The following is a 72,089-nucleotide window of genomic DNA, read 5'->3' on the forward strand; positions in this document are numbered from 1 at the left end:
CCTTGGCCCAGGCATGCCAGCGCATGCCCCGCTCTGTGGGAGGCCCTGGGGGCTTTTCAAAGTGCCTCCTGGTGCACAGGCGATGCTGGAAGCAGCTCAACGGTGCTACAGCCAGCAAAGGACGCTGGGAAATGGAGTCCTTGCTCCCGGTCCCCCACGGTAGCAGCCAATGTTTCTCCGCTGCAACAGGAGGCACCAGCGCAGTATCGGGGCCACTAGCGAGCTCACCCAGGCAGATGGAAAACCTGGGGAGCTCAAAACCGGCAACTTCCGAGCCGCATGGACATCAGGCTGAGTAGGCGCAATATGCTCCACTGCTGCCGGCGAGTCCAGATAATAAAGCACAGCCGCGGCGGGGGAGGGGGGTATCACCCAGGCAGCGCAATCAAAGGAGCAGATGGATCAGCGGTGCAACCGGTGTAGGCCCCCGGTGCAGGCCCCCAAGCAGCGGCTCTTGTGCGGAAGAGATCCCGGGCTGGACGCTCCTCACACAGCTAGCATTCCCATTCAAGCAACTCATTCGGGAGCTATTTGGTGATGCTTTCTCCCCTGTTTTCATCATTAAGCGGGCACACGGCTCTCTGGGTCCTCAACCTGCTCCAGGCCTGCCTGCTCGCCCTATAATCGTAAACTTTTCAGCTTCAGGGACCGGGATGCTGTTCTAGGTGTTGCCAGGGAGAAAGGGGAAGTCCAACATCAGGGGAACTCCCTTGCCTTTTTTCCTGATTACATGGTGGCGGTGCAGGCTGCTCGCCGTGAGTTCCTCCCGGCTAAGCGCCTGCTCCAGAAGCACGACGTCTCCTACTCCCTGGCATACCGTGCTAATCTGCGAGTCAGGCAAGGCTCCCAGGTGCACAGCTTCACGGAGCCGAAGGCGGCACTGGCCTACACCAAGAACCTAGACAAGTCACAACGCTCTTCACAATCTAGTTCCCAGGCTGTTGTTGACAGCAATTTGAGTGACAATGACTGATTTCTGCCTCCTCTATTGAGTTTTTGCAGTCTGTGCTTTCTGGTATAATGCTACCTGCTTTGGCTAGTTTATAACTCGCTTTAGTAGTTGCATCTGTCCCCTCTCTCATTTGCTGCTCTCCTGCTTGCTGGCCATTGAGCCCTTGGGCTCAAATTGGTCGAGGGGCCGCTTACCGTTCCTGAAGTAATGGCCTTCTCCTCCCCACTCCCTTAATGCTCCCGCTACTGACGTTCACCTTCGGCTACTCGATACTTCATCTGCTCCCATGTAGCGTGCCCCTGCCTCGCAGGCGTCCCACTGCCCTCCTTCGTTTGAAATCGTTGTCCGCAATAATTCATGTCTTGGTCACCCTGTCTTATTTTTTTATTTTTTTTTAAACACAATTTTTATTGTTTTATACATAGAGAAGTCGACAATATGACAAAAGAACATCATTAACACCATCCTCCCCAGAACTACCATCTCACATCAATTACAGGAATAGTGGAGTCTACAGTGGTCCAAAGTGGTACATTGATCGACCGCAAATGTCCAGATGACTGATCCTTAAGTCCTGAGAGGTACCAACCCACGACTCCCCCAGTCTCCCCCCAGCCCCCTCCCGATTCGAACCTATGTCCCATGCCCACCCTCCCACTGCCCCGCCAAACCTCCCCCACCCTTGCAAACCAGAAAACCAAACCCCCGAAATCCATACCCCCCATACCCCCCCACCCTCCCCAGGCATGTCGGAGTACTACTAGTGTGAGCCGGGACCCATCATCAGCAGCTCTAGCGAGAAACAGACCCTTAAAAGTAAGCAGAAAGTGTCAGCAGTCATCACGTGAGAGGGGTAGCAATCTAGGGTGTAGACTCTCAACAAGTGGCAGGCCATGCTATGCTACCTGAGGGGCAGGGCTATGTGCGGGGGAGTCTTCGTTGTCAGCCTCTGTGAGTGTGAGTTCCAGGACCAATCTTTCCCAGGCCTGTGCCTTCTCCAAAGCCGGCTCATTGCCTGATCTAAGTGCCGATTGCAAACGGACCTCCCCTTCACAGTGTGCCCATTTACTGATTTCCGCCTTCCACCACTCTACAGCGGGACCCCTAGGCGCCTTCCACTGGGAAGTTATAGTGCGTTTCGCTAGGAGCAGCCCCAGGTCCAGAAATTTGCTAGTAATTTTATTCTTTGAGGTATGCGGAAACCAATGCAGGATGCATTGCGCCATTGAGGGCTGCAAATCTCGTTCCGTAATCTCTCGTAAGAGTTCCACCACCCCCTGCCAAAAGAAACCCAACGCCGGGCAGGACCAGAACATGTGTTGGAAATCAGCCAACTCCGCCGGACAGCGCGGACAGGCCGCTGAGTGGGTCGGGAAATATCTATGTAATTTATCAGGGGTCAGGTACTCCCTGTGAAGGATATGAAAATGCACCAGCTGAAACCTCACGTTGCGCGTCCCTTTCCAAGCCCTTCCCACAATACCAGCCCACGCTGCATCAGGGATCTCTGTCGCCAAGTCCGCCTCCCACTTCGCCTTCAGACCTAGGAGGGGGTCAAAGCCTCCTCAGTCATACGCCTATAAAGGCACGTGATAGCCTTGACGGTCCCCGCAGCTACTACCACATATTGACAGCCCATGGCCACAGGCGGTTCGGTCATACCCAACCCCCAATGTTTACGGGTCGCTGCTGATAACGCTGCATGGACTAGGAAGTCTCCTCCAGGCAGGTCAAATCGTTCTCTCAGAAGGTCAAAGGGTAGCAACGCGCCGTTCTCATATAAATACCGATGGTCGCCAACCCCCGCTGTTCCCAGGATTCCAAGCATCGCCATGTGCCCCCATGCAGGAGCGCCCCACACATTTTGAGCGGGATCTCGGGTGCATACGGAACCCCTAGACTCCCTCTCCGCAGGTATCTATGCCAGCACTTCCTGGCCATGGAGAATTCCTGAGAGAGGTGTAAATCTCCCATCGGGAGGCACAGGACGATCCGAGACAAAACCTGAACTGGCCCCGCTGGCTCACCGGACTCGCCCTCCTCTCTCGTGGCTCTCGCTACCCACTGTGTGAGCCATTGCAGCTGAGCCGCCAGGTAATACATCTCGTAGTCCCGCACCGCCAACCCTCCCTCCGCACGGGGTCTCGGAAGTGTGCTGTGTGCCACCCTGTGTCTGCCCGATCCCCATAGAAAGCCATTAACCATCATCTGCAGGCGCCGGAAATAACTCGCCGGAATCCAGATCGGGAGGGTCCGAAAAAGGTAGAGCAATCTCGGCAGGGTCACCATCTTGAGGAGTGCCACTCTCCCCACCAAAGACAACGGGAGCATACCCCAGAAATCAAAGTTCGCTCTGGTGTTCCTGATCACCTTCCCTATGTTACCTTCTAGGATGTCTCCCCTGTCATGGTAGATCGCCGTGCCCAGGTAATGGAGACATCTCCCCTCCCAGGTCACCCCCTCAGAAGAGTGCTGGCACACCCCGCGCTCACGAGTCGGGAACAGGTGCGACTTCGCCCAATTAACTTTGAGCCCAGCCACCGCACTCAGTGACTGCAGTAGGGACTTCGCTCCCCTCAAGGAGTCAGCAGTATCTGCCAAGAACATCAAAAGGTCATCGGCATACAGTGCAATATGATGCACTTGTCCGTAGATATCCAATCCCCGGTATGCCTGACCCAGCCGAGCTCGCACCGCCAAAGGTTCCACCGCTATGGCAAACAATAATGGGGAGAGGGGGCAACCCTGGCGAGTGCCCCTGCCCACGGCGCAAGCTTCGGAGATGACTCCTCCCGTTCGAACCCTCGCCGTAGCGTTCCGGTACAGTAGAGAAGTCCAATTCACAAAGTCCGGGCCCAACCCCATCGCACGCATAACATGGAAAAGGTAAGGCCATTCCAGGCTATCAAAAGCCTTTTCAATGTCAACGGCAAACACCGCCACCTCTTCCACGTCATAGGTTTCGGCTTTCAACACATGTAGGAGCCTTCGTACATTAAGCGCGGTATTGCGGGTCGAGATGAAGCCGGACTGATCTACATGAATAAGTGTAGACATGTGGGGAAGTAAACGCGTCGCCAGTATTTTACTCAAAATTTTATAGTCCAGGTTGAGCATGGACAGCGGGCGATACGCCGATCTGTCCCAGGGCTGCTTGCCCGGTTTTAACAGTGGAACAATGATCGCTTCCCCGGTAGTCTCCGGCAATCTACTTAATCTTTTAGCCTCATTATAAAGCCAGGCCAGCCTAGGTGCCAGGAGGTCAATGTAAGTGTGATAAAATTCCGTCGGGAAACCATCCGAGCCCGGTGTTTTGTTCCGCGCCATACTCTTAATGGCTACTCTCACCTCCCACACTTCTATTTTACCGCCCAGTAACTTCGCATCTTCCTAATCCAGCTGCGGCAAGTATAACCCGTCCAGAAAGCTCCGCAAGTCGGCCTCCGACGGTAGAACCCTTCTGCGGTATAGCTCCGTATAATAATCGTAAAACAGCTCATTAATACCCTGTTGATCAAACCGGGCTACATCCAATTGATCCCTGAGTTCCAGAATAACCGAGCCTCGGCGAGCCGGATTGGCCAGCCAGGCCAGGAGGGCTCCCGTTTTGTCCTGTTCCGAGTACGCCCGCGTAAGATAGGACTTGTAGTCAAAACAGCGGAGACGCTCTACCATCGTCGCCGTAGCTTCCCTCGCCTCCAATAGGGCTTCTTGCTTGTCCGGCCGTTCAGGTCGTTCTTGCTCTACGGAGCGCAATCTCTCATCCTCCCAATGGATATCGTGCAGTAGGGTCTTCCGAACTCCCGAGACAGTGGCAATGCACTTCCCTCTCACTACTGTTTTGAAGGCATCCCACTCAATGGTGGCGGACCCCTCATTGATTTGAAAATAGGACTCTATACTCGAGGCTATCGCGGACCGAAAGATCTGATCATCAAGCGCATCTGGGCGCAGTCTCCAGGTGGGGATTCGCGGGTGACGTTGTGACCACTGTAGCTGAACTAGTAGCGGGTTATGGTCAGAGACCGTGCGCGTGAGATACTCACTTTGACATATCTCCCCATGTACGTCAGGGGAGCTCAAGAAGGCATCTATGTAAACAAACATGTAATTCGTGGAGGGCGGAAAAGAACGAATAATCCCAATCTAATGGATGGTGAGACCTCCATGAGTCGACCAAGCCCCACTGTCGTTGCCAAGCAGAACACGCAAGCGCTAGTTTACCCGCCGGTGCATTTGGTAAGGGGGGGTGTGAACGGTCTAAGGCAATGTCGGACACACAATTAAAGTCCCCACCAAGGAGCAACGGACCCACCAAGACTGGAGCCAGCTTACGGGACAACGAGGAGAAGAAGGTAGGCTGCTCTACGTTCGGGGCATACAAACATCCCACCGTTAAATCTCTGCCATTCAGCTTCCCCCGCACCACCACATACCTGCCCTCTGGGTCAACCAGCTGCATCGTGCATTGGAAGGGGACCCCAGCCCTTATCCATATGAGCACCCCCCTAGCATAGGCTGAGTAGACAGTGTGGTAAACCTGCCCCCTCCATCGTCGTTGCAGAGCTTTCCCTTCACTCGCCAGTAGATGCGTTTCCTGTAGAAAGGCGATTTGAATACCCCTTCGTATTAAATGAGAGTAGATCTTGTGCCGTCTGTGCATGGTGTGCATCCCCCTAACATTACACGTGAGACATTTGTAGCCTAAGGCGGTTCCCACAGCAAACAACATTGTGCTTGACATTTTCCCATATGGATCGCTCCGACACGCCCAGGCCCCTTAAAACATGCCCCATAAACGAAACAGTCTAAACCTACCCAACTCCCCAGGACAGACATCCAACATGGTATCCCCATCCAAACCAAGCAAACAAAGCACAGTTCGATTAGATCAGGTCAGGCTAATTGGAACGTCAATTCAAAAGGTTTGGAATGCCTCCCCCCTTCCCCCTCTCCTCAAAGTGCAGATCCAGTCAGCTGGTCCCCCCCCCCAATGTAACATTATCAAGCATCCGCAGCCAACTGCCTCCCACCTTCATTACCTGCGGTCAAGACTCATCACGCTCCCCAGTACCTTACAAGAGGGACATCAATGTCCACCCAGTCCCATCAGCCAAACATTCCATCCGCTGTTTGTGGAGTGACTGACGGTAAGTCTGCTTATGATAAACCATGAGCACTACTGGAGCCGGGACTTAAATCGCCATCTTTTGAGCGGTCCGAAGTATTACTGGAGGGGCTGACATCTCCCTGGCTAATGGCCGCCACCGCTAACACCGCCTTGTTCCGTTCTTGTTGCCACCCGGCAGGGGAGCCAGGTCGACGCATCGGCGTCACTTCAGTAGGGCGTCGTCGAGGCTAGGTCGCAGGTGAGGCGCCCCCTCCAGCCTCTTCCCCTGGTTTCCATCCAGTCCCAAGCCGCTTGCGGCGTGAGGAAAAATGTGTGACCCCCCAGCAGTAACTCTCAATCTGGCCGGGAACAGCATGGTATATGGCAGTTGCAGTGTCCGTAACTTCCGTTTAACCGACAAGAAGGCAGCCCGTTGCCGTTGGACGTCCCTGGTGAAATCCGGGAAGATCATGACTCTACTGTTGCCAATTCGTAGGATCTGTAGGTCCCTGGCCTTCCGGAGAATATGATCGTGATCCCGATGGTGTAGGAGTCGTACTATTATCGGGCGTGGTGGGGCCCCAGGTCTAGGTGGGCGCGTTGGAACTCTGTGGGCTCGTTCCAGGGCATAAAACGGAGAGAGCCCTTCTGGAGCCACCTCGGCCCTCAACCAGGTTTCCATGAAGGACACTGCATCCTGGCCCTCCTCTCGCTCCGGGACACCTACGATACAGAGGTTATTGCATCTGGAACGCCCTTCGCTGTCCTCAGCCCGGAGCTCCAATACCCGGACTTTCTGCGCCACTTCAGCCAGCGAGCTCTTCAGGGCCGCCAACTCATCGGGAAAGTCCTTCATGGTCGTCTCCGAGGTCGCCACCCGTTCCTTCAACTTCCTATGGTCGTCTTTCAAGAGAGATAGGTCCGATCCGCTTCTCCAGTGCTTCCCTTGAGGCCACGATGGCTTGCATAATGTCACTCAGTGAAGGGTCCGTGGCTGGACGGAGCCCCCAGGGCTAGACGCCGTCTCTTCCTCCTCCATGGAATGACCTGGGTCATCAAGTCGCAGCGCTTCAAAGCCCTTCTTTCTGCTCCCCCTGACCATCTTGAGTATGTGCCACCGTTGTCAGTTCCCGCTCTGATCACAAGTATCAGGTAAATCCAGACAGTAAGTAGCACAGAACGGACAGGGTCTTTACTTTGGGCACAGGGCACGTGCAATCGGCGACCCTCAGGGATGGGGCCCGAGTCTTTGTCCCAGTGCTCACCTCAGGTCCTGCGCTCGACGTCCCCCAGGATCCCGCCCATCAGGCCCGTAGATAAAAGGCAGCCACCCCACTCAGATCCGCTCCATGGTCTTCCTCTCTATCTCCTCCGCGCCAGGGAAGGCACCGGCGTTGGTCTTGCGCTCCTCCCTCACCTGGTTAGGAAGATTCCGCAGTTTTCCTGGGGGGTGCGGGACAGGGTCCTCAATAGGGGGAGAACTCCAGGAAGGACCCCCACTCTCAGATCCTGGGCCTGGGCCTGGGCCTGCGCCAGGCGGTCGGCTGCACGAGCCCAGTGGGTAGTGCAGAGTAAGTTTGCACCCTGCAGCCAGCAGGGCCCGCAAATCTCACCAATGGAGCAGCACCGCTCACTTCCGTACCCCTCAAGTGCGACGCCACAGGACCACTGCTCCGAGACGTGGAGCCATGTGCAGGGCTCAATCAGGGCGCGATTCGCGGATTTGCGTCTCCAGGAAGGGCTAATACTGCCGCAGCGCACTCCTCGGCACAGCGCTAGCCCTGTACACCCAAGTCAAGCTCCAGTCTGGTCGCTGCTGATCCCCCGGGCACCAGAGTCCTCAGGCAGTGATCCCTCGAGTATTTCCCCGGTATCACGAGGGCGCCGCCATCTTGAGGTCAGGCAGGGATCTCACTGCCGCCTCACCAGCCCTCGGTGCTGCACTGCCGTCTTCTTTGTTCGTGTTGGGCGCTGCGCTGGGGCTTTCTCACCGTCCGCTCTTCTGTCCGCTTGGCAGGAGCTGTGTCGCAAGCAGAGGGGAGCCCCAGTCAGGTAGCAGCTCACGCGACCCTCGCCGCCATTTTGGGAGTGTTTCCAAAGTCCGGTATTCCGCAGCCAGGTCTCTATTCCATTCGTCCCCCCGCTCAATAGGGGCACGGGTGGCAGCGGTATAGCCTCCGGGGTCAGGGGCCCGAATCGGTATTCAGGATAATGGTGGGAGAAGGGCGGCCGCGGAGGAGCTCCGAGATCCGCTGTCACTTACATCGGCGTCCAAGCCCTCACCCTGTCTTTATAACAGGGGTGTATGATGGGCGAAACCATGCCTTCCTGGGATGATTCCCTTCCTTGTCTCTGATATATCCCTTCCCAGTTGGGGTCCCCTTGGGTGGGCGGGGTTGGTTTTTCAACCTAATTGGGGGGTTGGTGTGGGTGGTGGGGTCACTGGGTTTGTTGTCTCCTTCCCGAGGCCTGTTGGTTGTTTTTTTTAATGTCTTTTTCTGTAACATGTCCTCTGCCACATCAAACTCTGCACTGCACTTCCTATATCAATCATTCACGGCTTACATCGCACATCAGTCCCCATCCGCCACTCACTTTCTTGGCATAGCGATATGACGGACACCACTCTTTGGACTTGGAACGTCCACGGTCCCAATGACCACCACAAGACCCTCCTGGTACATGCCCACCTCATCAGACACAAGGTAGACATTTGTTATCTTCAGGAGACCCATATGCGGCCTGCCACATCCTCCAGGCTTCTCTCTTGACACTGGGGAAAAATTCACTCCTCCTTCTACTCCAGCTACTCTCGTTGAGTGTCCATCCTAATGCGCAGAGGGCTTCCCTGGTATACTTTTCAGGTGATTGCGTACACTGGGGGGGCACTTTATCATCCTGCGCGACACTCTCCTGGCCCAACCACTGATCCTTGCAGCTATTTATGGTCTCAATTCCAATTAGCCCGAATTCCTAGCACAGGTGTGGCAACACATTTCTTCCCTGGGTCCTGCGCGCTGCTTTGGGGGGCGATTTTAACATTACAACTTCAGCCACCCTTGATCGCTCTGGGCCCCATGCTCTACATCCGTGCGCCACTTCTTTTCTGAACTCCATACTAACCTGCAACTCGCTGCCCGATTGCGTGGCGGCACACCCACCCAGAAGCGCACAAGGGCACGTGTGTGACGGGCTCTCTGGGCTGTTGGTCCCGTTTGGACCTCTGGATCACCACTCAGGACGCCTTCGCGTGGGTCACCTCCATGGAGCATATGGCACGCATCTTCTCTAACCATGCTCCCGTACCCCCAGTATGCAACTCCTGCACTCCCTGCGGCGCATGTTTGCCTGGCAGCTGCCCTCAAATGCGCTCTGAGATTTGGTATTCTGTGACGAGATCCAAATCGCAATCGCAAACTACTTTGACCTCAACGTCGGCTCTGTCGACTCCCCTTCCATGCTCTGGGAGGGTTTCAAGGTGGTGATCCGGGGTGAATGTATCTCCAAGCAGTCTGGCATGCTGTGCTCTATTTGTGGCACTCTTGAGAGGTTCGAGAGGGAGATCAAGGCTCTGGACTCCTTGCAATCTCTTGATCCTAGCCCAGACACCCTTGCACAGCTCAGGGGCAAACTCACTGATTTTAATGACAAGGCCAATAGAGAGCTCTTTTTTCTGGGCAGGGAGGCGAGGGCGCACCTCTTCAATGAGGGGGATCGTCCCAGCAAGACTCTTGCCAATCTTCTATGCATTTGGCGATGCAGCGCGCGCCACAACATTTGTTTTATTTATTTATGTTTACTTACTCTAATCAGCCATAATCAGTAGTTTACTACCCCCCACCAGGCCCCTCCCCCGCCCCACGTCAGCACCCAGCAGCACTCCCACCACGGGCCTCTACTGGGTACAAGGCAGGGGTGCCCACTTTCACCCATGCTATTCGCTTTTGCTATGGAGTCCTTTCCCGCCAGACTCAGGTAATATCATACTCCGTGGGGTCTCGGCTTCGCGGTTCGGGCCTTGGTTATCTCCATGTCTGACGACGATTTCACAATCTATGTCCGCAATCCCAAGGAGAATGGTCAGCGAGGTGGTGCGTTTCGGGGGTCTGTCCGGCATCCAGGTCAACTGGAGCAAATCAATTCTTTTTACCCTCACGGACGCCACTGTCCCCTTCACTCCAGATTACCCATTTGTATGGGCATCGGGACCCCCTAGATATCTGGGCATTTGGCTCAGCAGGGACGTGGACAAACTTTGGAAGGTGAATTCCGAATGGGCAGTGGATTGGTTGGAATCCAGGATTCAACTCTGGCGCCGACTGCCCCTGTCCCTGACAGGATGTATAGCCATCGCCAAGATGGTGGTGCTTCCAAAGTTTCTGTACCACTTCTTGAATATTCCCATCCCTCTCACGGCTCACTTTTTTTGCAGACTCTGCTCTCTTATAATTACCCTTGTCTGGACCAGGTTTAAGCCTAGAATCGCATATAACATTCTCACACTCCCCTTGTTGCGTGGCAGACTGGGGTGCCCCAGATTAGAAACTATACACCCTTGGCGCCCAAGCCAGCTTCCTCCACTTCTGGCTGCATCCGACGCTTTTCCAACCTCACATTGCAGTGGAGGCTGATCTCGCTGCCCTCTGGCCACTCCTGACCGCTCTCTTTGCCTCCATAAACCCCCCACGTGGTGAAATCAACACAGTGGAGACCTTGCGCTGGGCCTGGGACGGGCTCTGGAAATACTCCGGCTCCAACATGCTCTCTGCTAATGCCATGCCCATCGCACACCACCCGGCATTCCCCCTCTGCAGACTCACGGAATGGTCAAACGTGCGACTTGCCACAGTGTTGGACCTTTACCCTAACAATACCTTTTTTCCCTCATGACCGAGTCCGGCCCCATGGACACCCTGCTGTATTACCCACTCAGAGCTCTCTGCAGGGAGATTCATCCCACGTTTCCTCAGCACCCCCTTCCCTGGCTGTCCTCGACTTTGCATACTCATCCAGCTCCCCCTGCAGGCCAGGATTTACGCCCTCGAGCTTGCGGAATGATTGATTTCTGCTGACCGCGCCCACACAGCTTGGAATGAGGACCTGGGTGCTGATCTCTCTCTGGAGGTCTGGCTGTACTGTGGCAATCAGACCAAACGTCTGTCTCCTAATTACCACTTGCGCCTCATACATTTTAAATTCCTGCATAGATTATACCGCTCTCCTGCTCAGCTGCCCAAAATGGGCCTCTCCCGCAGCTACAGTTGTTTGCGATGCTCTGCTCCCGCTGTTGACTTCTCCCACCTCGGCAGCCTGTGCCCAAAGGTCTTTACATACTGGTGCGACGTGTGCACCGTCATCACTGCGATCACCTCCATGCCTTGTCACGCCAGACCCACTGCTCTGTCTCTTAGGCTTTGTGAAATACTGCCCAGACGCTTCCTGCTGGCTGACCGCTATGCTGCTCGTTCTCGCACGGTGTAGGGTCATCATGCTTTGGGGTCGGAAGTATGTGCCTAAAGTTAACGCTTGGCTTGAAGACGCTGCGCGTTGTCAGACCCTTCTGTCCGAATTTTGGGACCTGGTGACGGCAACCTGCTGTCATGTCGTCTCGCCTGACCCTGGTGTTGGACAGGTCAGGTGGAGATGGAAAGGGAGGAGCCTCGGGGCGGGAGGAACGGAGGCAGTGAGAGCAGGGATGCGGGGAATAAAGAGCTAGTGAACAGAGGTCCCGCATCTGCTTCTTCTTTGGGGCTTGAGACAAGACACTGGCGACGAGGGTGGGATCCCAGTGATCTACCACTTTTGCCCCCTCACTGCCGCAGTATCACCCTGGCTACGCGATCGAAGACCCGTATGTAGAGCGCTCCAAATTGAAGAAACAAACGCGACTGACAGAGCCCCCTAGCGAAGTGCCAAAACACAAGACCAAGGGCGAGTTCAGCTCAGCGACTGCCCTTGTGTGAAAACAGCATGCAATAAAATGCCAAATTGATATAATTACACATGGAGATTTACGTCCTCCCCGGCGGCCATCTTTAAGTCAGGCACCGTGCATAGGAAAACACTGACTCCTACCACGGTGGCCATTTTGAAGTCAGGCAAGTCACCAGAAACCCCTACAAACCTGCAAATTTTCACAAAATAAAGGCTCGCACAGTCTGTCGAGACCGCATCCTTGCCCAGCATGTCTGTTGAGGCTGATTCCACGTCCACAAGTGCTACTGGGTCTACCCAACAAGCCCCACAACCGAGACAAATGCTCGTGGGAGTGTAATACTTGCGCCCCCCCAGAGCCTCTGGAGCTGATGTCTGGGAACAGCATGGGGCCCAAATGGAAGAGTTGGGCTGAAGATTTCGAGGACTTCATGACGGGGTCTCAGGTGCAAGACCCTAAACAGAAGCTGATAGCCCTGCGAAACTTGATAGGGAAAGACATTGCGCAGATCATCAAAGAACTGCCTGCTGCCAATGCCGCCTCATATGAAGATGTGAAGGGAGCTTTAGACAGGAAGTTCCTCCATAAACGAAACATAGATTACGAACGATATACTTTCAACCGTGCCTCGCAAGAAAAGGACGAGCCGATGTGTGACTTCATCGCTCGTATCCGACGCCTAGTCCGATACTGTGAGTTTGACACTTTTAATACCGAAGACGCACTTCGCCTGCACATTATTGCAGGATGTCAGTCGGAATTACTGCGCCGCCGATTGCTAAAGAAACTCGAGGAAATAGAAGAGCTTACCAGCATTAAAGATCAATCAGAAGAACACGCTAAGAAGATGGAAGCCAGCAAATCTGACAAAAAGGAACAAGCTTTCCGAATACAGTCACACACAGACTCGATGCGTCACCCTGACCATCGCAAACCAGGAAGATCAGCAAGGTCCCACCGCGCGACCTCTACGCGCAACGGAACCCGAAACAGTCAGACAAGCAGACCAGCCCCAAAATGCTACAGATGGGGCCAAGACTACCCGCTTTCAGGTCAATGTCCCGCCATAGGACAGCAGTGTCATCGATGTGGAAGGGAAAACCACTTTGAAGTGGCCTGTCAGACGCGACGGTCGGAAATGAAGCTATCCAAATCAAACGCAGAGACCCGCCACCATGCGAGAGCGGTACGAGGAAGAAGAAGCTGTCTAGAAAACCCCTACCATGTCTGGGACAGTGCCGTACAACTCTGAACTACAAGAACCGACAAATACAAGCCCACATCCATGTGATTGAAGGCCCTGAAGCAGCGGATTGCCTTCTCAGTTTGCCGACAGCAGAACGCCTCAAGCTTGTTGAACTTCTCTACACGGTGGATAACTCCCCAGACATAGTCAACAAATTCCCAAAACTCTTTAAAGGTCTCGGGAAGCTTGCCCAGTTCAAGGTCAAACTACACATCAACAAGCGAATACCACCGATAGCACAACAACACAGGAAGGTGCCATTTCACCTGCAACAGGCAATGTATGACGAGCTGCAAGACCTGCTGAGAACAGACATCATCGAGCGATCTACAGGCCCTACTCCCTGGGTGTCACCAGTGGTAGTTGTGCCTAAGAGAGGGCAAGACAACAAGGTACGTCTGTTTGTGGACATGCGAGCCCCGAACACAGCTATTGAGAGGGAACAGCACCCCGGACCACACATCAGTGACATGATCGCACGTCTCAATGGGGCAACGTTCTTCTCAAAGCTGGATCTCAACAAAGGATATCACCAGCTGTAACTGCACGAGAAGTCACGGTACATTACTACTTCACCATCCACCAAGGCCTTTTCCGATACAAGCGTTTAAATTTCGGAATATCTTCAGCAGCCAAAATTTTTCAAGAAGCCATCCAGCGTGTAATGCAGGGCATCCCCAACGCTTTTAACTACAGCGACGACATCCTAGTCTTTGGGGAGAATCAGGCGGAACATGACAAAGCACTGGACCGAGTGTGCCATGCCCTACTCAGTGCTAACCTAACACTTAACCCAGACAAGTGTGAGTTCCACAATTCCACGCTAAAATTCTACGGACACATCTTCTCCAAAGACGGCATGAAGCCAGACCCTGAGAAAGTGTCTGCTCTGGCGGACACTCCACAGCCAAAAGACGTCAGTGACCTCCGTTCATTCCTGGGAATGGCTAGCTATTGTGCCCGTTACATTAAAGACTATGCCACCATCAGCCACCCGTTCAGGGAACTCACTCGCCAGGGACAGCAATTCCTATGGTCACCTGCGTGTGAACATGTGTTCAACAAAATCAAGAAGGCGGTGAGCACTGCTATCAACCTAGCGTATTTCGACAGCAAAAGAAAGACTGAAATCACCGTGGATGCCAGTCCTGTAAATCTGGGTGCCATCCTGGCACAATATGATGAGGAAGCGGACCAACGACACATCGTCGCATAGGCTAGACCCAGTATCACTGACACAGAAAGGGCTTACTCCCAGCCTGAAAAGGAGAGCCTTGCGGTTGTGTGGGCCTGTGAACACTTCCATTTATTTGTCTACGGGAAGCACTTTACACTCATCACAGACCACCAAGCGCTGATTACCATCTTTGACAACCCACGGGTGAAGATGCCCCCATGGATAGAAAGATGGGGAATACGTTTACAAGACTATGTCTACACAATTGTCCACAAACCCGGGAAGGCAGAAAACCCAGCGGATTACATATCACGACACCCGCAAGCTCAAACACAAGGGCGACGCTCCGTGGCGGAGGAATATATCCATTTCGTCATTGACAACGCATGTCCTCCAGCGGTGCCGCTAGACGCTATTCGTGAAGCGTCTGCACAAGACGTCACCACCCAAGCCATCATGCTCCGAATACGTACTAACTCGTGGAGACATCTGGAAAACACTCACCAAGATACGGCTGTCGATACTCGAGAACTTGCTGCATTCAAACACATCCAAGAAGAGTTATCAATCAGCACGGACGGCCTACTACTGAGAGTTGGGAGGATAGTCATTCCTCAGAGACTGCGACAGGGTGTCATCAACCTAGAAAGGCTGGTAGTGGTCTAAATTAAAGTACAAAGACTGAGCACAAGAACAGAAGCAAAAGCCTTGGTGTCAGAAACCCTTTGAGTGTGTGTGAGAAAGGAAATGAATCCCATCAGCCCACCCATATGGCGGAGCCTCATCATCTGGGATTATGAAAGGTCATAGTCTAGATAAGGAGACACACCTGATGATCTTGTGTGTAATTCTCCAATTCTCCAAGACCTCCAGCGATGGATCCGACCCAGATTGTTGTATGTGGGTATGGTGGTGTGGGAAAATTAAATTGCAGTGAAAAAAAGAGTGAGAAAATGAATGAGAAGTGACCAATTAAAATTGGCTACCATGATAAAGGGAAATTTTAATGGGAATAAATCATGGTGTCAAGATTAAAAGAAAGTGTATGACAATCTGAAAAAATGTCCAACCAGAATGGTATAATGGTCAACATGTTTCTGCCATTCAGGGGCAGCTCCCCTGCCAGGCTTTCATCAGGACCTAGGAAAATACACTACTGCAATGATGTACAAAAATCATAAATACATTTTGTTACCAAATAATGCCGGATACTATACCGTCCGCAAGATACTTTCTGTGTCGGTGTATCCTGGATTTGTAAAGGATTCTTTCCCAAAATTTCTTGGGAGTAAACCTCACCTCTCCTGGCCACTGCTCAGGAAATGGAGGCCCCAGTCTGTCCGTTGGTACCTCTGGCTACGTCCTGAGCCAAGGGGGTGGTCTCCCCCTTGGCTCAGGACGAAGCCAGAGGTTTAGGAGAGGTGAGGTTTACTCCCAAGAAATTTTTCCCACTTTATTTTATGACACTTTTCTCTGTCTAATTGAATGGGCTGCTTATGTACGATTGTCTCAGCAATGCATGTAACAGATGCGGTTCCCCTCTCTAATCGCGGACCATCCGCCTGCATCTATTATTATTATTATTTATAAATTTATAAAGCGCCTGGTGACCCATAGGCATCCCCGCGCTATAGAGTTGTAAGAACCAGGAGGAGGAAGGGCCGGAGAACTATTTGGGGAATAAAAAGGTTTTTAGTTTTTTCCGGAATAGGGCGTGACAGGGTTCCAGACGCAGATTGCGGGGGAGTGCGTTCCAGCCTGCAGAGGCTTTGACCGAGAAGCGACGTCCACCGGTCCGAGCTTTCTTAAATTTTGGGACGATGGCCAGATGTTCACCGTCAGAACGCAGTGTTCTTGGGGCTTTGTATGGGGCGACTAGGTCTTTCAGGGCGGCTGGGCCGGCACCATTGATGAGTTTATGGCTGGTGCACATGGCTTTAAACTCCACTCGCTGGCGAACCGGAAGCCAGTGCAGAGCCTTGAGGGCCGGTTTGGCAGAGGCTCTGGGAGGAAGGTTCATGATGAGCCTTGCCGCAGCATTTTGTGCACGTTGGAGTTTGGCCAGGGTGAAATCCGGGGCGCCGAGGTAGACGGCGTTGCTGTAGTCAATCCGGGCTAAGATAAGCCCTTGAACCAGGAGTTTCCTGGAGGGGGGGGGAAGGAGGGGGAGAATTTTGCGGATTGACCGCAGAAGGCCAAAACATGTTCCAGCGGTCTTAGTAGCCTGGGTTTTCATGGTGAGGGTCGGTTCCAGCCAGACACCTAGCGTTTTGATTTCTGTCTTTGGTGTAGGTATCTCACCAAAGGCGTCCGGCCAAACCGAAGGAGGGATGGAGGACCATTTGTTGCCCAGAAGCATAACCTCGGTTTTTGCACCGTTTAGCTTCAGGGAGGATTCGCACATCCAGGTGTAAATGTCCTGGAGACAGTTCAGCAGGTTGTCTGGGTGTTTATCTAGCTGGGAGAGAGAGACGACAAGTTGGGTGTCGTCAGCGTAGTTAACTATTTTTATCCCGTAGGGGGTCACGACATCTTCCAGGGGGGCCATATAGACATTAAACAGGGTGGGACTAAGCGATGGGACTAGATGTGCAAGTTTTTCGATAAAAGTGTTTTTGAAAATTAAAAAAAAGGTGAAGGAAATGGTTGACGGAGACGGCAGACGAATCGCCACAAATGGGCCCTGAGTACTAGCCAAATCTTGGTTCCCGAAGGGTCGCAATCCAGGAACGTGGGACAGATTTTTTGGGTGCCACGGGCTATTTTTGATCCTAATCCAACGCCGTTCAGTATTTCTTTGCTCAACCAGAATAACCATAAGGCACGCTCGGCATTATACGAGGAAAGTCTGTCTGCTAGTAAGCAACTAACCAGCAGGCATGACTCTTTGAAACTCAGCCCACGTAAAATAAGTGGGCATCTACAGTTTTTCCAAATCCGGAGAGATCAGTACTTATTGCATTATTCCTTAAGAATTATTTCCATTCCGGCATGGCTGCTGCATCACGTCGGACACATCTACGTCAACAGTCAACATCTATAATTCACACAAGTGTCACTGGTCTCTAAGGGCCTATTAGGCTTCATTCGGAGCACAGGCTGCTTTACTCTCTTCATTTTCCTTTGGTGTGGTGACTCATCCTCTGCGCTGCCTCTCAATATGACTCATTTTCAAGGGCTATTTTCTGTCTCGTCGCCTCCTTGGGCTTTGCTTCTGGAAAGCACTTTGCCACAGTTGCTAAATGTCACCGATTGCACAACCTCACCTGCTGGCAGGAGTCATGAAACGGTAGCTGCATACGGAAGTTTGTGTAACTGCTAGGAATACTAAATGCTGTATGCGTGGAGTCTGACAAACAACTGAAAATATAACGAGGTAACATCCTTTAAATGCATTTCAAAATCAGACCGAAAAAAGCAGGAGTAATAATACTTTTCTCCAACATGGTCACTTTTGCATAAAATCGAGATTTTACAGTATTTTTCAATGTTAGAGCAGCGTCGAGTATGGGAAAGCAAATGGTTCATTTTGTGCCCAAAACAGCCTTTGATAATTAATGGCACTATGGAATAGTTCGTGCATTCCTGCAAAGGCCATGCTGTTTAAAGCCTCGGGTTTGAGAAACTTACATAAATATACGTAGATTTATTAAGCACACCCGCCGAAGGTTGACTTCAGTCAATGTACGCTTTAACAAGGTTTGCATAATAATGGGTCACTAACAGCACCGAGTCACCGACCTATGAAATCTCGCACGAACGTTTGCACAGATCAGAAACAATGGTCACATGGTTTTGGGGGGTTTCTTCTTATTCTGGGTATCTGTCCTAATTCTATGAAACAAAGTATTGGATGTTTCAGGTGTCAACTGAGATTATATTGCTCGGATCAAGCGAAGGCTACCATGCCAAAAAGAATCGAGATTGAAGTCACACATGTGGCCATAGATATGAAAATCAATCTCTTTCTCTGCATATATGTATAAATATCACACTTTCTCCATGTGCTGCTTATACCCTTGCATATTATATAACTTATAGCATGAGAAATCATAGCACTCATAATAAGACTAATCAAAGTGTTATTAGCTACACCTCAAAACGTGAAAGGCCCACATTTTCTTCTCTGGCAGTCTTCCATACTATCTCCTACAGGAATAATAAAATAATAAGAAAAAAAGTCTCGACCACCAAATGGTGGCATGCTTCATCATCGCCTTTGATCATTAAGATTGATGATACCTCTCAATCTCTGCTCGTGGTGAGTTGTGGAGTCTGCTGTGCATTTGTGTCCGATATTGGTTCGTCCAACTGCACTTTCAGGTTCCTTCTTCCTCTCCATCACCCCTTTTACTACCTCAAAAAGGGGGGCACATATTTGGGAACCAGTTGAAGTTTGGCGGTGGTGGCATCTGTCCATAGTTACGGAAGGGATTTCACACAAAACAAGATGTTGTGGTTGGTTCCAACTCCCTCGCCCTTTGTGGTGGCATCCCTTTTGTGATTTATTTTCTTCACCTTCCCTCCAGTCTGAATCTGTTGATGTGTTTTTTTTTGTTGTTGTAGGTTTATATAGCACAAACTCAAACAAAAGTTATTGGAGGACTGTAAATGAGCACCAGTTGCATTACACAAGGACGCATTCATTTTTGGTAGGCACAGGGAGATTAAGTCAGTTGCCCATGATCAGCTAATGCCGAGACTCAAACCGGATTCCACAGCTCCAGAGTCGGCAGCTCTAACCATTATGCCACATCCTCTTCCTCTTGTCTCTTTCAGACCCTTCTGATGAGAGATGCTGGAACCACTATATTTCAAATAGTCTTCCATAACCTTTCTTTTAATAATGGTGTGGGTTCCTACTGAATAAAATAATTCGGGTCAACCCTCAACCATTTTTATTCTAACTGGACCTACAGAATTGTCCAGAACAATTGAATATTTAAGAGCTCCCACACATGGTTGAGCCCTCCCTGGTGGTATTGTCCTATCAAGGTGAGAATTCCACAGCTCCAGAGTTGGCAGCTCTAGCCATTATGCCACATCCTCTTCCTCTTGTCTCTTACAGACCCTTCCGATGAGAGATGCTGGAACCACTGTATTTCAAATAGTCTTCCATAACCTTTCTTTTAATAATGGTGTGGGTTCCTACTGAATAAAATAATTCGGGTCAACCCTCAACCATTTTTATTCTAACTGGACCTACAGAATTGTCCAGAACAAGTGAATATTTAAGAGCTCCCACACATGGTTGAGTCCTCCCTGGTGGTATTGTCCTATCAAGGTGAGAAAAATGCCAATGATGAAGCATGCCAACATTTGGTGGGTGAGACGTCTTTCCCTAATATTTTAATATTCCTGTAGAAGATAGTACAGAAGACTGTTGGAGTAGAAAATTAGGACCTTTCACATTCTGAGTTGCAGATTAATGTATGATGTGGGAGAGTATGTGAAAGCCCTAGACAACCTCTCATACTCTCCCTTTGTGTGATGAATTCATATAATAAGACTTATGACATTTGAATTGACATAATTTCTCAGAATTCAGTGCATGGAAGAGTGGGGAGTTTTAGTTAATGTAGGGCGGAGATTGATGCTAGAAAAATGTGTACGGAGGCAGACGAAATATAGTACATTTAATGTGATGTGAAATTATAAATTTAGGTTCTAAGTAGTGGAGTGTAAATTATACATTTGAATTATAACTATAATGTTATAATCTCTCCAGTTTGTATATTTTAAATTGGGTTAGTACATAAAGAATAAATAAAGTTTTCCTAACTATAACTTAGCTTCAACATTTTTTTTCTTCATTAAATTGATTTTAAAAATTATTTTTAATAAAAATGTGTTTCAAATCATAGGGCCTGATTCACAAAGGCAATCTGAGACAAACGTGACGTCTAACTTTATGACTTTTGGGACCAGATGTACAACGCGCAAAATAGCGCCTCGCAAATTGCGTGTCTTCTGCGACTTGCAGTTTGCAAGGAGCTATTTTGCATGTACAATAGTGTTTAGACCACTGTTTGCAATGTCCGATGGGGTTGCAAATTGCGAGGCTCATTAATATTGATGAGCCTCTTGTAATTTGCGAGCCCATTGGAAATGACAGGCCCTCCCGGGTATGGAGGCCTGCTGGGCTCAGCAGACCACCATGTCTGGGACTGCTCTTAAATAAAGCGGTTTTTTTTTCGTTTTTTTTTTTAATGCAGCCCGTTTTCCTTAAAGGAAATGCATTTTTTTTTTTAAATGAAACATTTTCGTTTAATTTTTTGCCTGCCCTTAAAAATATTTTTGGAGACAGTCACAAAGTGGAAGGGGACCCCTTCCAAATTGCGACTGCATTACCACCCTCTTGAAGAGGGTAGTCCTTTGCGAGTGTTTAGCGACCGCAATAGTGGTCACAAAACATTTGTACATTGATTTGCGGACGCAATTTGTAAGGGAACGCCACTTTCCTAATTGCGACTTCCTATTCCTAAATAGCGAGTCGCAAATAAATTGCGACTCGCTATTGAGGAATTCTACATTGCCCTGTAGGTTTTTGCATGCACAAACAGGGCGCAAACCCGTTGGCGCATGCAAAAACGGGTCATATATCTGGCCCTTGGTATTTAGAGAGGGCATTTATGAGTCGTATCTTTACGTCCGCAGTAGGGCCGGAATCTCTGGCTTGGGTCGTACTCTCCGCACCTGGGCCGTACTCTACTGCTCGGGCAGGATGAAGTGTAATCAATGGGCCGGAATGCAATTTTTACAAAAAGGAACATTAGGAACGTGTGATAATTGGTAGAAGAGGTCATACAAATCAGTTTGGGCAGGGAAAATGGTCCCCTTAGTGTTGACTGTAGTGCTGACACTACAGTCAACACTGAGGAGAGTGCAAATCGTAGTCTACATGTACCATGATGTAAAGGAGCAAACTTTTCTGGGATATGATATAGTGTCCGGCCACACCCTAATAATAAGATCTTTATTGCATAATTAATTAAAATCATTACAATTAGAAAATTGAAGTCAAACACAGATTAATCCATGCAAATATTTTACAAGAGAAATGTTATTTCAATAACCATGGGAAATCCATAAAACTCAAACCAGCATTACTACAGATGTTATAATGTTTTGATGGCAACATGCCGTACTGGGAACATTGATACCGTGTATACACATTAACACCAAGCAGAATAGGATTATTCTCTCAAATTATATACTAAAAAACATTCCCCATGATCACATCATTAAAATACATTCCATAGATCCGAGAAAACCAATAAAAATATGTTATAGAAGACATATTAAAAATCTTAAGAATACTTCTGATCGTACGATAATATAAAACACACTGCAACGGTCTGGTGTAGTGGTGAGTCCTAAGCAGTAAAGTGCATACGTGCTATATCTGGTATACTGTAATGGTGAGTCCTAGCCAGTAAAGTGTATATGTGCTTTATATTGTACATGATTATAGCATATTAGATAAGGAGCCTTCATGTGCACCTTACTCTGGGGTTCAGCATGTGAGCAAAAAAATGAATAAACTTAGGGGGAGGAGCCACACGCAAGACCAAAATGGCTGCGTGAGCTCTCGACTCCCCTGACCCCAGCCACCTCCGGCACTATCCTACCTACTATCCAGCGCCCTGAGCCGGTAATCCTGTGGCTGAAGGAAAGCGACGCCCGGCACAGCGATCCCTGGCAAGATCCGACGTCGGGTCCCTGAGATCTGCCGTCCGCAAGATCGGGGCCCGCTGCCCTCCAAGCTGGGGCCTGGAGTGAATCTCGTCCCCGGCCGCGTGTTCAACAACAACAGGGAAGTTACCGGTCCGGCCCTGTTCGCGGTGTGGACTTCGCCTGGCCCTGCTGTGGACCTAATGCTGGCGGTGAGTCTGTCTGGCTGCGCATCTGAGCAGCCAGTGATGCATCGGCGCCGCCCGGAGAGACAGGGAGGCGGAGGCACCGCCAGTCCGGGGAGAAGTCACGGTAAGCAGCCGCGCCGCTGTTGCCGAGCCCCTTTGAGTCAAAGTATACGGCGCGGTTCCCCCGAGGCCGAGAGACAGCACATTGAAGAGAGTGGTCGGGCGTGGAGCCTTATATTGTACTGGGGGGCGCCGGGACCGCACCGTGAGCTCTAAAAGAGGTAAACACTCAGTGAAAGATAGAACGGCACCTGGCAAAAGGTAAAGGCCTAGAGGAGTGCTTGGAGAGGCAGCATTGGTGCACTAAACAGCTGGCAAGGGGAAGCAACAACCGGAACTGTTTGCAGATTGTGGCTGATGGCCGGGAGTGCTGACGGGCTATATGTGATCCGGGGGTACTGCTACGGTACTGGCAGCGGGGAGCACCAACTGGGGCTGTCTCGATGTTTGACCTACGAGTGTGGTGCTGAGGAGGTGGAGGCCTGCGTCTCCCACCGCGTGGAGCACGGTCGTCTGAGACGGAGAGGGACACAGACTTCTGATGAGACATTCAAGTAGTGGCCTAGAACTTTCATGTATCTGAAGGGGCAGGGTTCTCTAACCGAAGAATTCACGGGTGCAAGGGTCTTCAGCACATGTTAAGATACCACGGACAACCGCCGATCCCGATCTGAGGCGCTCAGTCAAAGCCAGCAACATACGACGGGTGGGTGGTACACACAGAGATGGCGACCAAGCTTGATTCCGACAAGATCATGACCAAGAACTCGAAGGGGGCGAGACACATGCAGTCTAATAAGCTAGATCGCTACACGATGCCCAAAGGATCCCCGGTGGAGCCTTGGAAGACCCAGTCATCGGGGGAAGACACGCCTTCGTGCCCTCACTAGGCCAACACTGACAGGTCTCATGGCTGCAATAAATGGGGTCCAGTCTTCCCTGGGAGGAAAGATGGAGTCCATGGACAATAAACTAGACACGGTCACGATCGAGGTTAATCTGATACGTACTGACCTCACTAAGGCTAGCGAGAAGGTAAAGTTGCTTGACATCAAGACTGCTAGTTTAGTGGACGACGTGGCGGAACTGCAACAGGAAGTACGTGCCCTTAAAGCCACTCAGGACGCCGCGGACCGGAAGCTCGATGATTATGAAGGGAGAGCCCGTCGTAATAATGTGCGCATTCTAAGAGTTCCCGAGAGGTCAGAGGGACCTGCGACGGACTTGTTCATAGAAGGTATCATCCTCAACCATCTCAAGAAAAGGGTCTCAGTAATTTTTTTTTACTATTGAGAGGGCTCTCAGGGTGCAGGGGGGAGACCAAGGCCCGGGGCTGCCCCTCGCCCGATGATCGTTAGAGTGCTTAATTTTCGGGATCGAGATGCTATCCTGCAAGCGGCGCGGACGGGGACCCCACTACTGTACGAAAACACGACTCTCTCATTCTTCCCAGACTTCACTCAGACATTGCAGAAACTAAGACAAAGTTTCCTCCCATGGAAGAAGAAGCTTCGGGATAAGGGACTGCGATATGGGATGATGTATCCGGCTCGACTGCGAGTGGAAGTTGAGGGAAAGGCCTGGTTCTTCGATAATCCAGAAGTTGCATCGGACTGGATCGATAGTAGACCCACGGTTGGGGCCGAGGGACATGAACTCGGAGAAGAGGAGGAGAGATCGGAGCAGTAAAGTTGGGGGCCGGAGGGTTGTGTGCACTGCAGGAGAGACTCGAATTGTTGGGGCGAATTAGCAACAGTTTCTTCCTTACCATGGTAGATTTATTCAGGGCTGTGAATAAATTCAGGGTGCAAGATGTTACATTAGAGGTGGTGGATAGGGGCGGGGCAATGGTTACCTCCTTGTTACTACCTTTAGTTAATTAATCGGGGGAATATTGGGCGACAGGCACACTGCTAGTTGGGGATGGGCAATTGCTGTATGCAGGGGTGCAGGGAGGGGGGGTGGAAGTTGGGATGGGCGTAGTGGATTGGTTTTGAGATTTTATTGACCGTAGTAATATTTGCATTGTTTGGTTTATCTTTGATTTTTTTCCTTTACGCACCAGGTGGCAATGCCACAGTTAGACGAAATCCATACTGTTCAAAGGTCATATGTTACTTTGTAAAAGTTTTTTTCCTTCACACATCCGGTTGGTGGGGTTGCAGTTGGACGATGCTTGAATAGGTCAAATGTTGTATGCTAGCCAGGGGTCAGGGATAAAGGTGCTGAGCTGGAATGTGAATGGCCTGGGTGACAGGATTAAGAGAGGGATGGTAAATCAGCTTGTTAGAAGTACCTCCCCGGATGTAGTGCTGCTGCAAAAGACACATCTCATTGGTAATCGCTGCATGGCTCTTCATAAAGGAGGGTATAAACTGGTGGCGCATGCTGAGTTTACCACGGGGTCTAGGGGTGTCGGTATGTTGATGAAAAACGCCTTTCCCTTGGCAGTCCAGGTGACGTGGTCCAATCAGAGGGGCCGCTATGTCGGAGTCTCCGGGCAGTGGGGAGAGAGGACCGTGACCTTTTTGTCGATATATGTCCCAACTGGCCTCCAAACTGACACGTTCCGGGATCTGGGTGCAGTCTTCCTTACCCTGCCCCTGGGCCTGTTGGTTTTGGGGGGTGACTTTAATGCAGTACTTGACGGGGAGATTGATTGACAACCGGTGCGGGTACTCAGGCCGTCACAGAGGTGGCTCCCGGACCTTCTTGAAACAGTGGGGCTCGTAGATAGCTGGCGGGTACGAAATCTGACACAGGCGCATTTTACGCACGTATCTGCCGCGCACCACATTATGTCCAGATTATATTACATGTTGATACCGGCGGTCATGGCAGCCACAGTTAGGGAAGCGCGCTATCTTGGTAGAGGTATTTCAGATCATTCCCCAATGTGGTTGTATGTAGAACTTGGGAAGCCAGCGGTAGGCAGAGTAGCCCCTATCAGTGCGTGGCACTTAAAGGACCCTGCCACCAAGGGATAGTTATGATGCCGGATCGTTACTTCCGGGAAAACGTGGGTACTGTTGACTCAGCGCAGTCATTGTGGTAAGCATACAAGACAGTGATAAGGGGGGAGGTCCTGTCTTTGTTGGCCGGTAAGAAAAGGAAGCATCAGGCTGAGATGGTTATGACGGAGGCAGATGTGATTAGGTTGGAGGAGAAGGCGGCGAGATCTGCCACTCCGGAAGACCTGCATCTTTTGAAGTTACGTCAGGATGAATATAAAGGCCTAGCTTGAGATAGGGCGATTGTCCAGAACAATGCCATCCAAAGTCGGATATATGAACATGGAAACAAGGCTGGTAAACTGATTGCGTGGCTTGAACGAGAGGAATGGGCTTCAGGGTTGGTACCTGAGTTGCAGGGAATAGATGCCGGCAGGGTCACAGATCCGCAGGCAGTGGCCGATTAGTTCTATGATTATTATATAGGGGTATACACCACGGTTGGTGGATATACGGAGGCAGAGAGCAGTGAGGTGGTTAGGGATATTTGTATGCAAGAGTTGTCTGAGGATGATAGGGAATATTTGGATTCCCCTTTTACGGATGAAGAAGTCGCACAGGTGATTAGGGGGATAAAATCTGGGAAGGCGACCGGCCCCAATGGAATATCGATAGAACTGTACAAATTAAATGCCCATAAGTTCGCCCCATACATCTGAGCCATGTTTGTAGAAAGTAGGGAGGTAGGATGACTCCCATATGACCAGCGAGTGGCCAATATCGTGGTTATCCATAAGCCAGGCAAACCTAAGACACTTTGTTCCTCATACAGACCCTTTTCTCTGCTTAATGCTGAGCCTAATATCTTGGTGAAACTGCTCGCTACCAGATTGGTTAAAGTGATCACATCTTTGATACACCCCGATAAATCTGGCTTCATGCCGTGCCGCAACACGGCTCCCAATTTGCAGAGGCTGCATGGAATCCTGTGTAGTTCTCCGAAAATACATGAACCGGCGGTCCTAGTGTCCTTGGATGCCACCATGTTATGTTATGTTAAGTGTCATTTGTAGAGCGCGCTAACACCGAGGCTTCATGGCGCTTTAAGACTGAGTGAGTGAGGGGGAAACATGAGTGAGCGCTGTTATTAACCAAGGGGTGGGAAGAGGTGAGTTTTGAGAGATTTTCTGAATTGCAGGAGGGAGGCAGGATTTGATAGAAAGAGGGAGGAGATTCCAGAGGACGGGAGCTAGGTGGGAGAAACGACGACCACCGAATTTCTTGGTTTTGGCTTTGGGGGTGACTAGCAGCTGAAGGTAGACTGATCGGAGGTTGCGCGTAGGTCGATAAGGGGTGATGAGGGATTTGAGGAATGCAGGGCCGGTGCCGTGGAGGGCCTTGAAAGTGAGACAGGCCACCTTAAAAGCTGCCCTTTGACCGATTGGTAGCCAGTGCAGGCTGTGAAGTAGAGGTTTTGCCGATTGCCATCTAGGTGTATTATGAATGAAACGGGCCGCTTGGTTCTGAACAACCTGGAGACTGTGCAGTAGAGATTGTGGGAGACCATGATAAAGGGAGTTGGAGAAGTCCAAGCGGGAGAGTACTAGAGAAATGACAACCTGTGTGAGTGCGGCGCGCGGAAGTAGATGACGAACTTTGCGGATCTTCCGGAGCTGGTACATGCAGGATGAGATAACCGCGCCCACTTGAGCTTTGAGGGATAGTTCGGTGTTGATAATCACACCCAAGCTCTTCACTGAATTAACCGGGATTGGGGGGGGGGGCTAGCTCAGAGGGCCAGAACTGTGGACTCCAGTGGGCATGGCTGAGTCCGGGGAGAAGGAGCTCGGTTTTCCCGGGATTTAGCCTTAGTTGATTCAAGTTCATCCATTGTTGGATGTGGATCATAACAGAGTGAAAAGTGTTGATAGCGTGGGGTGAATTAAGAGGAAGGACAATCTGCAGATCGTCGGCGTAGTTATAGACATTGATGTCCCATTTCTGAAGTGAGTGGATCAAGGGCCGGAGGTATAGGTTGAATAGGAGTGGGACGAGCCCTGAGGAACTCCGCAGGTCGTGGGGGTTTTGGTTCCAGTATAGGGGCCCAGGCGGACGGCCTGTGTTCTTCCGGTCAAGAAGGACTCTACCCAATTAAGGGCAGTGCCCTGGATGCCCACCTGTCCGACACGGTGGAGAAGGATGTTGTGGTCCACCGTGTCGAATGTGGCCGACAGGTCCAGGAGCACGAGGGCTTGGGGGGTCCCTGCGTCCGCATTACTCCTAAGCGTATCCAGAACTGCCAAAATGACGGCCTCTGTAGAGTGGGCAGGTCTGAAGCCAGCTTGATTGGGCTCAAGGTGGCAGGAGGATTCGATGAAGTTAGACAGGCATCGGGTGACATGGGCCTCCATTAGTTTGGAGAAGTAGGGAAGAAGGGAGATGGGGCGATAATTGGATGGTTCCGCGGGGTCGGCGCCAGGTTTTTTGAGAAGGGGCACTAGGATTGCCTCTTTAAAAGAGCTAGGAAAGATACTGCAGCTGAGTGAACCATTCAGCAGGGTAAGGATGCAATCAGGTAGGTTGAGGCAGATGTTCTGTACAGTAAGACAGATGGTTGACAGCAGTCATAGGGGGAGCCAGATTTAACACGCGTAGTAAGTTCCGCTAGTGAAGTAGGGTTCAGGGCCGTGAAGGTGGTGAGAGTCCGGAGGTTATTAGGGGAAGTGTCCAGAAAGTGTGACTGGGGAGGGAGGGGGATAGAGTTTTTAATTTTTAAGATTTTTTCCACGAAAAAGAGGTTAAGAGAATCGCATGCCTCTTGAGTGGGGTCTGGGCTGGGAGGGTTCTGTCGTCGGTGGTGAGTTCGTTCATGACTTTGAACACCTCCTTAGATTTGTTAACCGCAGACGAAATCCTGTTGGAGAAATGTACCGATTTTGCTAGGGTGATAGCGGTTTTGTATTCTTTGCGTGCGGCCAGGTAAGACAACCTGGCTGAGTTAGAATAATCACGTCGCCAGGTGCGTTCTAGCTGGCGCGTTTTTAATTTATGATGCTTGAGGTCATCAGAGAACCACCTGTGGGAGTTGGAATGCCTAGTGCGGGGGAATTTGGTGAGGGGGGCAAACTGGTCACTAGCTGACCTCAACCAAGAAGTGATGTAGTTTTCTATAGCGTCGATGTTGTCAATGGGATTGACGACTGGGCAGGTGTCTGCTAGGGTGGTAAGAAAGCCCTGGGAATCGTAAGCGCTCCATTTCCGGCAGGAGCCACCAGCCATCAAAGGAGCAGGAGTCCGGCCAGCGAGCGTGATGGAAGTGTCGACAAAGTGATGATCTGACCAGACGCAAGGAGATATTGCTGGCTGGGACAGAGCCAGATTGCAGGTCCAGATCTGGTCCAGAATATGGCCCTTGGAGTGAGTAGGTTTGGTGACTTGTTGAGTGAGATTTAGGCTATTGAGAGACTCAAAGAGCTCAGTAGCATGGGGACCGGCATTGGTGTCGTTGAACCAGTAGTTCAAGTCGCCGAAGAGGGCGAAGCTGGAGTGTTGCGTTAGTAGGTTGGACAACTGTTCGCTTATGGTGGTAGAAAAAGATGGCATAGGATGTGGTGGCCTGTATAAGAGGAGGAAAGTAAAAACGCCGGTGGCGGTTTCCAGGCTGACAAGCAAGTTGTCCACCTCTGGGAGGGGGAGGGAGTAAGAGGAAGTAGAGTTCAAGGGCTTGGATATGATCGCTGCCACCCCACCCCCGGGCCGGTCGCCGGGCCGATCGGCGTGGAGGATGTAGTAGTCAGGGGGAGGGCCACCATGCCATTCGATAGGGTTGAGTGGCCCTACTTATTTGCGGTATTGGCAAAGTTGGGGTTTGGACAAGAGTTCATTGGTTAGGTATGTGTATTATACGCTAATCCCTTAGTTAGGGTAGTTATGAACAATTGTAAGTCGACTGACTTTCCACTGGGGAGGGGCACGAGACAGGGGTGCCCTTTATCCCCGCTTCTTTTCACTCTTGTGCTGGAACCTCTGGCGACATGGGTCCGGTGGGATCGGTCAATACGAGGCTTGCGGGGGACGCCGGAGTGGGAGGATAAAATTTCACTATATGCCGACGATATCCTGCTTTATCTTACCAACCCCAGGGCGTCTTTGAGTGGTTTTCTGGATTATACTAGCCATATTTGGTAGGTACTCCAGATTCGCCATAAATTGGTAGAAATCAGTACTCTTCATCCTCGCGGGCGAGCCACCGGTAATCCCGCAGTCATGCCCGATACAGATAGAGCCAGTTGGGTTCAAATACCTTGTTATCAACGTAACACTCGACCCGAGGCTGTGCTATGCCAACAATCATAGTCCTCCTTTGAACCGGTACAGAAAGGACGTGGAGCGCTGGAAGGCTCTTACGCTATCCCTGCTGGGTAGTGCGGTGCTGTTTAAGATGATGTCACCTCCCCGATTTTTGTACGTACTTCAGAACACGGTGGACTCGGTGCCTTTATCCGATTTTAAAGAAATAGAGACCCTTCAGATGAAGCTTCTCTGGGACGGAAGACCCCGAATAGCATTCACCAAGCTCACTCTCCCATGGTATGATGGTGGGATTGGCCTGCCGGATCTAAGAAAGTATTACTGGGCTTCACAGCTGGCAGCGGTGAACCATATAGTGTATGATGGGCCCCCTGGAGACCCAGGATAGGCCATGGATCGTGGGCAGGCGCCGGGCGGAGATATCACAAGGGCGCTCTACGCCAGTCCCGGGCGGTTTTAGCTGATGGGCCCAACGGCACACGCAGTCCACGCGTGGCATGCGTCTAATAGATATCTTGCTTGGGTAGGTAAACAGACTTTGGCCACCCCCCTGTGGAACTCAGAGAAACTTGGGAGCTTGTGGAAATCTAAGGGATTTGATAAATGGGATCTCATTGGAATCTCTCAGATTAAGGATGTTTGGGGAGGGGACAAAATGCATACCTAGGAATTCCTTGGGGAGAGGTGTGGCGCCGCGGCCAGGGCGACTGACGCTGGAATCTGGGGATCAGGGTTCGATCCCCGGCTCCGGCGGCAGGTTAGCCCAGCACCATGCGACTCTGGGCAATAGCTTGCTTAATCTTCCCGACGGCCCCCCAGCGCCTAGAGACCCTAACGGGTGATTGTGCGCTATACAAATGTGGATTATTATTATTGTTAGGCAACAGTTTAGTCTACAGGATAATGAGCATTATCGATACCTAAAAAACGATTTCATTAATATATAAAAAGCTTATTAATCATATGGAGAACCCCCTGGGACTTGTCAGAATGCAGTGGAGTGCAGATGTCATAGAGATAGATAACGAAGACTGGACGGAAGCGCTTTCTTCCCCGAAGGTGGTGGCGATTCCGATGAGACTCAGAATGGTGCAATTAAAGATCTTGCACAGGTCGTATATTACAGGGCCGAGATTGGTGCATATGGGGCGAGCGGAGAGTGCCGGAGAAGGTTCAGAGAGTTAGGCACCCTCATGCATATTCTGTGGTGCTGTGTGGAAGTACAGAAATATTGGACGAAGGTTCACGAGGAGATGAGAGAGGTCTTGGGGGCGGAGATACGACCAGAGGCCCGGAGCTGCATACTGAATGTGTGGGAACTCACAGACTTGAATGAGTATTGCAAGCAATGGGTGACATTGGCCTGTATGATAGCTAAACAGAATATTGCTCAGCTGTGGGGAGCCAGCCAACCACCCCGGGTTTCTAAATGGGCGGAGGAGTGGATTGGTGCATGTTTAGAGAGAAGACTATGTATGTGGCCAAGGGCTGTCCGTAAAAATGGGGAAAGGTCTGGGGGGCATGGAATGGCCATCGTGGTGAGATTTGCACGCCTCCGGCGCGACGAATAGTAGTGGAAGCACAGGAATCCCCGTGATCCCATATATCATATATTGTTTTCATTCATTCTGTACGTGGGATGTTTGATTCGCCTAATGTGGAAACTATCACCTCACCCGATGAATTTATTTTTCCTTTTTGTTAATTTGTTAATAAAAAGAGATTTAAAAACCTGGAAAAAATAAATGAATAATCTTAATAAAGTGGGTGGTTAAGTAGGCTGATTGTCCTGAGAGACAACATATACCTACTTGTCGGCAGGTTCTCACGCCCTGGATATTAAAAGCAGGATTTAACAGAACTTGCCACTCTTTTAATAAACGTGATCAGATAAGTGATAATGTTTCATAAGAGGCACCACATAGATGGCAACTGTTAGTTAACCATGTTTATATCCATGCGGAGGTTCCATTCTCTGTTGAATATCTACCAAATTTTAACCTGAGCAATTGGTCCCTAAAGAATGGTTTACGGTTTGTCAATAGTCTCTAACTTGTTAAACGAATTGATAACCTACCAGGCAAACCTTTTCCCCACAAGAGTTTCCTTGTCTGTCAGAAATGAAAGTATATCAGTTGCGTGATTTAGTATCTTCTTAAGGAAAGTTTTATTTATATCCAAGTGGCCAAAATGCTGCAGATTGAATGTCTGAAGGCTTACAGAGTCGTAGTTTCTCCACACACTATTTCTTGCCAGTACTTTTCTGATAAGGTGCATGGTTAAGAAGAGAACAAGAGATATAAACTTATTAAAAACTCAGATTTTCTCAAGCCAAATTCCAGTCATAAACTAGCATGGCCAATATTTAGCACAATATTGAATTTGGATGTAAAGACTGTAATTTGCAAGCTGTCCAGGAGCTTTGAGTCTTTATCTCTGAAAAAGACTGAACCATAAGCAACTGTGGGAATCAACCTTACCTTCATGGTTTTAAGAAGGAACTCATGGCTGGGGAATAATAGTTTATTGCCCAGTGTTCTATAAGCAAATCCAAGAGATGTACCTTTGCTTTTAAAACATTAATATGGTTTTTATATGGTAAACTATCATGAAATCAAATTCATGAATATTAATAAATGTTAACAGATTCGATCACTATACTATTTGCTTTCCATTCATTCATACCACATTTGGAATAACCTATTGTCATGATTTTAGTTTTCTTTATATTCATGTGTAGGCTATTAGCTATAATATAGTGTTAAATGTGCACCCTTATCTGTGCCAAAATTGATTTTCATGACCTCCCCTATCATTTATCACACGTTCCTAATGTTCCTTTTTGTAAAAATTGCATTCCGGCCCACTGATTACACTTCTTCTGGCCCGAGCCAGAGAGTACGGCCCGAGACTGATTTTCTGGCGCCTGACTGTGTAAGTAAAGATACGACTCATAAATGACCTCCGTGAATACCATAAGTCATAAAGTTAGACTTTTGTCTCAGATTTGTGAATCGGGCCCATACTCTCGAGAACCATTTAATTAATTGTTGTTAAGTGCAGTCTCATAAGAGTACAGTGTAGAGTCAGAGTCCATCGCTGTGGATTGGAATATAGTAGAGTGACATTGCATATCATGGAGTAAAGTGTTATATAGTGGAGTGACGTGGTGTGTCATATAGTGGAGTATAGTAGAGTACAGTGGCATGTTGTACAGTGGAGTGGCTTGTCGTACAGTACAGTTGAGTGTAGTACAGTGGGGAAGCATTGATTGTAGTGTCGTGGAATCGACTGTCATGGAGTGTCTTTGAGTAGCATAAAGTGGAGTAGAGTTTCATAGAATGGCCTAGAGTGGAATAGAGTATGGTACAGTGCAGTGTAGGTGCATATGTAGTACGTTGCCGTACAGTGGCATAGAGTGTAGTAGAGTGTTGTACAGTGCAGTTTTATAGAGTATATTAGTGTTGTAGAATGGAGCAGTATACCTTGGAGTGCCATGCAGTGGGCTAAACTGTTGTACACTATAGTCAAGTAGAGTGCCATAGCATAGAGTGGACTAATGTGTAATATATAGTAGAGTGGTGTCTCATACAGTAAAGAACGGTGGAGTGGAGTGTAGTACACTCTAGTGGCGAAGCATACAGTGGAGTATAGTTTTATAGAGTGGAGTGGTATGCCCTGTTCTAGAGTAAGTGAAACTGTTATAGAGTGGAGTACAGTGTTGTAAACTGGAGTGACGTAGAGTAGAATAGAGTTAGTACAGTGTGCTACTGTGGAGTGGCATGAAGTGTTGTACAGTGTAGTGGCATTCAGTGCCTTTGAGTGGAGTGGCTAATAGGGGAGTGGCATACACTGGAATAGTGTAAAGTGGATTGTCATGGAGTGGTGCCAAATGGAATAGCATACAGGCAAGTGGTATAGTGTGGAGTGGGATAGAGTGGAGTGGTGTAGAGTGGAGTGGTGTAAAGTGGAGTAACATAGAGTGGAGTTGCTTATTGTGGACTGTCATTTCCTGGATTGGCATTCTGTGGAGTGGGGTTAAGTGGACTAGCATACAGTGGAATGCCATCAAGAGGTATAGCATTGAGTGGAGAAGCGTAGAATGGAATGGTATATACAGTGGACTAGCCTAGATTGGAATGGTGTACACTGTACTTCCATAGAGTGGAATTGCGTGCAGTTGAGTAGGGTATAATCGAGTGGCATACAATGTAGTGGCATTGTTAGACATGGCATTCTTTAGTGTGGTTTCCCCTAACCTTTACCTTCTAACATCCTATTTTTGCTGACTTCGGTTTTACTGGGAGTAGAAATATGTTAAGTTTTTCACTGCTAAGCAATGCTAAAGTGCATGCACTCTGTACCTAGAACATGGTAGCATTTGCTTATTTATTTTAATTAAAAGTCCCTAGTAAAGTGCACTACATGTGCCAGGGGCTAGAAATTAAATGCTACTAGCGGGCCAGCAGCACTGATTGTGCCACCCACTTAACATGTCTCAGGCCTGCACTGTGTGTGCAGTTTTAAACAGCCATTTCGTCCTGGCAAGTTAACCTACTTGCCAGACCCAAACCTTCCTTTTTATTATATATAGATCACCCCTAAGGTAGGCCCTGGATAGCCCATTGGCAGGGTGCAATGTATTTAAAAAGTCAGACATGTACTTTTAAGTTTTATATGTCCTGGTAGTGAAATACTATGAAATTTGTTTTTCAGTACTGCAAGGCCTATCTCTCCCATAGGATAACATTGGGACTGCCTCATGACAATTTATAAGTATAGTTTCCAATTGGGAAAAGATTGAAAAACCAAATTTGGTGTCTGATGGTGAAGTTGATTTTTAAATTGCAGTTCTGAAATGCCACTTTTAGAAAGTTCATGAGTCCATATAGTGGCACGCTGTTTGCGTGTCGCAAGAGGAGTTGCACAGCAATATGCACAATAGTGAACAGTATCCACAAGTACTCCATAGTTTACCAATTTATCCAGTTTATTTAGACATTTCATCCATATTTTTAACCATCACGTTAAAGGCAAAGTTTCATTATTTCATGCTTCTTAATACTCTGCTATCGCCTAGCCAGGCTTATTCACAGGCACGTTTAGAAACTTCTTGATTCCCAACGTTCAAAATTACCCAATGCATTTCAGTCACCCTGACCTTCTTCGGGGGTATCTACAATGTTAAAGATGAATATCAGTGTATATGTCAACCAACATTTCATTTATGATTTTCACAATAAACCTTGCCCCTGCTCCTAAAAAGTGCTATCTAACAGTGTGATTTAGCCGTGCAAGTAGTTAATAGTTACGATGTTCACTACCACATCCTGCAATTATGAGCTCCCCTCTGAAACTGCCCCAGTTGTCTTAACGCATACCTCTATATGCCCTCCTAGTAAACATCGCACTGGAAACCATTTGAAAATAACAACTCCTACGTGCCATGTGTAAACTAAACTCTCCTCCCCACCAGAGACCCTCTCGTGTCACCCAACAAAAATATCACACTGAAAACCCTTTAGAAGTAATTAGTGTATGCCGTGTATAAACCAACTCTTCTCCCCACCAAAAAAACTCTCGTATCTCCAGCCTTAAATACACACTTTACAAAAAACGCAACAGATCCTTATGTGCCTGCTACACACCTGCTAGTTTAAAATTGGCATGACTTTCTCATCTCACTTCGGCAGTCGTTGTAATCGTGCAGCTTCCTTTTAGAACTTTTAGAAAGTTGGCATTTTCTTACTGAAACCATTTGTTGCCTTCTGCCTATCTCTCGAATACACGTCTGGGGTGGGTGACAGCTAGCTTCCTGCAGTCCCCCTAGTCAGCCACACACAAAGGAAGGGTAGGCGTGTCTGAGTAGGATGGGAGGGGAGAGCTGACACTTTATTCCTGAAAGGGCTAGGTCTTGTCCCCACACAAAGGTTTGCATACCCCCAGTAGCGAGTCTGGAGCCAAGGCAGGACCTTGTGCACTTCAAAGCATCTCTGTGAAGTCTCTCTACTTCAAAGGCCAAAATGGGTATAAGTACTGGACCTCTCACCTCACCAACTCGGAACACTTCTGGAACTAAGAACATTCTGCCAGGAAGACGATCTGCTGGGCTGTAGGAGGGACTGCCACTCTGCTGAACTGCTTTGCTGTGTTGGCCTGCTGCCTGCTGATAAGACTGCTGTGCTCTAGGAGGGAATGCCCCTTTGCTGTGCTGGCCTGCTGCTTCATGCTTGTAAGTGTGATTGGCTGGACCTCCTTTCTACATCCTCGAACCTACATTATCCAAGGGTTTGTTGGCTTGCCTCTTTTTGCTGAAGTCACAGGGAAATCAAAGACTTCACTTTCATATCAACTTAGCACCTGGACTTTACTTGCTGTATGTCTTGCTCTGCCAGGTGGTGCCTATACAGTCCAGGGCCCTTGGAAGTCAGTTTAAAATGCTGTATTGGCAAGAACCTGTGCTTCAACGCATCACCACTGCCGCAGATACTCAGACCGGCACATCGCACCTGGAACCGCTGGCTCGCCTCCGGAATCACTGCAGCACCCCTCCATCATGAATTAAACTGGTGCATCTCAATCTGAACCGCCGCATTCCTGAATCAGCAATTCATCCACAGAACCGTTGCATCACCACTTCTGCATGGAAAAATCAAGCACAGCCTCTCAATTGCATGGGGGAAATTGACGCATTGCATCCTGCATTTCATGCTGCAACAAGGATTAAGGTACTTTGCTCGGTGGGCAATGCATGGGTGTTGTAGCTGGCCTGTGCTCCATTGTGGGCAGCCTGAAGTCTATATATCTCCTGGTCTATCGTGACAATTTTAATCCCTTAAGCACTGTTAGACCTGATACCCCTGAGGTAGTGTTTCCCTAAAATAGCTTTTTCCTCCTGGTTTTTACTGATTCTTTTTTCGTGGTCTTAGGGCTCTGGGCACTCTCCCACTGTAAATGCAATGTGAACGTGTGCATGCCTTTCCTACACAAGTTAGGAAGTGGTGCTTACTTGATGTTTTTAAACATGTCTTAAGCATGTCATTGCAGGTCTGTGTGTGCGCATTTTTACTCATGCTCAGGTTCGCCTTTCTAAACCACTGTCCAATCCTGTGGGTACCTTTCTCTCCCACTGGAGAACCCCAAGGGTAAGCCCTGAGGAGTAACACAAGTGGTAGGTGAAAGGCAGAGCAGGCACACATATGTGTTCCCTGCCCAGGTACTAACGAATACCCATGCGTGTTTTAAATACCTATGAGGTTTGCTCTTCTCATAGGTTAACATTGGGGAATGGTTGAACTACTTCATGCTGCAATCATGGTTTGCAATGGAGCAGACCCATTATGTTTCCTATAATTGAATTCACAATGACAAACCCTCTCCTGTGGTAAAGGTGGATTTGTCATTAATAGCTTAAAATGCCACTTCTGGAAGTGGGCATTTCTCTGCTCTAATACTCTTCTTGTGCTGTTTAGTTTGACTCCAGTCCATGCTGGGGTAGCACATCTGTGCATTCTCTAGTGACAGCCATAAACATTGGACATGCAACTGGAACAACGGACCTCTGCCAATGTCTATTTTTCTATATTTCAAAAATGTCTATTTTGAGCTATTTTGGGATTTCAACAAAAACAACTTGTCAGCTGAACGAAGCACTATGGGCCAGATGTAGAAGCCAAAATACCGGTCGGTAGCGGCTGATTTCGGCCGTTACCAACCGGTATTTAGAAATTGGCATGTAGGGGCCTTTATTTTACAGAATCGGTAAATTTACAGATTCTGTAAAATACTGAATCAGTAATTTTACCGATTCGGTAAATCCAAATGTAGGTGGGACTCGTCCCAAAGGCCTTTCAGATTCGGTATTTTACCACCCAATTCAATTGGGTGGTAACATACCGAATCCAGGTGTGCATGCACATGTGTGCATGCACACCTATGCCATGTGACAGACAGACATGCCCTTAGGGCATGTCTGTGTGCCACATGGCACACATGCCTGTATTTGGGGTGCTAGAGGGTGTCAAAGTGACACCCCCTGCACCCTGGCAGGAATCGGTATTTACCGATTCGGTAATTACCGAATCGGTATTGCCCATTGATTCCTATGGGCTTCACAGCCCATAGGAATCAATAGGAAATACCGATTCGGTATTTACCGAATCGGTAAATACCGAATATTAACGATTCGGTATTTCAATTTCTAGAAATACCCACATCTCCCCCCTTCATATTTACCGATTCATAAATACCGAATCGGTAAAATTCGGTATTTATGAATCGGTAAATACGAATTACCTACATCTAGCCCCTAGTTACATAAGTTAAACTATCAGCGTTCGATTGTTGTTCAGTATATTCCGAGACTACGGAGGGTCCACAATAGAGATAAAATGATGTGTCATTTATACTAGCTTGTTAACACATCTTTCCATATGAAAGCACTGAATATAGGAGGGGCTTCTGTTACCCACACCAGAGCCCTATTACCCAGGAGAGACCTGTCTCTCTCTGCCCTGCTGTATCCAACAAGGCCTAGTTCTCTTTGGTGAACTGTTACTAAAAATATTTGCAGAGCAGCCGTTGGCTTAATTTAAAGACACAGAAAAAGGAAAAGTGCAGGAAATAAATAAATGAACGATTTGATTAAATAAATCAATAAAGGAAGGATTCAAGAAAGATGAAGTATAACAGAAAATAAGAAATGTAGAATGGAATAAAAGGCAGGATCTGAAGGAGAAAGAACATACTGTTGTGGGGGGCACCAGCAAGTGTTTTGGCAAGTGCGCTGGGAACGTGGTGTGTGGCCTGGAAGGTGCTCCCCCTCGCTGTTATTCCTGCTGCCAACAAAAGGGAGATGCCAGAAGGACAAAGCTGTGTTTTCTCTAAGGGCGTGAAGATGGCAGGATGCGACGACCCTGGAGTCCCGGTTGCCCAGCAACCACCGTGGAAGCAGCATCAGAGGATCTCTCCAGATCAGTACCGGTGTTGCCTGTTGGCGAGGCCCCACCAAGGAAGGAGATTCCACCTCCGAGATGAATGGAGGCTTCCAGGCCCAATGGGGTCAGACCAGAATCATCCTGTGCTCTGCCAGCATTTTCTGACCACGTTACCTGGCCGCCACTGGGACTCCCTGTTTTCACGGGCAGCTGCCGAGTGTGGCTCCGGTCGCTGTGAGGCGAGGGCATTGGCCATTTGAAATCGTGCAGAGTAGGGAAAACAGTATTTTGCCTCAGCGGCTCCCCAAGTTTGCAGGCAAAAGCGTTCCATTACTTTGCAAGTGGGGGACCCAGTGAGGTACACCCACAGAATCTGGAGTGTCCGAACGCCCCACCCTCTTTCTGGGTAGGTGCCTACCTGGTGGGTGTAATTGGCAGCCGTGGTGGTCGCAGCACTGCACAGCAGCTCAGGGATGGGGTGAAACCTCGGCAGAGGCCCTCGATTCCTAGATCTGAAAGCAATCTCAAGAACCTACTTTGTTCACTGTAATAGGGGCACAGATTCTCCTGTGCCCCATGTGGAGGGTAGGAATTCCAGTATAAGGGATAGTAGGAGGGCAGGGAAGCGGCACCCTATGCATTTATAGGGATGTTGGGTAACTCCTGTGTTTTCCTTCCTTGGGATGGGCTAAGCACAGCATACAATGCCCTAAGGTTGTAATGTAGGCAGGTTTGTATTGCTAGGATTTGCATCATAACTGCAGCACAGGATTTATGTATTCCATAACCTGCTTGAGGTTTAGACCCTGATGTATGCAACCTAACAGTAGTTACTGGTCAGCCTCATGTGATATGTTATGACAGTGGCCCGATTGGCCTAATGATTTATGTAATCCCTGTGAAGTCATGACGAATGACAGTGGCACAGTGTAATATATGTGATTGTGTTCTAATGTGTTTTTATGGATAATACAAAGGCTCTTTTTACATAACCTTGTGTGGCGTTTCTTTTGTGGTGTACCTAGTGTGTCACTGCTGTGTGAGTGTGTTATGCAAACGCTCTACACATTGCCTCTGGGATAAGCCTGACTGCTCTGCCAAGCTACCAAGGGGGTGAGCAGGGGTTATCTCCCTTCCCCTCACTAGTGGTGGTTTCTGCCTGGCTTAGGTGCATACCTTAGAAATGGGGTTTTCGGTTGGCTAACGTATACACACACAAATATATATATATACATATGTATGCCACGAAAACCTCCTTTTCAGGAACCAGAAGCCACAACGGGGAATTTTGGAAACAGCTTTTATTCTCCATTAGGGCGGATGCATTTCGGCTATAGGTGAGCCTCGTCAGCGCCCAAGCAATTGTTCAGCCTCCAGCATTGCGAGTGTCCATCTTGTCGCCCTCTTATTTGCTGAGGGCCCGCTCCTCCCACTGGTGTTATTATCTCACCTGATGTTGATAACCACTCAATGTGCATGGACCACAACACCCAGAATGCACGGTGTCAGGTCCGGTAAGTTTTTTGCGGGGGGTGCTTTTCAATGAAAGTTCTTTTGGCGATGGCAGGGCAATCTGAAAGTAGTTTTTCAATTTCTTGCTTAATTCGTTGGTAAAAGCCGCCTCCTCCAGTCCCCGAACCGTTCCAATCTCGGAGCTTCAGGGATACATCCCGCGGGGGCAGTAACGACAATACGTACCGCCCAAAAGGAGGTTAATAACCTCTCAACCGCTTTTTCGCCCCAAAGCTCCTCAATGGGTCCCGACTGACCATTTTCATGGATCCATACGAAAAACCACCATAGGCGGCAAAAGACCAGTAACATCAGGACCACTTGCGGAACGGGGGCCTCTGTAGCGTGTCTCTGGCTGACACGCAAATTATATGCCACGAAAACCTCCTTTTCAGGAACCAGAAGCCACAACGGGGAATTTTGGAAACAGCTTTTATTCTCCATTAGGGCGGATGCATTTCGGCTATAGGTGAGCCTCGTCAGCGCCCAAGCAATTGTTCAGCCTCCAGCATTGCGAGTGTCCATCTTGTCGCCCTCTTATTTGCTGAGGGCCCGCTCCTCCCACTGGTGTTATTATCTCACCTGATGTTGATAACCACTCAATGTGCATGGACCACAACACCCAGAATGCACGGTGTCAGGTCCGGTAAGTTTTTTGCGGGGGGTGCTTTTCAATGAAAGTTCTTTTGGCGATGGCAGGGCAATCTGAAAGTAGTTTTTCAATTTCTTGCTTAATTCGTTGGTAAAAGCCGCCTCCTCCAGTCCCCGAACCGTTCCAATCTCGGAGCTTCAGGGATACATCCCGCGGGGGCAGTAACGACAATACGTACCGCCCAAAAGGAGGTTAATAACCTCTCAACCGCTTTTTCGCCCCAAAGCTCCTCAATGGGTCCCGACTGACCATTTTCATGGATCCATACGAAAAACCACCATAGGCGGCAAAAGACCAGTAACATCAGGACCACTTGCGGAACGGGGGCCTCTGTAGCGTGTCTCTGGCTGACACGCAAATTATATGCCACGAAAACCTCCTTTTCAGGAACCAGAAGCCACAACGGGGAATTTTGGAAACAGCTTTTATTCTCCATTAGGGCGGATGCATTTCGGCTATAGGTGAGCCTCGTCAGCGCCCAAGCAATTGTTCAGCCTCCAGCATTGCGAGTGTCCATCTTGTCGCCCTCTTATTTGCTGAGGGCCCGCTCCTCCCACTGGTGTTATTATCTCACCTGATGTTGATAACCACTCAATGTGCATGGACCACAACACCCAGAATGCACGGTGTCAGGTCCGGTAAGTTTTTTGCGGGGGGTGCTTTTCAATGAAAGTTCTTTTGGCGATGGCAGGGCAATCTGAAAGTAGTTTTTCAATTTCTTGCTTAATTCGTTGGTAAAAGCCGCCTCCTCCAGTCCCCGAACCGTTCCAATCTCGGAGCTTCAGGGATACATCCCGCGGGGGCAGTAACGACAATACGTACCGCCCAAAAGGAGGTTAATAACCTCTCAACCGCTTTTTCGCCCCAAAGCTCCTCAATGGGTCCCGACTGACCATTTTCATGGATCCATACGAAAAACCACCATAGGCGGCAAAAGACCAGTAACATCATATATATACACATTGTTGGACTTGGCCTTTTCCCCCCAAATTTTTTCGCTTTTGACCCCCTAACTTGAATGTCTCCCCCATGGGATTAAACCTGTATAGGCCATGAGTGGTGTGAGACACCTTGTGAAAATGTAATTACCTGACATAATGTGAGCACTTGTAAAATCCCCCATTTTAAAACTGCACTCCCATTTTGGAAATGTACCTGACTGAAATGTATTGTTTTTAAAATGGATGCCATGGCCATGGGTTTTGCCACTGGACTGACATAGGTCAGCAGTCTAGATAATATTACCCAGCTACCCCTAGTTTTGGAGGGAAAGCCTGGCACCCAGGGTGCTCACCCCCTGCCCTAGAACCAGTTTAGGCTAGATGTGCCAACATTCTAGAAGGTCCTGGCACTGCCTGGGAGGAGGGTATAAATAGGGTGAAGTGTCACCAGAGAGTCAGTCAGCGCTGGGACAAGGAAGGGAGGGGGACCTGCTGTGAGGTGCTACCGCCACATGGACCTGTGAGCTGGGCCCTGCACCCCTATAAACCCCCCCGCTGCTGTCCCCATGGGCCCCTGACAAGGGAGGACTCTTCATAGGTCCCTGACGCTGTGGGACCTTGGACTACGACAGCGCTGAGGGAAAAAGGTACCCAGAAGAGGAGGAATGCTGTGGGCTTGAACCCCCCAGGAGGTGAGGAGTGTGCCCCTGGGGCTGGCTGTGGAACTGTTCGCCCCCCCTCCGTGAGGAGCCTACTTGGAAGCCCTGGTTTGCCTACCTAAGCGCTGTAAACTCCAAGACTGTTGCTGCCCTGACCTGAACTGTCCTGCCTGGGAAGCGCTATAATTTGGAAGCGCTAGAGAAGGACTGTGAGGAGCTGCGTGTCCCTAGAAGCCCTGAACTGCCTCTATTCTGTTGTGCTAAGAGGGAGGAGCAGTGCGCTGTAAATAGCGACATCTGCTGAGGAGAATCAAGCTAGCGCTGTCCCTACCTTCCTGGGTGCTGGGGAAGGCTGGTGTCCTGAGGAGCCCTGGCTGGATCTGCAGACAACTGGTCCCTGGAGTCCTTGGTGGAAGGCATCAAGCGTTTTGGTAAAGCGCCCAACCCCGGGATCCACTGAGCCTGGGAAGCTTGTCAGGGCTTCCCTTCGAAAGCGGGACCCCGGGGGCACCTTCCGCGCTCCAGTCGCGTTACCGAGTGGAGTCCCGGTTTACCAAGAAGAGCCTGGGCGAGACGCTTTGCTGAGGCGCAATCGCGCATGCCCAGTCGGCTGTAATAATCCCTCAGTAGGGGCCTAGGTCCGAGCAGGCCCAGTGCGGTGTCGCTTCTCCCCCGCGCATGCGCAGGAGAGCCCGGGGGCGTGTGGAAGCGCCGACACGACGCTGAGGAGAGCTGTCCGGAGGCAGCCTCGGCGAGTGGCAGAGATCGAGTGGGGCGCCGAGGGACCGATCCTGGACGGTGAGGAGCAGCCCTGTGGCGAGGCTGCATCACCGTGTCTGCGCTCCGTTTTCTGTGTGCAGAAGAGGTCTCCGCTCCTCTGAGAGGGAGCGAGGGGGCCGAGTAGCAGCGGTGAAGAGCCCTCGAGTCCAGAGGGTGAGCGGAGGACTCGACTGTTGCCTGCTCATACAAAGTAAGCGGTGAGGAGTGAGGGGAGGCGAGGGAGAGCTGGTTAGGCCTCCTTTTCGTCTGGGTTCCTTTCCACACGGGTTGAGCCTGAAAAGAAGAAGGAGGGGGGAAAAGCCTGGAAAACGAGGGGCTTAACTGTGGAAACACTGCTTATAACAAGGAGCCTGGTTAGCTGAGGGGTGTAAAGAATATAAGAGTCCCAGTCAACCCCTGGCTCTTGTTCATTAATGACAGTTGCCCCCCCTCTGATGGAATAGAGTGTTTGGAAGACAAAAAGGTAATCCCCAGGGGAGGAGGGCGGAAGGCCGGAGAAGGCCTCGAGTTCGCCCCTCCCCCGGGAGAGACTGTGGCTGGGTCCCGTTGGCCCTACTTAGCCAAAGAAAGACCTGGAAGTGGGTAGAACATGGGCAAAAGCCTGTAGTGATGGTCTGGCCATAAAGCTAACCCCTGGCTGGGGGATGGTTCTTCATAGACTACCGCTAGGCCCCGTTTAATGAAGGGTGTGCCTATTTGATGAAATGTTCTACTGATTGGGTTACTGTTATTAAATGCAACGTTTATTCCAGCCTGACCAGTAATGAAATGTTTACCCCCATTTAATGACTGGCTGATTCCTGCAGCTAGGAAATATTGTTGGCTGTGTAGTGCAGCGTTTGTTCTCCTAATGGGGTGACACCTGAATGCTAAGGGATTATGACAGCACGAGGTTACATGATTTCCACTAAAGTGTTTAAGCCTGCCTGAAGGAAGCTGTTTACTCAGGCCCTGCAGTTATCTGTGGTTACTGTTTTTATGCTAAAGATGTCCTGCCCTAAGCTGGCCTGACGATTGATTCTAGGCCCCTGCTCATACCCCGAGGTTGTGGTAGAGGGAGCCTAGCTAATCCCTTACAGGTGTTCCTGAGCTTTAAAGAGGGCCTCTACCTGATGTTAATGCTAGGCGATGTATGTTCCGCCTGATGTTTGATACACTTAGCCAGGTGACATGCCTAATGAAATGCCATAGTTACCTGTGCCAGATGGTCCCTGAGGTTAGGCATGGCTCTTAGGTTACTGTTTATACGGTTATGGTGAGGCCACTTTCCTACCTAATGGTTAATCGCATGCTTTTGTGCCTGTTATTACAGGTGCTCCTATTTATGAGGTACTATGTTGCCCTGATGTTTTCTTTTACAGGGGTTGGGTTGGCGTGATTGTGCATGATATAAATATCTATGCTAAGGTGGTATTTTGCATTTACAGCCTTCCCTGTAGGATGAGAGTCTGAGTTGGCCCCGCCAGATTGGGCTCCAGATCTAATGACATTTTTAACCCATCCTTTTTTTCCCTTACAGCATGGACTTTGGACTCAACCCTTTATATCCCATGTAAATAATTCCCCCCTCTGAAGTACTGGGCTCTGGTGCCAGTTGGCGCCGTGTTATGATGACACTGTTGATGCATTTTTGCCTTGCAGGTTGGAGATACTAAACTACTTAATTTTCCAACTCAAACTGGTGTCCTGCCTCTTTTGTGGTGTGCCTGGTGTGTTGACTGAGGGTACTGCGTGAGTGCTTCACATGTCCTCCAAGTTTGGCCTGCCCGCTTGATGCCATGCTACCCCCTTTGAGACTTGGGCAACCCCCAATTCCAACACACATATATATACATATGTAAATATATATATACACACACACATATATATATATATTCACTGAAAAAACCATAGGTTATAGACCATATATAGTTAGGAATTAGCATTTAGAAAACCTTATTTTACTCACACAAAACCATTGAAATTCCATATATAGTTAGTTGCACTAACTATATATCGCGCACCCGCAATCCACTGCTGATGATGTCACATATTACATCATTCATGACATGGTCAGTGACATCACTGATGACATCACTGATGACATCTCAAATGACATCACTGATGACATCACTGATGACATCTCATTTGACATCATTCTTGTGCTAATACGATAAACCTCTTCAGACTCTAATATAACCTTAGATACACTCAGTGTATACAGACACTCACACACTGTCACTCATCCATGGAGTTACTCACACACCTAGTCAGTCATGCAAAGAAACAATCTCACCTCCATTTCCTCAACTATACAGTTATACACACCTTACTTATTCAAACATATACTAACACATATTTACTCTCTTATACAATCCCTGATACAAGTTCACAATGATCCATACAGCCACTCACACATTCAGTGGCTCTCATGCACAGTTATTTATATATGCCAACTCTCACATGTACTGTGTTTTACATATGTACTTACTATGACATGTAGCATTGAGATATCCATTCACTCATCAATACACTCATGCACACAGTCAACCGCCCATGTAGCTGTTTCCACATGCACTCTTGAACTCATACACCTAGTGAATCAACTGCTCACACATCTATGCACAGAGTCACACACCTCCCAGCCACCCCCACACAAACTCAATCTCCCATACAAATACTTGGGCAACCAATCAATAACACATATAGCCTCTCGTATAGCTAATGATCAACACATGCAGCAGTTTACATCACAACAGACATACTGATGCACACATTCAGACAGTTTAGTCACTAACCCATGCATTTAGTACGACACATTTATTCACTCACTCATACAGTCAGTCACGCACCTACTAAATCCTTCATCCAGACACTTATACATCCACTCATTCTTCAATATATCAAACATATTTAAACTTTACAGAAACACACAGTCACTGGATGATGTTATCAGTGATGTCATTTGAGATGTCATCAGTGATGTCATCAGTGATGTCACTGACCATGTCATGAATGATGTAATATGTGACATCATCAGCAGTGGATTGCGGGTGCGCGATATATAGTTAGTGCAACTAACTATATATGGAATTTCAATGGTTTTGTGTGAGTAAAATAAGGTTTTCTAAATGCTAATTCCTAACTATATATGGTCTATAACCTATGGTTTTTTCAGTGAATTTTCAAGGTTTTGTAAATGCTAATTCCTAACTATATATGGTCTATAACCTATGGTTTTTTCTGTGAATTTCATTGTTTTTTTAACAGCTAATATCTGTAGCTGTAAAATGTATTCTTCTTTAAATCCAAAAATATATTTTATATGTTTATGAATACATTTTTTTTTAAATATTTTTTTTTCTTCGTTCCCGCTTCGCGAATCGGGAAGCTTCCCGTTAGCTGACCTTGATGCCGCGAAATAGACCGCGAGCCGGTAAACGTTTCTTTACCGCAAGTGCCGCGTTAGAAAACAACATCGTGACGCCTCCCGTCCGCATGACGTTTCACGTTGTCGCGTGATACGTCATATGACGTACAACGTTAGCGAACTGGTACGCGAAGCGAGTCGCAAAGCGCAGGTTTCTGGAAGCAAACCGGGAGGCCCTGCAAAGCGCTTAACGTAAACACAGCAAGTCATGTGACTTGGTAATAACACTTTTCATTGGTTCATTTCACTTTTGGTTTCCTAATGATGTAAGACTAGGTCATATAATCTAAAATGAACACTTTTGATTGGTTGAGAACTCTTGTTTTTCCCAAATGATGAAAATCCCTCCTTCTTTCCTCACTCTGACTTTCATCATTGTGAGAGAAAGACCCTTTGTGATCACTGAGCAATGGCTTCTTTAGTAGCTTCAGCTGGTGCTTCCCCACCACCTCCACCACATCCAAGGAAGAGTGGACCACCTGCTCAAGTTATAATTCAACAAGGAGAGGAAGAAGAGGAACAGGAGGACGAGCACGAAGAGAGGCAGTTTTTGCCTGAGCAGCCCAGGACGTCTCACCGGAAAGAAAACTTCATTTGGCAATTTTTTAAAAATTCCCAAAGGTCAGAAAAAAGTAAATGCAAGATACGTAACTTGCCTTATATGTCAAGATAGACTGTCCAGAGGGACCGACAAAAAATACAGTTTCGGAAACTACACAATGCATCGCCATATGACTAGGTGGCATCCTAACAACTACAGTGCTGCACAGTTTCGGAACGACCTAGATAATCTCCCTATTATGGCCAGAAGATCTGTTGTACCGGAAGTAACGGGACCAGAGGGCAGGGAGATGGTGCCAAATATACAAATGAGATTTGGTGATGTAAAACACATCTGCGTATTTTGCGATGGATTCATTTCCTACGGAGAAAAAAGCATCACTCTGATCAACAGAGCTATTGACTATCATATGCAAGTTTGTACGAAACGCCCAATATAATAAATACTTCTTTTTTTTGTTTTGTTGCTCCTGTTGAGCCCTTTACAATGAATCGTTTTCATTGCCCCCTCCAAGAAAAACCCAAAAAAATATAAAACTGTTCAGAAAAATTCAAAAAAAGTAAAAAAAATTTCTGAAAAATAAAAAAAAAAGTTCTTTTCAGAACTACCTCCCCGTTATTAAAAAATTGGTACAATATTTGGAACTGTGCCAACCTCTATTTCTCTTAGTTCGCTTCCCAGTTCGCTCCCCGGTACGCGAACCGGAAGCGAACCAAAAACAGTAAGTATAAGGGAAGGAAACAGACACTTATGTTAAAAGAAAGACAGCTATAGGGGAGTAAACTAGAGATACTATTACCCGTAATCCACTGCTGATGATGTCACATATTACATCATTCATGACATGCTCAGTGACATCATCAGCAGAGGATTGCGGGTTTTTTGGCAACGTGCCTTATCCACGGTTTAATAACGCTGCCTTTTGCTTTATATAAGTTTTCAAATTGTATGAAATATATACCAATAGGTCGTTATGAACCTTTAGGTAGTGCTTTTCTTCATGAGGTCTGGTCGCTTCCATACACATACAGATGTTTCAAAGATGATCAAGAAGTTTATCTGAATGGAGAGGAATGCACTGAGACGCCAGATCATTCACTAATGTGTAGGCACATACAGTTACACGGTTCATGCAACAAACACCGACCAAATATGGCTTGCGTGTTGCAAGGCACGCCAGTTCCTGCTATCATCCCCACGTTCAAGTTGTTGGAAAATGGTAGTTATTTGATGCTCAATAATGAAGATTGTTCTGAGTTAATTAAAAGTATTCCTTTTATCGTAACAGTAAGTGAACGGGTTATTTGCTGCAGAAATGTTCTATTTCCTCCCACACATGAACATAGGGAGTTTTCAATCTGGCCACAAATACCAACCTTGGGACAGATTTCAACGGCATGGCAAGAATAAGAGCTCTTTTGTCTCAGAGAGAGGTGGCCTTGAGTTCGGCCCGTGAAACTTTCGTGCTTCACATAGCGAACACCCGTACAGAGGTGCACACACTTTTCAATTCAGATTTGCCTTTCAAATTCAGCAAGATGGTTCCAAATATCTTTAACGCATCCTCCGCAAAGTCCCTGGCGCACTTTTTTAAAGTTGTTACCAGTGGTCTCGTGACTTCATTTGAGAAAATCTTTGGACTCATCCCTGCTTCCTTTCATTCTATTTTCTCCACTCTGGTTCGTGGATTGGCATTTTTACTTGCATTACCAGCGGACGCTCTTGTGCTTTTTTACATTTTTAAATATGGATGTCCCTCCTATGCAACCTCCCACCCTGCAGCTGCTGACACTGTTCCGCAATCGTATGCTAGAATATTATGGCACAATGCCGTTGGCGATATTAAGCACGGCATATGGATTATCTTTTCGATTCTCCTACTTCACCTGTGTCCAGCCTGTATTTCACTGCCTGACCTGTGATTTCGATTGGGCCATTGATTTGTGTCTCTGCGGACCGGTTTCTCCTGACGTCGACTTTAATCAGCTGATGACTCCTATCATTACTCACGAGTTGGTTTGTCCTGGCGAAAGGATTATGGCTGTGGCATTGATGCATGGACTACTTGGTCCCTGGAATTTACTGGCGGCAGCACAGTCTTTCTTGGAACAGAGCTTTCTTGAAAACCCACCGAGCTGTCCTCTGATGGTGATAGAGGATCCGGTGCTGGGAGAGCACGTATGTTCTTTTCCGCTTTTAAATTGGATGGCTGAACTGTTTTCGGATGAAGACGGTAACTTCCTATTGGAGGCTGTTGCAGCTTATTTTGCATACACAGTTATGTCATAGACCTTTTTCATGTTTGATATGCTGAGTACTAGCATTTCATTGACAATTCATTGACTTATTTGTCAAGTTTTTATTATTTACCTTGCCTATTGGCTTAAGACTCGATAAAGTACTTGGCTGTTTTATTTTTCTTTAGCATTAAATTTTCCTAGTTTTTAATGCTTTACCTTGCGGACCGTCCACATATAAACTTGCAATCTGCTCTCATGAGATGGCACTTCTATTATCTTATTCAGTTCGTTTCCGGATCATGGGGAGGTGTCATCTAGGTCCTGGATATCTTTACACCGTGTTAAGTTAGCATGGGCTCATTACCGGTTTAAACGCCATTTTTCCTTTTTTGCAACTTCTGCACACGACACTTAGTTGTTGCTTTAGCTTTCCACCTAGTAGTTCATCGTGGTTTACATGAGAATAATATGTTATTGCTCTACTATCTGCTTTGATTGTTAAACTATATCTGTACAGCGAGTGCTAAAGTTTCAAGAACAACACGATACAGAATTGTTATGAGGTCTGATCTCCACGACTTCATACTCATAACATAAGTGCAACTTCTGCCAATTCTGGGCATGAGGCGGGTTTTATATTGCTTTGCCGAACACACATACACAACAGTTGATGTGGCTCACATGAAGAGAGAGCTGGTGTATGCTGATGTGATTCCTTCAAATCTAAGACACTAAAGTATGGGCACGCCCTAAACCAACACAAAGAGACCTTCTTAGCAAATAATATAATATGTGTATTAGGGAGGGTGAGATATAAGCAGCCGCGGGCCGTGGAGGGAGTTACGGTGAGGCAGGGAGGCGGGGAGGGGGAGAAGCAGGGTGGAGCCCTCTCTACCTTGCCCCTCCCCCTCCCCGCCTCCCTGCCCCACCGTAACTCCCTCCACGGCCCGCGGCTGCTTATAAGTGTTGCTAACTCTTATTCATTTACAGCATGTTAACATACTATCACCATTCGCTTTTTATGTACTAGTAACTATGCTGGTAATTTTGCTACTGATAATATGTGTACTTGTATTATCTAAGATACTACGCCTGTGAAGACGGCATTAGTAAATAAACATTTCAAATACACATGTGTTCTTCTTAACTCCATGTTCTGGTTTCTAAGAAATATATAACGACCGACTGTTCATGAGTTCCACGTATCCTGAGGTACTATAAGTTCATATTCTGGATTGTCTAAACATTGAGAGTTTGTTATATCCAATGTGACACTGTACCTAGCTTGCTAAGGAGTTTTTGATTACTAACGTGAGTTTTGGGACACCCTAATTCGCCGAGGTTCCAATCCTCTGTCCACAGTTCTGTGTGAGAACAGAAACCCTGCGACAGGGGCACCCCCGACCCTTGCTGGAGCTTCATCACACTTGCGATACAACTCCAGCAATGCGCCACCTTTACGGCACAGATACATCACGCATCTGTGCTGTTTTTGCCCCATGATGCGCCGCATTGTAAATGCAGCACACCATAGGTGACGGAACAGCGGCACAGAATGACTAACACATCCCTGGTGGTGCGCCAGTCATCATAAATGTATCCCTATGCTTCTTATCTTGTTAGAGATGAACCGCCATATGTATCATCAAAGTTTTTTGCATTTCCTAAATAGCGAACTTTAAGGAATAAATAGCGATTCTTTACCATTCCTAGTTTGCGATGAGCTATTTGCTAATTACAAATTACCCATTCATTTCCTTCATTTCCATAGGGCGGTTGGACTCACTTTTAGCTCGAACGGCTGAATGGATTTCCACGAAACTTGGCAAAATTGTAGGGACTGGTAGCCCGATGTGCCTTTGCTATGTCTCAAGATATATGCTCCAGTGGTTTTTACGAAAATTAACTTTGAAAAATATATATTGGGCTACATTGGCCTATATATATGTTGGAGCCCAAATGTAGCCCAATGTAGCCCAAAGATGGCCGCCAGACACACAAAAAAACAAATGTAGCCCAAATATCAGCCAGATGTAGCCCAACTATAGCCCAGTGACAGAATGACCAATCAGCTTCGCAAACCTCCGTTACGCGAAGCGGAGCGCTGTTACAGATATATATCTTTTTTTGAACGTTAATTTCTTAAAATCCACTGGAGCACATATATTGAGACCTAGCAAAGGCACATCGGGCTACCAGTCCCTAATATTTTGCCAAGTTTCGTGCAAATCCATTCAGCCGTTCGATTATTATTATTATTATTTTTTTTTGCCCCGCGGGGCCCTTTTAAAACCTCCACATCAAACCTAGGGGGTCAGCGAGGATCTACTATGCCCCCTTATAGTTATTTCCCCCTTTGTTTTGACCTCCTCTTGTCTCTCGATCCTACCGAGAGACAAGATGGCGGCCGCTACGGACTGTTTGGAATGTTGACAGACGCCGGAGAACCAATCAGCTTCGCTTCACAAAGCTCCGTTGCGCGACAAGTACGCGTCCTGGGCCGCTGCCCAGTCCGCTGTTACAGATATATATCTTTTTTTAAACGTTAATTTCTCAAAATCCACTGGAGCACATACATTGAGACCTACAAAAGGCACATCGGGCTACCAGTCCCTACAATGTTGCCAAGTTTCGTGCAAATCCATTCAGCCGTTCGGGCTAAAAGTGAGGCCAACCGCCCTATGGAAATTAACATGGGAAAAACGCGTTTTGGGACCCCCCTTTTTTCTCGGCCCCCCCTTGACGAACCCCCCCAAAATTTTCAGGGGCTGCTCAGAAACAAAATGTGCCATTTTCCTGAAAATTTCAGCCAATTCCGTCCACAAACGCCAAAGTTATTAGTCATAGAATTTTCAAAAATCCCATAGAGAAAAAATCCTAACTATATATACCTACTGGCGACCGCCAGTAGGTAATATATATATATATATATCTACACACACATATATACATACATATATTGCTGACACTCTAAAGTTGCTTTTATTCATTTCAGGTTGGCTTGGATGGTATTTTACCATTCCAAAGCTGTAATACTGTGCCTGGAGTGGTAAATGTCTTTTGTCATTTTACAGCTCGGCATGGATAAAAGGACTGTGCTAATCCTATGCTTAAAGACTTTGCTGTAGAAATGGCAAAAGATTTTATCCCTTTCTATCTCCGCATGGATAGCACTGTGCTAATCCAATGCTTCAAAACTTTGTTAGAAAAGCAGACATTTGAGGTGAGCAAATTTAGAGTGTCGTTGGTGTTGAGGGTGCTCTATAAAGGAGATGCCTTCCACCTAAACATGGGAACTACCCAGAGTTCTCTGCTTCTTTTTTGCATAATTTATGCATCACTCTATGCCTGCAAGGGCATTGTTTTGACTTATACTGGGTGCTCGCCTTGTGTCTGGACAAAGCTAAACCTCTCTGAAGAGCTGTAATGACAGCGAAACACTGTCAGGGGTTGCTTTTATTCATTTCAGGTTGAATTGAATGATATTTTACCAATCCAAAGCTGTAATATTGTGCCTGGAGTGGTAAATGGCTTTTGTCATTTCACAGCTTGGCATTCACAGCACTGTGCAAATCCTATGCTTAAAGACTTTGCTGAAGAAATGGCAAAAGACTTTGTCCATTTCTATCCAAAAACTTTGATAGAAAAGCAGACATTTGAAGTGAGCACATTTAGAGTGTCGCTGGTGTTGAGGGTGCTCTATACAGGAGCTGCCTTCCAACTAAACTTGGGAAATACCCAGAGTTCTCTGCTTCTTTTTTTGCATAATTTATGTGTCATTCTATGCCTGCAAGGATATTTTTTTGATAAACATACACATATATATACATTTACATACATATATATACATTCATACATATATATATACATTCATACATACATATGCATACATACATACATATATACATACATTACCTACTGGCGGTCGCCAGTAGGTAGTTATAGTTAGGATCTATTTTCCATAGGAAATCCGCAACATTCTATTCCCAATAACATTGGCGCCGGTTGAAGAATCTTCGCAAAATTTTCAAAACATGTGGCCAGCTCCGGTCCACTCCTATCCTGAAAGTCTCGGGGTGATTTGTCAAGCGGGAGTCAAGAAAAAAGGAGGGTCCGAAATGTGTTTCCCCGATGCAATTTTCCATAGGAACCTTTAATCGCAGCTACAGCCTGAACTGATGAACTGAATTACACCAAATTTAGCAAAGAGGTAGTCCTTGGTTCAGACGTGTGCCTTTTTGTTAAATGGTGTAAATCTGTTCAGTAGTTTTTTAGATATTAAAGGGAAAAAAATATATATATCTGGGCGGAGCCTAACGACATATCTCATCGTGACATCTGATTGGCTGTCAGCACTTCATCCAAGAAGTGTTGGCAGCCATCTTGGGACCAGTATACATGATAGCACCTCATTAAAAAGCATTGCAGTTAATAATAGGTTTTAAGACTTTAGTTACATTATAAATCATTTGTTGATGGTACCATACTCATTTTAGGAATTGTGGTGTGTTTTAAGGTGATTTTACCATGTGAAAAAGCCTTCTGCTGGGATATCATGAATCATGTTTGAGAGAAACTATTTTCTCATGCTTTTCCCACGGTGAGCATATTTTCTGTAAATTCACATTATCTTTCTCAGTCATGTGAGAATGAAGTCTGACATTCTCAGTAAAACATGTACATCCAACAAGGGCAGAGACTGCCAGTTGATTCCTTTGTGTTCTACTGCATCTTTCCAGAGTGTTCTACAGAACAACTAGAGTGCTAACAGCCTTACTTATGACAAAAGTATAGCACACCTGAAGCCATCCTGATTGGAATACAGTGGTAACTCTTAAAACATTTAAGTTAAAAAGGAACAAAGTGTGGGGCTTCATTTTGCCATAGAAAGTATGATTAGTGCTGCAGAAAGAAAAAATAGGGCACATTTTGAGTGACTTCTCAAATCCTCTTCTATTTCATTAAAAACAGTTCTGACATGCAGACTGAAACATGTACTTTCAATACCTGCAGCAGACTTCCCTGGTGAGCAGTAGCTTTACTACAGTGATCTAATGAGAAACTAGAGTGCTAACATTCAGAATTTATGGCAAATGTGTGACACATCTGAATGCCTTCTTGATGGAACCAAATAAAAAAACTGAAATTATTTCCTACTGAGGACACAAGTAAATGAGGAAGAAAACAAGTTACTTACCTGTAACTGTAGTTCTCCAGTATTGGAATCTTTCATAGATTCACATGCCTGAATCATTCCCCATCGTCGAGACGGGAGTCTCTGGTACATAAAAAAGCAATCCTTAGTAGTATAGCAAACTCAAAAAAGGCCTAGGCCCATTTCCCGTTTGCAACCCATAACCCTGGTTATGTAAAAGATACCAAACTTTTCCCTGAACCAATCAGAGCTCCTCACCCTCTAGAACCCTCCTGAGAGAACGGTCTGCTACTCAGATTTTCACGCACTTGAGCATAAAAATACACTTTGTGCTAAATCCAAGGTGAGCCTCTCAGGGGAGGAGGGTGGGTCGCATGTGAATCTATGAAAGCTTCCAATACTGGAGAACTACAGTTACAGGTAAGTCACTTGTTTTCTTACTCCAGTATTGTAGCTTTCATAGATTCACATGCCTGAATCAGAACAGCAAGCAGTAGCATAAAGCACATATTTTTTATATAGTCACTTAAAACAGCGTCATTCTGTACAGTTACTTTAGAATTCTGCATATTAATATTGCAATCACTGTAAGTAAACATAACAATAGAAAAAAAATATGTGCATTTGTAACAAAGACAAAAGGATGGAGGGATGCAAAGAGGGCTCACCATTATTGGATAATGTTTCTCAGCACCGCTTCTCCCACCACCACATCTGTCTCTGCAGCTGCTTCGAAACAGTAGTGCCTGGTGAAGGTGTGCGTTGAAGTCCAGGTCGCTTCCCTGCAGATATCCTGGATTGGCACTCCTGCAAATAACGCAGTGGAGGTGGACACTGCTCGTTGAATGAGCACGAACATGTGCGTTCAGAGGTTTCCCAGCAGCTTGGTGACAATATACTGTAGCACTGGAAATCCATCTGGCAATCACTCGTTTCGATAAAGCGAAGCCCTTCCTGGGTGCACTGAATGCGACAAAAAGCTGTGAAGACTTGCAAAAGTGTTTAGTCTCTTGCAAATATTATTTGAGACATCGCTGGGCGTCCAGCGAATGTAGAACTCTTTCCTCTGCTGTTGTCGGTTGTGGAAAGAAACGTTTTAAAACGGCTCATTCAAATGAGTCAGTTGGTACTTTTGGGATAAATTTCGGATTAGTTCTGAGAATCATCCTGTCTTCTTTAAATTGCAGAAAAGGGTCTTGAATTGTGAGAGCCTGTAATTCCCCCACTCTTCTGGCCGAAGTTAAAGCGATGAGAAGCGCCACCTTCCACAATAGGAATTTGAGATCTTCCCTGTGTATAGGTTCGAAGGGTTGCTTCATTAATTGTGAAAGGACTATGTTCAAACGCCAAAGAGGTGGAGGAGGCTTTATTGGAGGAAAAACTCTGAATAATCCCTTCATGAATTGTTTAACAATTCTTGCCGACCAGAAGGATGGTCCTGAAGCAGTCCTTCTGTAGCGTGATATTGCAGCTGAATGTACTTTTATAGATGCGTGAGCCAACCCCGACTTAGCTAAAAGAAGATGTATTGAATAATCTCATGAGGTGTCGAATTCAACGGGTGAACATTACTTCTTTGACACCAGAGACAAAATCTCCTTAACTTCATTCTGTAGGTCCTGTTTGTACTATCCGCCCTGGCCTTAGAGAGGATATCTTTACATTCTTCTGAGATGTTTAGATGCTGAAATTCACAGTGCTCAGGAGACAGGCCACTAAGCGCAAGGATCTCGGGTCCGGATGGAGCACTTGTCCCTGGGATATCGTCAGAAGCGATGGTTTTGGTTGGAGACGAATCGGATGGACCTCCGAAAGCAGCAGAAGATCCGTGAACAAGTGTTGTCTGGGCCACCATGGGGCTATCAGGATTCATCTACACGGTTCTTTCTTGATCTTCACAAGTACTCGCGGCAGCAGGGGAATTGGAGGATAGGCGTAGGCAAAAACGCCTGACCATGCCATCGAAAACGCATTCCCCCAAGATCCCCGTTGGGGAAGCCAGCTTGCGAAGAACCAGCATTTCCTGTTTTTCGCTGTTGCGAATAGGTCTACTGCCGGCTCTCCCCATCTTTGAAAAATGTTTTTGAGGACTCCTTGGTCCAACTCCCACTCGTGGCAGGACGATTTGAGCCTGCTGAGAGTATCCGCCTTGATGTTTTGATCCCCTGGGAGATGTTCTGCTGTTATGGATATCCTGTGCCATAGTGCCTATTTCCATATGTCCTGGGCTTCCTGAGAGAGGGAGAGTGAGCTTGTTCCTCCCTGCTTGTTTAAGTAGTGCATTGCAGTTGTGTTGTCCGTTCTTATCAACACAGATGATCCTATTATCCTTGGCAGGAAAGCTAGCAATGCGGAGCGTACCGCTCTGAGTTCTAGTAAGTTTATTTGTAGCTGTTGCTCGTGCAACTTCCAGCGACCGCTGACTTGAAGGTCTTGAAGGAACGCTCCCCATCCTTCTAGGGAAGCATTTGTTGTCACTATCAATGGGGCTTGAATTGTGAGGGATGAAAGACCCTGCGAGACATTTCGTTTTCGGGTCCACCATGTTGCTGCTTGAACCATGACCGGCGTGACTTGGACAAAATCCTCGAAGGATCCCTCCGCTTGACGCCATTGCAGATCTAGCTGCTCTTGCAACGGACACATTCTTAACCTGCAGTGAGGTACAAGGGGAATGCAAGATGACATTGTTCCGAATAATGACTTGTTCTTGCGTACTATAAGACACTTTCTTTTTGTAAAGTCTTGGAAGAGAGAAATCATTTTCAGCTGCCTTTCCTTGGAGGGGAATGCCTTGTTTCTCTCTGTATCCAGTATTGCCCCCAAAAAAGTGATGTTTTTCGTTGGTTGAAGGAATGACTTTTCTTCGTGTAGAGTCAGACCTAGCCTGGCAAACAACTCCACGCAAGCCTCTGTTGGTGCTCGGGCTAACGCTACTGATGGTGCCTTGACTAGCCAGTCGTCGAGGTAGGAAAATACTTGGTGTTTCTGTCTTCTTAGAATCGCAGCCACAGGAGCCAGGCATTTTGTTAAAATTCTTGGTGCTGATTTCAGGCCGAAGGGCAGTACCTTGAATTGGTAATGTTCGCCGGCTACCATGAACCGAAGGTACCGCCTGTGTGAAGGATGGATGGGGATATGAAAGTACGCATCCTGTAGGTCTAGTGTGGTCATATGGTCTCTTGGGTTTAACAGTAGAAGGATGTCTTGCAGAGAAACCATCCTGAAAGATTGCTTTTTGAGATAGGTGTTTAGGAATCAGAGATCCAGAATCGGCCGCCATTGAAGGATGTTTTTCTTGACGAGAAAAAAGCGGGAGTAAAACCCCCTTCAGTACCGGTTCTATTGCTCACTTTCGGAGCATTGCACGAATCTCCTCTCGCATTTGATGTAAATGCTTGACCTTCTGATGTATCAGCGGTGTACGAGGGGGTTTCTGTAGAAATTCTAGTGTGACAGATTTGAATAATGTTGAGGACCCATTGGTCCGTGGTTATCGGTTGCCAATTTTGAAAATAAGGAGCAATCTTTCCACCCAGGGGAACATGTGATCTCAGAGGGATCGGTGTAGCCGGAATTAGAAGGTTGTAATTGTTGTCGGGTGTTGCCTTTCCCCTGACGACCTCCTTTACCTCTCGGAGTCGATTTTGTGTAGCTTCCTGACTGGCGCTGTGTATACTGCTGACGGTAGGGCTGAGATGAGGTGGAGTAAGAGGAATATCGACCCTGTTGGTATCCTCCCTTGTAAGATGATTGACCTCTACCTCTAGAGCCTCGAAAAGGAACTTTCCTGTATTGTAGAATTCCCAATGACTTAGCCGTATCTGTATCTTTTTTGATTCTCTGTAGTGCATCATCTATATATTTGCCAAATCGATCTTCACCTTTGAAAGGCAGGTCCAAGATTTTATTCTGGACTTCTGGTCTAAATACCCTTGCTCTCAACCATCCTTGCCTGCGTAGTACCGCAGCTCCTCCCAGAGATCTGAATGCTGTGGTTGCTATGTCCATAGCGCAATCTATGACTTGGGCCGAAGTCCTCTCCCCTTCTTGTAGAATTTTTCTGGCTTCTTGTATCTCCGTCTCTGGTATATGGTCTATGTAAGGCGAAAGGTCACACCACATTTGCCTATCGTACCTCCCTAGAATGGCCAGGGCATTCGCAGCTTTCACTAACAGAGCCGACAGAGGAAAATCTCTTCCCCGCAATGTCCAAAGTAAACAAGCATTGAAAATGCAATAGGTCTCGCCCTCGTTTAAGTTAACACAATTCTGTTTGTAATTAGGTGGCTTTTTAGGTTTGCTTTTATTAGTGTTTTTCAAACTTTCATGTACATAACATGCATATGTATGCATATATGTATGCATGCATTTATATTTGTATTTACATAGATATGCAGATTATATATGTATGTGTATATATATATATATACATACACATACATATATAAATGCATATATATATATATGTGCATATGTGTGCGTGTAGAGAGGTGTAGAGGTAGAGTAGTAGAGAGGTAGAGAGTGAGTAATAGAGATTAGAGAGTAGAGAATGAGTAGTAGAGAGTAGTAGAGGGAGTAGCAGAGTGAGTAGCAGTGAGTAGTAGAGAGTGAGTAGTAGAGTAAGTAGTAGAGAGAGTAGTAGAGAGAGTAGTGGAGAGAGTAGTAGAGAGTGAATAGTAGAGTAGTAGAGTGAGTAGTAGAAAGTGAGTAGTAGAGAGTAGTAGAGAGTGGGTAGTAGAGAGTGGGTAGTAGAGAGTGAGTAGTAGAGAGTGGGTAGTAGAGAGTAGTAGAGAGAGAAGTAGAGTAGTCAGTCAGTCAATCAGTGTCAGTCAGTCAGTCAGTGTCAGTCAGTCAGTGTCCGTCAATCAGTGTCCGTCAATCAGTGTCCGTCAATCAGTGTCCGTCAATCAGTGTCCGTCAATCAGTGTCCGTCAATCAGTGTCCGTCAATCAGTGTCCGTCAGTGTCAGTCAGTCAGTGTCAGCTAGAGCAGCTCTGCTGACCTGGTTCTCTGGCTCTACAGCAGCTCTGCTGACCTGGTTCTTAGGTGCTAAAGCAGCTCTGCTGACCTGGTTCTCTCCCTCTAAAGCAGCTCTGCTGACCTGGTTCTCTGGCTCTAAAGCAGCTCTGCTGACCTGGTTCCTAGGCTCTTAAGCAGCTATGCTGACCTGGTTCTCTGGCTCTAGAGCAGCTCTGCTTACCTAGTTCTTAGGATATAGAGCAGCTCTGCTGATCTGGTTCTCTGGCTCTACAACAGGTCTGCTGACCTGGTTCTCTGGCTCTAAAGCAGCTCTGCTGACCCAGTTCTACGGCTCTATAGCAGGTATGCTGACATGGTTCTCTGGCTCTAGAGCAGTCTGCTTACCTAGTTCTTAGGCTATAGAGCAGCTCTGCTGATCTGGTTCTCTGGCTCTACAACAGGTCTGCTGACCTGGTTCTCTGGCTCTAAAGCAACTCTGCTGACCCAGTTCTATGGCTCTAAAGCAGTTCTGCTGATCTGGTTCTCTGGCTCTAAAGCAGCTCTGCTGACCTGGTTCTCTCCCTCTAGAGCAGCTCTGTTGACCTGGTTCTCTCCCTCTAGAGCAGCTCTACTGACCTGGTTTCTCTGGCTCTAGAGCAGCTCTACTGACCTGGTTTCTCTGGCTCTAACGCAGCTCTGCTGACCTGGTTCTCTTGCTCTAGTGCAGCTCTGTGGGCCTGGTTTTATGGCTCTAAAGCAGCTCTGCTTACTTGGTTCTCTGGCTCTAAAGCAGCTCTGCTTACTTGGTTCTCTGGCTCTAGAGCGGCTCTGCTGACCTGGTTCTCTGGCTCTAAAGCAGCTCTGCTGACCTGGTTCTCTGGCTCTAAAGCAGCTCTGCTGACCTGGTTCTCTGGCTCTAGAGCAGCACTACTGACCTAGTTCTTAGGCTGTAGAGCAGCTCTGCTGACCTGGTTCTCTGGCTCTAAAACAGCTCTGCTGACCTGGTTCTCTGGCTCTACAGCAGCTCTGCTGAAACATAAGTCCTTATAAACGTATCCTGCTGTCAACTACTAGCACTCTCGGAACCTACTCAATGTCTATGCACTTGCAGAATGACTCAGGCATTGAGACAAGCAGTGTTACAGTCAAATGTGAACCTTGTATGCGGTCCCTTAACCCCTTGCAGACTACTGAGTCAGTCCTGCAAAAGTACAGGTAATAGTAATGCTTGTCTGGAGTCAGACTGTGAGTCTGTGTCCACTCCTACAATCATCCTGATAGAAGCATGTCCTTATCTAATCACTCTGCTGAAACATAAGCTCTTATAAACGTATCCTTCTGTCAACTACTAGCACTCTAGGAACTCAGTCACTATCTATGCACTTGCAGAATGACTCAGGCATTGAGCCAATACGTAAGCACTTATAAATGAACTAGGCACTCTGTCTGCAGCACTGTCGTCATTAAAGTTAGTGGAGAGTGAGTAGTAGAGTATGAATAGTAGAGTGAGTAGTAGAGAGTGAGTAGTAGAGGGAGTAGTAGAGAGTGAGTAGTAGAGAGTGAGTAGTAGAGAGTGAGTAGTAGAGAGTAGTAGAGAGTGAGTAGTAGAGAGTGAGTGGTAGAGAGTAGTAGAGAGTAGTAGGTAGTGAGTAGTAGAGAGTGAGTAGTAGAGAGTGAGTAATAGAGAGTAGTAGTAGAGAGTAGTAGAGAGCAAGTAGGAGAGAGTAGTAGAGAGTAGTAGAGAGAGTAGTAGATAGTAGAGTAGTAGAGAGTGAGTAGTAGAGTGAGTAGTAGAGAGTAGTAGATTGAGAAGTAGAGAGAGAGCAGTAGAGTGTAGTAGAGGGAGTAGTAAAGTAGTCAGTCAGTGTCAGTCAGTCAGTGTCAGTCAGTGACAGTCAATCAGTGTCAGTCAATCAGTGTCAGTCAATCAGTGTCAGTCAATCAGTGTCAGTCAATCAGTGTCAGCCAGTGTCAGTCAATCAGTGTCAGTCAGTCAGTGTCAGCTAGAGCAGCTCTGCTGACCTGGTTCTCTGGCTCTCAAGCAGCTCTGTTGACCTGGTTCTTAGGCACTTAAGCAGCTCTGCTGACCTGGTTCTTAGGCTCTAAAGCAGCTCTGCTGACCTGGTTCTCTCCCTCTAAAGCAGCTCTGTTGACTTGGTTTCTCTGGCTCTACAGCAAGTCTGCTGACCTGGTTCTCTGGCTCTAGAGCAGCTCTGCTGGCCCAGTTCTTAGGCTATAGAGCAGCTCTGCTGACCTGGTTCTCTGGCTCTGAAGCAGCTCAGCTGGCCCAGTTCTATGGCTCTAGAGGAGTTCTGCTGACCTGGTTCTCTCCCTCTAGAGCAGCTCTGCTGACCTGGTTCTCTCCCTCTAGAGCAGCTCTGCTGACCTGGTTCTCTCCCTCTAGAGCAGCTCTACTGACCTGGTTTCTCTGGCTCTACAGCAGCTCTGCTGACGTGGTTCTCTGGCTCTAGAGCAGCTCTGCTGACCTGATTCTTAGGCTCTAGAGCAGCTCTGCTGACCTGGTTCTTAGGCTGTAGAGCAGCTCTGCTGACCTGGTTCTTTGGCTCCTCAGAAGCTCTGCTGAAACATAAGTCCTTATAAACTTATCCTGCTGTCAACTACTAGCACTCTCAGAACCTACTCACTGTCTATGCACTTGCAGAATGACTCGGGCATTGAGACACGCAGTGTTACAGTCATATGTGCACAATGTATGCGGTCCCTTAACCCCGTACAGACTACTGAGTCAGTCCTGAAAAAGTCCAGGTAATAGTCATGCTTATCTGGAATCACACTGAGTCTGTGTCCACTCCTACAATCATCCTGACAGAAGCATGTCCTTATCTAATCACTCTGCTGAAACATAAGCGCTTAAAAACGTATCACTGTCACTGTCTATGCACTTGTAGAATGACTCAGGCATTGAGACAATACGTAAGCACTTATAAATTAACTGAGCACTCTGTCTGCAGCACTGTCATCATTCTAGTTACTAGTGATGTTCTCATAGAATGACCTAGGCACCAACACAAGTACACGTACAATATTCTGTGCACAATCCCTACAGACCTCTAAGCAGATGCATACTTTTCGTACACTCCACTAAATACTGAAGTAGTACTCATGCAGCCTAGGATACCTCCTGTCCGTCTCATGCAGTTCATCAATCACCCATTCAGCACTATATTCTTATTTTATCACTCGGCCAATATCTTATGGGGCAGATTTACAAGCCCCCTGCGCAACCACTATATCACTTTTGGTAACGTAGTGATGGCGCTGGGGACTCCTCCATATTTACAAAGAGAGGAAAAGCCACCCTGCGTGGCTTTTCCTCTCCTTGAAAATACGACCCATTCAAACGCAGCACTTTGCGTTGAAGGGGCATTCCATGAGTGTTGCTGTGTCTGTTCCCACACAACACCCATGGAATAACACATCTCAAGATTTACGATAAAGTGTAAATCTGTAGATACGTGTGAATGGTGCGCCACCCTAGAGGTGGTGTAGCGAGGCACAACAAGGAGAAATGTTTTCATTTCTCCTCGTTTTTTCTTCTTTCAATGCATGCTGCATTCCACAGCACACATTGAAGGAGGGAAATGCCTTTAGGGATTGTTTTTGTGCAGGAAGTAGTCCCTTCCTGCACAAAAACAATCTCCCCACGACACAGATATCCTTGCACCATAGAGCAAAGGTGCCTTCGTCACTGCATGGCTGCAGTTTGTGTGCTAGTGCATACGGAGCCCAGAATTGCGACATATTCATGTAAATATGTCACATCCCTGTGCTTCAGAGGTGCTGCAGCACGGTGCAGGTAAAGGGCTTGCAGTGTCATGCTGCAGCGCTTCCTCATAGATCTGCCCCTATAAATTCACCATACAGTACTAATGCATTCTTTCAGTCAATCATGCTCTACACATACATTCAACCAAACTTTCCGACATTACCATGCAATTACAGTTCTTTTCTTAAACCAGATAAGGTAGTTCTGAACTTTTTTCTTCTTCTATTGTTTGTTTTCTATTTTTTTTGTAGTTTTTGAACAATTTTGTACTTTTTTTGGTGTTTTTTAAAAATTTAAGAAAAAAGGAACTAAGTAAACAGTTAGCTTTTGGAATTCATCCTCATTCCAAAAACAAAACAAAAAAAATGTGCATTTGTGATTCCGTTGAGCTGCACAAATAGCGTCCACAGACTGTTCACCATAACAGATGATGGTTTTGCACTTAGTGCAGGGCTGCTGCAGAAAAGCACATTCTGGGTGAATGTCTAATGGTGGTGCAATAGTGGACGCTCCGGAGGTGCTAGTAATGCTTGGTGGTGGATTTTTTGCTTCACGCCTCATTTCTTCTTGTGCCAGATTCTTCGGGTGAATGGTCCGCAGATGTTTATACATACTCGCTGCTCCACAGGAGTATTTCTTGTCACTGCCTCGCGACAGGACGCTGTCACACAGCAAGCATGTGACTTTTCTTGTGTTGACCTTTTTTTCTCCGACAGGAAAGGTGAAAAATTTCCATACCACTTCCTTCAAGAAATCTTCATCTGAAGAATGATGAGGAGTTTGCGAACCAGATGGGGCACCCAGCGCGCCCCAGTACATATAGGACATCAATTGGGGCTCGCCACCGTGCAAGCGTCGCGTACCATAATACGCATTTGTCGCAAATGCGAGGGAGCAGGAGTCACGGACCGGTCGCATACTGGTCACGTAACATTGTACGTATATGATGTAACTGAAAAAAAACACGCACTCGTCGCTCACCATAAGCGGATCCTTCACGACTTTTCGAAAATAGCAGCTAGAATACACGGACCCGCTGCGGTAGGTACGCTTTGGGTGCGCGACTCCCCCCAAATTTTCTTTTTTTTTTAATTACAAAAGAAAATTATATAAAATATTAAAATACAAAAAATCATAAATAATTTAAAATATTTCAGTTTTAAATTTAATTTTAATTTTTTGGGGCAATTTTCTGAAAAATATATCATGTTTAATAAATAAAATATTTATATACATACAGTTAAACTGTAGAAATTCAGTACAAAAAATAGGTATAACTACTATTGCACTTAGAAATTAGTATTTAAAAAACCTTTGAAATTCACTGAAAAAACCATAAGTTTCAGAGACGTTATAGTTAGGAATTAGCATTTAAAAAACCTTTGAAATTCACTGAAAAAACCATGGGTTTCAGGAGTGTTATAGTTAGCTGGACATTTCACTTGTACAAAACCATAGAAATTCCTCCATTATAGTTAGTTCATGACATGGTCAGTGACATCACTGATGACGTCTCAAATGACATCACTGATGAAATCATCCACATGACAATCTGATACACCTCATCACACACTAGTATAACCTTTGATCACTCACTGTAAAATACAGAGTACCATATTTGAAAGCACTGACACACACACATACTAGTTACTACATACGCACTCACTGATTCCTAAATCTACACACACAACCGTCCATTCACCCACAGAATCACTAATACATGCAGTCACTGATCAAATGTAACACTATCAAATGTACTCATACACCTATATAAACATTGACACATCAGAAGTCATTCTAGTCGGTTATGCAGTGATGCTACTCACTCATGAAAAGAATCAATCACACATTTACTCACCTACACAGTTACACACACAACACCTGATTTATACATACACATAGTAAATCATAGTTACTATGTTAAAAAATCACTATTACAATTATACACTCATTCATTCAGTTACTCTCACAAATATTGACTCTTACGTATACGTATTTATATACACCAACTCTCATATACAATGCCTTTTATTTTTCTACTTTATTGGAGATGTACCACTGACGCATATATTCACTTACCAACACACAAATAAACACTCAGACACCCAAACAACTGTTTCCATAAACACTCCTAAACCCATATGCCTAGACAATCAACCACTCACACATCTATGCATAGAGTTACAACTCCCCGATCCAACCACAGATACACTCCATCTCCCTTACAAATACTCAGCCAACTAATCAATAACTAATATAGACACTCATGTAGTTAGTGACCAATTGATGCAGCAGGTTATACAACAACAGAGACAGTGATACACACATTAACATAGTTTGGTTACTAACCCATATATTTAGTGAGACACAATTAATTACTCACTTAAACAGTCTGACAGCTACTAAATCCTCCATCCAGACAGTTATATATCCACTCAATCTTCAATACAGATTGGTATATATATATATATATATAATAGATATTTACATTAAAAACAAAACCACATTCACTGGATGATGTCATCAGTGATGTCATCAGTGATGTCATCAGTGAAGTCACTGACCATGTCGTGAATGATGTAATATGTGACATCATCAGCAGTGCATTGCGGGAGCGTGAATTATAGTTAGCACAACTAACTATAACAGAGGAATTTCTATGGTTTTTTATGAGTGAAATGTCCAGTTAACTATAACACTCATGAAACCTATGGTTTTTTCAGTGAATATATATATATATATATATATATATATATATATATATATATATATATATATATATATATATATATATATATATATATATATATATATATGAAACAGAAAAACTCCTCAAGTGAAAGAAGCAGAAGCCTCGGCAGGGATTGAAAGGCAGCTCCGTTTATTACAAATGAATGGCGAATGCATTTCGGCCGGTTTGGCCTTTGTCAGCGCCTGCGGTAGATGTGAATGAATCCCACGTTCTGCATTTCAAATGAGCCCAACCAAATGTCCGCTCCGCCCCTCGGCACTAATTAACTCAGTTCAGCTGGTCACAGAAAATCTCAGGACTCAGTTTCCCAGGATGCAGCAGTGGCTCCCAGGTGAGTGGTGCTCAGGGTCGTTCTCGGTGAAATCCAAGAAAATAGCTGGGGGTTGGGCACTCTGCATAGCGTTCTGAAACCCCGCAATTTGTGGTGCTGCCTCGGGTCCCCTTAACCACATCAGCCATAGGTCCGAGTTCAAGATAAGCGGGGGCAGGAGGACAGTGCATCCCGTCCAAGTTGAGGCAATGCCTCGATGAACCGCTCCAATTCTCTTCGGACTGCTGGCAAGCCTGGCGATTTTCCATGACATGAAAGAAACAAAATGCCGTAGCATGAGCCAGAATCTCCAGGCCACTTACGATGAGGGGGCTTCTGAGACGCGCTTCTGGAACACGCGTGATCATGATGAAACAGAAAAACTCCTCTCAAGTGAAAGAAGCAGAAGCCTCGGCGGGGATTGAAAGGCAGCTCCGTTTATTACAAATGAATGGCGGAAAAAAACATAGGTTTCACACTCGTTATAGTTAGGAATTTGCATTTAAAAAACCTTTGAAATTCACTGAAAAAACCATAGGTTTCACACCAGTTATAGTTAGCTGAATATTTTACTCGTACAAAACCATTGAAATTCCCACGTTATAGTTAGTTGGACTCACTATAACTCGCGTGCCCGCAATTCACTGCTGATGATTTCACATATTACATCATTCATGACATGGTCAGTGACATCACTGATGACATCTCAAATGACATCACTGATGACATCACTGATGACATCACTGATGGCATCACTGATGGCATCACTGATGGCATCACTGATGGCATCACTGATGACATCACTGATGACATCATCCAGTGTCTGTGTGTTTCTGTAAAGTTTAAATATGTTTTACATATTGAAGAATGAGTGGATGTATAAGTGTCTGGATGAAAGATTTAGTAGGTGCGTGACTGACTGTATGAGTGAGCGATTAAATGTGTCTTAGTGAATGCATGGGTTAGTGACTAAACTGTCTGAAAGTGTACATCATTATGTTTGTTGTTGTGTAAGCTGCTGCATGTGTTAAACAGTAGCTATATCAGTGGCTATATGAGTTATTGATTGGTTGCCAAAGTATTTGTATGTGAGTCTGAGTGTGTGTGTGTGTGGGTGGCTAGGAGGTGTGTAACTCTATGCATACATGTGTGAGCAGTTGATTCACTTGGTGTATGGGTTGAAGAGTGCATGTGAAAACAACTGTATGGGCGGTTGACTGTGTGCATTGGTGTGTTGGTGAGTGAATGTGTATCTCAGTGCTGCATGTCCAAGTAAGTACATATGTAAAATACAGTGCATGTGAGAGTTGGCATATATAAATGACTATACATGAGAGCCTATGATTGCATAAGTGACTGTATCTATCAATGTGTACTTGTATCAGTGATTGTAAAAGAGAGTAAGTATGTGTTAGTCTACGTTAGAATAAGTAAGGTTTTGTGTGTATAACTGTATAGATGAGGAAATGGGAGTGTGATTGATTCTTTGCATGACTGACTAGGTGTTTGAGTAACTCCATGGATGAGTGGCAGTGTGTGAGTGTCTGTATAGGTGTATGAGTGCATATGATAGTAGTGTATTGAAGAGTGTCTGTATTTATGAGGGATTGTATGTGTGAATGAGTGGATATGTGTGTAGACCTTGGAATCAGTGAGTGCGTATGTAGTTACTGATATTGGTGTGTCAATAATTTCAGGAATGGTAGTTTGTATTTATCACTTGGTGTATCAAATGTTAGATTAGAGTGTGAGCAGGTGCATCGTATTATCACATGGATGATGTCATCATTGATGTCATTTGAGATGTCATCAGAGATGTCATCAGTGATGTCACTGACCATGTCATGAATGATGTAATATGTGACATCATCAGCAGTGGATTGCGGGAGCGCGAGTTATAGTGAGTCCAACTAACTATAACGTGGGAATTTCAATGGTTTTGTATGAGTAAAATGTTCAGCTAACTATAACTGGTGTGAAACCTATGGTTTTTTCAGGGAACTTCAAAGGTTTTTTAAATGCTAATTCCTAACTAGAACGAGTGTGAAACCTATGGTTTTTTCAGTGAATTTCAAAGGTTTTTTAAAAGCTAATTCCTAACTATAACAAATGTGAAACCTATCTTTTTTCCAGTGAATTTCAAAGGTTTTTTAAAAGCTAATTCCTTTGTATATCGAGTTTGTAACCTACGAATTTTAAAGTTTTTTTTATTAGCTGTTTTTTATAACTATTAATTATTATAATACTTTTTTTCAAAAATTATTTTTTCAATGTATTTTCCATGTTTTTTTTTTTTAATCATTTTGTCTTGGAGCCCACAGGCTGCGCGCACCGGTAAACTCACCCGAAAGAGCAGCGAGAGCGCTATTTCCGCGTGCGTAAAAAAAAATAAGTATTTAAACTAAATAATAATGCAAGACATTCAGTACCATACTTATAAAAGTAGTATTTTTGATTTTCCAAATTAAAATGATTTTGCATTTCCGTAAAGCTAGCAAAACGTCATTTAGGCGCGCCGCGTAAGTGCCCACGGAAGCGCCTACGTTCGTGCTGCGTAAGCGCCCCCGGAAGCGCTCCGGTGCGCGCAGTGTAAGCGCGTCAAGTCATGTGACCTTAAAATAACTCTTTTCATTGGTTGTTAACAGTTTTTTTTTTACAAATAATGAAAACCCCACCCATTTCCTTCACTTCTTCTTTCACTTTGGAGACAGCAAGACCTGTTGTTTTCTGTTCTACCTTTTTGTGAAAAGAATGGCTGCTAGACCCCCTAGTAGCAGTGAGGACTCGGATGAGTTCATTCAGGAAGAGGCTCCTCAGCCCAAGGTAAAGGAGCACTTTATATGGAAGTTTTTTACCATACCAGCAGGTAAAAAAAGGTGAATGCTCCAAAGATGAGTGTTGAATTTGCCAAACTGTGCTTTCACGGGGTGACCCTACAAGGAAGTATTGTTTTGGCAACTCGACGATGATTCGCCATGTTCAGAGGAGGCACCCTCAGAACTATGCCCGGGAGAGTGTCAGGGCCGGCACGAAATCCCCCAAGGGATGGTGCTTCAACATCTACTGGAGGACCAACTACATCATCCGTGAGAGGGAGACCTGAGCAGCTGATTCCTAACATTCAGCCTGTTTTTCATGGCATCACTGGTAAGGACTGTGATGAACTCCTTTGTTACGGAGAACAAAGTATCATGAACATTGTACGCACAAGAGAAAACCACCGCTGCCGTCCCGAAGCCCTAATGAAGCCCTAATTTTTACTCTTTTTTTTGCTCCTGTTGAGCAGTGTGACATTCCCTGTTTTTGTTTTGGTTCACAAAGAAAACCTAAAAAAGAAGACAAAAACAGTTCTTTTTAGAACGACCTCCAATTCTCCAAAAGGAGCTGTATTCTTAACAAATTCAAAAGGAGTGAGTGAAGTGGAGTGCAGTGAGAGAGGAGAGGAAAATGAGTAAGAGAGCAAAAAAAGGGACGAGAGGGGAAGGGAAGTGAAGTGGGGGATTGAAAGAAGGTGAGTGTGTGAGTATGGCTGAGTTATAGGGGGTGAGCGTGACAGAAGAGGACTGAGACACTAAGGGGACGGAGAGAATGAGGCTAATATAGAGAGAGAATGAGGGAAGGGGAGTGTAGTACTAAGAGGACAGAGGGACTAAGACAAGGAGTTAGTGTAGTGGAGTAAGGAGAGTAAGGGAATGGAAAAGAGTGAAGGAGTGAAGGGAGGGAAGAGAGAGGAAGGAAAGTAAAGGAGAAGGTCTGAAAGAAGGTGACTGTGGGAGTATGGCTGAGTTACAGGGAGTGAACGTAACAGAAGAGGAGTGAGAGTAAGGGGATGGAGAGAATGAGACTAAGAGAGACAATGAGGGAAAGGTAGTGTACAACTAAGAATACAGAGGCAGTAAGAGAAAGAGTTAGTGTAGTGGAGTAAGGAGAGTAAGAGAAGGGAAAAGAGTGAAGGAGTGAAAGAAGGGAAGAGAGAGGAAGGAAATTAAAGGAGAAGGTCTGAAAGAAGGTGAGTGTGGGAGTATGGCTGAGTTATAGGGAGTGAGTGTGACAGAAGAGGAGTGAGAGACTAAGGGGATGAAGAGAATGAGGCTAACAGAGAGAATGTAGGAAGGGGAGTGTAGAACTAAGAGGACAGAGGGAGTAAGAGAAGGAGTTAGTGAAGTGGAGTAAGGAAAGTAACGGAAGGGAAAAGAGTGAAGGAGCAAAAGAAGGGAAGGGACAGGAAGGAAAGTAAAGGAGAAGGTCTGAAAGAAGGTGAGTGTGGGAGTATGGCTGAGTTATACGGAGTGAGTGTGGCAGAAGAGGAGTGAGAGACTAAGGGGACGGAGAGAATAAGGCTAACAGAGAGAGAATGAGGGAAGAGGAGTTTAGAACTAAGAGGACACAGGGAGTAAGAGAAGGAGTTAGTAAAGTGGAGTAAGGAGAATAAAGGAAGGGAAAGGAGTGAAAGAAGGGAAGAGAGAGGAAGAAAAGTAAAGGAGAAAGTCTGAAAGAAGGTGAGTGTGGGAGTATGGCTGAGTTATAGGGAGTGAGCGTGACAGAAGAGGAGTGAGAGACTAAGGGGATGAAGAGAATGAGACTAACAGAGAGAAAATGAGGGAAGGGGAGTGTAGAACTAAGATGACAGAGGGAGTAAGAGAAGGAGTTAGTGAAGTGGAGTAAGGAGAGTAAGGGAAGGGAAAAGAGTGAAGGAGCGAAGGAAGGGAAGAGAGAGGTAGGAAATTAAAGGAGAAAGTCTGAAAGAAGGTGAGTGTGGGAGTATGGCTGAGTTATACGGAGTGAGTGTGACACGAGGAGTGAGAGACTAAGGGGACGGAGAGAATAAGGCTAACAGAGAGAGAGAATGAGGGAAGGGGAGTGTAGAACTAAGAGGACACAGGGAGAAAGAGAAGGAGTTAGTAAAGTGGAGTAAGGAGAATAAAGGAAGGGAAAAGAGTGAAGGAGCAAAAGAAGGGAAGAGAGAGGAAGGAAACTAAAGGAGAAGGTCTGAAAGAAGGTGAGTGTGGGAGTATGGCTGAGTTATACGGAGTGAGTGGGACAGAAGAGGAGTGAGAGACTAAGGGGACGGAGAGAATAAGGCTAACAGAGAGAGAATGAGGGAAGGGGAGTTTAGAACTAAGAGGACACAGGGAGTAAGAGAAGGAGTTAGTAAAGTGGAGTAAGGAGAATAAAGGAAGGGAAAAGAGTGAAGGAGTGAAAGAAGGGAAGAGAGAGGAAGAAAAGTAAAGGAGAAAGTCTGAAAGAAGGTGAGTGTGGGAGTATGGCTGAGTTATAGGCAGTGAGCGTGACAGAAGAGGAGTGAGAGACTAAGGGGACGGAGAGAATAAGGCTAACAGAGAGAGAATGAGGGAAGGGGAGTGTAGAACTAAGAGGACAGAGGGAGTAGGAGAAGGAGTTAGTGAAGTGGAGCAAGGAAAGTAAGGGAAGGGAAAAGAGTGAAGGAGCGAAGGAAGGGAAGAGAGAGAAAGGAAAGTAAAGGAGAAAGTCTGAAAGAAGGTGAGTGTGGGAGTATGACTAAGTTGTACGGAGTGAGCGTGACAAAAGAGGAGTGAGACTAAAGGGACGGAGAGAATGAGGCTAACAGAGAGAGAATGAGGGAAGGGGAGTGTAGAACTAAGAGGACAGAGGGAGTAAGAGAAGAAGTTAGTGAAGTGGAGTAAGGAAAGTAAGGGAAGGGAAAAGAGTGAAGGAGCGAAGGAAGGGAAGAGAGAGAAAGGAAAGTAAAGGAGAAAGTCTGAAAGAAGGTGAGTGTGGGAGTATGACTGAGTTGTACGGAGTGAGCGTGACAGAAGAGGAGTGAGAGACTAAAGGGACGGAGAGAATGA

This window comes from Lissotriton helveticus, chromosome 6 (assembly GCF_964261635.1).
Source record: "Lissotriton helveticus chromosome 6, aLisHel1.1, whole genome shotgun sequence".
Taxonomy (NCBI): domain Eukaryota; kingdom Metazoa; phylum Chordata; class Amphibia; order Caudata; family Salamandridae; genus Lissotriton; species Lissotriton helveticus.